The 72089-nt window shown below is 41.0% G+C and overlaps 2 protein-coding genes across 2 annotated transcripts; both read right to left on the reverse strand.

The window, feature by feature from the left end:
* Positions 1-20305: 20305 nt before the first annotated feature.
* LOC306838358 (beta-1,4 N-acetylgalactosaminyltransferase 1-like) lies at positions 20306-47531 on the reverse strand. The gene is made up of 14 exons (XM_079366485.1): positions 47426-47531; positions 43915-43948; positions 37058-37191; positions 34508-34651; positions 33516-33622; positions 33112-33155; positions 32227-32293; positions 29789-29902; positions 27938-28024; positions 27601-27782; positions 26611-26754; positions 20793-20889; positions 20661-20714; positions 20306-20546 (listed from the first exon to the last, which is right to left on the reverse strand). The coding sequence occupies exons 3-14, from the start codon at positions 37189-37191 to the stop codon at positions 20353-20355; spliced, it is 1368 nt and encodes a 455-aa protein (XP_079222611.1). The 5' UTR covers positions 43915-43948; positions 47426-47531; the 3' UTR covers positions 20306-20352.
* A 7524-nt stretch (positions 47532-55055) lies between these two features.
* On the reverse strand, positions 55056-67657 carry nags (N-acetylglutamate synthase). The gene is made up of 8 exons (XM_079365917.1): positions 66976-67657; positions 65882-66162; positions 64713-64926; positions 61704-61884; positions 60459-60498; positions 58734-58865; positions 58419-58601; positions 55056-56544 (listed from the first exon to the last, which is right to left on the reverse strand). Exons 1-8 carry the CDS (start codon positions 67420-67422, stop codon positions 56364-56366), a joined length of 1659 nt encoding a protein of 552 aa, XP_079222043.1. The 5' UTR covers positions 67423-67657; the 3' UTR covers positions 55056-56363.
* Positions 67658-72089: the final 4432 nt, after the last annotated feature.

Consider the following 72089-nt stretch of genomic DNA (forward strand, 5'->3'; position numbering starts at 1 on the left):
CTTTTGTCATTTTAACAAGCTGCTGGGTCGATTGTCCTAACTGTGTTCTCAACTCATAGATATATTTCAGTTCAAATGGGGCAGGATCATCATCATTAGGTCCATGATGAGAAACCAGAAATGAATGATGTAGCTGAAGATCTTTAGATTAGAAACCCTTTCTCTAATGGTTTCCCCAGAGGCAGATATAGAATAGATATATCTGCCACGATATCTAATTGGGGTAGACAAAATAAATCTGTGATCTGTGATCACAGAATGAGTAGCCTCAAAATCAACCATAAATTTAACCAGTTTCCCCAAAATTTCTATCGTAAAAACACAGGTTTGTTTTGAAATGCGGGAGAATCAAAATAACATAAGTACCCAAAATAAGTAAACAAACATATTTCTGGCAGGGGTTGTGTTTGTAACTCTAAGTGTGTTAATGCCTCCTGTGTGTGTAACCTATGTGAATCAGTAGAAGCAGGCGCCGTTTCAACAGAGTGTAGCAGTGTGTGTGTGGTATCTCACACACACACACACTGCTGTGTGTCCCCTGATTTTCAGATTTTATAGTGCTCGAAATCATAAGAGCACTGAGTCCCCTAGAGAAAATCCAGAGCTCTTGCTTTCATAGTGTTTGAAATACTAAGAGCACTTTGAATTTTCCACTGGAAAGTCATGATTCCTTTCAGATTTTATAGTGCTCGAAATCATAAGAACACTGAGTCTCCAAGAAAAAATTGCTGATTTATATACTTTATAGTGCTTGAAATCATAAGAGCATTTGATTTTCCCTCTGGAAAATCTCCTGATTTTCAGATTTTATTGTGCTTGAAATCATAAGAGCACTGATTTTTCCTTGGAAAGTCCTGATTTCCAGATCTTTATAGTGCTTGAAATCATAAAAACACCCGTCTTCCCTTTCCCGGAGAGTCCGTAATTATAATTTGAATAGTATCTCACCCTCGGAACAAGTCCGTTGGATCCAGGCGGCCGTAGACGCAGGAAACGAGATCCCGGCTCCCCTGTTCAAACAGGTGGACTGAGTTTTTTTTCTTTCCTCAGGCTGGCCAAGCACCGTTCACCCGTTTCCCTCGTGTAACAGCTCGCTGGATCCTGCTGACAACGCCAAATTGTTGTGGAATTTTTCTCATAAAGAGAAAAATAAAGAGTGAGATCTATTCAAAAAGGAACCCCAAGATCGATCTGGTCTCAATGAACATTTATTCGAAGGCAAAATAAGCGTTCGAAGACCCCTTTCTCACACGGTGAGGAGAGAAAGAGGCCCCGAGAAAAGGCCAACATGAAAACGTATACATTTCCATCACACTACCCAGAGCACTTCCCCATCACGCCACATACAGCCACTGCCCACCTGGCAGGGCACAATCTATCCCCTAGTGTGAGAAAAGAGACTACGTGACTATTTACCATCTCCCAAGGCCGAGAAGGAGATGGAGTCCAGTGAGAAAGAGCCTGGGTGACTCTTCCCACATGTACAGAGTGTGAGAAACAGAATAGAGAGAACGAAATGATGGGAAACAAAACACCCAATATGCTGTGCATGTAGTATTCTAAGACATTTCAGATACATTTTATATGACAAATTCTATGAGACCTTCGTAGTACAAATGGAGTAAAATTTTCCATAACACCAACGTTATGGCAGTGACTGTTGCTGATGCCAACGTTATGGCCGTGACTGATGCTGATGCCAACGTTATGGCCGTGACTGATGCTGATGCCAACGTTATGGCTGTGACTGATGCTGATGCCAACGTTATGGCTGTGACTGATGCTGATGCCAACGTTATGGCCGTGACTGATGCTGATGCCAACGTTATGGCTGTGACTGATGCTGATGCCAACGTTATGGCTGTGACTGATGCTGATGCCAACGTTATGGCTGTGACTGTTGCTGATGCCAACGTTATGGCCGTGACTGATGCTGATGCCAACGTTATGGCCGTGACTGATGCTGATGCCAACGTTATGGCTGTGACTGATGCTGATGCCAACGTTATGGCTGTGACTGATGCTGATGCCAACGTTATGGCCGTGACTGATGCTGATGCCAACGTTATGGCTGTGACTGATGCTGATGCCAACGTTATGGCTGTGACTGATGCTGATGCCAACGTTATGGCTGTGACTGATGCTGATGCCAACGTTATGGCCGTGACTGATGCTTTGTTAACCATAAGGCTGAGACTGATGCATTGAATTTGCAGAGGACTTGATGCTGCTGCTCGTTTAAGGGACTGCCATGCCCTCCTTGAACGTAGATGAAACCCCAACTTATAGTGATTCACTGCAAAGATAAATAACAGCAAAATTAGACCTTTTATGACAGAAAAGAGAAAACACAACGGTTTGTTAGAAATAGTTAAGCCCCTCAACATTTGAACTGATAAAGATGATTTGCCAATGATATGGCAGGCACTAATGGTTTGCCAATGAAAATATCTAGCATTGAGATTTCCAACAGAATCCACTATGCCCATTTAAAGATGCTTGCCACAGAAGAATTACACATGTGAGCCAAGCATTGCAACAGTTGGTTAGAAATAGTTAAAACACTAAACATCCATCCATCCATTTTCTGCTGCTTATCTGGGGCCGGGTCGCGGGGCAGCAGTCTAAGCAGAGACGCCCAGACTTTCCTCACCCCAGACACCTCCTCCAGCTCTTCCGGTGGGACCACGAGGCATTCCCAAGCCAGCCCAGAGACATAGTCTCTCCAGCGTGTCCTGGGTCGACCCCGAGGCCTCCTCCCGGAGGGACATGACCGGCACACCTCCATAGGGGCATCCGGACCAGATGCCTGAACCACCTCAACTGACTCCTCTCGATGTGAAGGAGTAACGGCTCTACTCCGAGCTCCTCCCTGGTGACCGAGCTCCTCACGCTAGCTCTAAGGGTGCGCCCAGCCACCCTACACGACTAAACATTTGATCTGATAATGATATTTTTGCCAACTGAAAGATATCTAGCGTTGAGATTTCCGACAAAATCCACTATGCCCATTTAAAGATGCTTTGCCACAGAAGAATTACACCTGTGAGCCGAGCATTCAGATTATGCTCGTGAGAGATTTTACACAGAGACCACTTTGCCCATTAAATAAGCGATACCACATAAATATACTTGTGAAAGGTGATTTGCCAACAATATGGCTGATAATGATGATTTGCCAATGATATGGCTGTGACTGATGCTTTGTTAACGCTATTGAATTTGCGGAGGACGAGATGCTGCTGCTCGTTTAAGGGCCTGCCATGCCCTCCTTTATCGTAGATGAAAACCCAACTTATAGTGATTCACTGCAAAGATTAATAACAAGCAAAATGAGACCTTTTATGACAGAAAAAAGAAAAACACAACAGGGTTAGAAATAATTAAACCACTAAACATTTGATACTTAGGATCCTCCTTGTATTTAAGTGAGTAGTACACAATATCCTATATTCAGAATATTTGATTAAAACAAGAAATAACAAAGTTTTCAAAAGCAAATAAATGGTAGAATTCTGAAGCCCACTGCCACCAGGTATTTGGGTTAGACAAGGTTTAAGAGAACTTTGCGCTTCGATGATAGAAGTTGATTCTGGACGCACATGAAAATGCTGAATTGCTTGTTTTCTATTCTGAATGAATAGCTTGAATAGTGCGATGGATTAGAACATCTTTTCCAACAGAGTCCTCTAAGCCCTGTAAATATCAGTTGCCGCAGAAAGAGATATGCCTGTGAAATGCGTTGCCAGCATGAAGATTGCTTGCGTTGAGATGAGTTGCCGAAAAGATTGCTTGCTCTGAGATGGGATTCTTGATTTAGAATTTGCTAAACCAGTTTGCTTGCGTTGCCAGCAGAAACAGCTTGCGTTAATTATTTCCGAATAATTTGATTAATGTAACTGAGTAACTTGATGCTGTTCATTTTTGGTTTGTCCATGCCCTCCTTGAGTGGAGATAGGAACCACAACTTTTGTTGTAATTCACTGTGAACGAAAATAACAAATATTAAACCTTTGGACAGAAGGGAAAACGACTTTTTGGTTAAACTTTTAAGCCAACAAACCACTTGATACTTAAGTGCCACTGTAGTTGTAAAATTTTACACAGAGCCTAAATTTCCACAATATTATTACTAGATTTATTTTATTTTTTTTGCAATTGTGAAATTCAGTAACCTCCGACCACCAGGTATTTGCATTTGCTTGCCATGAGTTGACAAGATCTTTGAGTTTTAATGGTATCATTTATTTCAGGACATACGGAGGTAACTGCAGAAACCTGAATGGCTCAATTGCGGAGACAGGCCTTACATTGCTGCAGAAGTTGCTTCACCTATTTGAAATGAATAGCCTGAATAATGATGAATGAATAATTTTAAGAGAACTGCGTTAAATGATGAATGAACCAAGATTTTTACATGGGATTAAAATTTTTGCTATGCTTTAATTTGAAATTAAATGAACTATTGTGATTGAAGTTCATTTCCGGTTTTATTTTGAAAGGACGATACTCTATTTCCGGTAGTTCGTGATTCCGTTTACATGAAATGGTTGTAAACAAGAAGTAGCCATGCTGGATGACTTTAGCATTTTTTTTTTGTCAAAGAGCAGTGCGTGTTTATTCTGATTTGAGATAACAGAACAACATCATATGATCGACGTTACGATCTGAATTACCGGGAATTAGCCAGTGGATGAGTTATATTATCCGGATTTGGAAACACGAGAGCTGCGTCCCACCTGAAGAATACCTGCAGGTTGAGGACGACTTCCTACCAGTGAGAAGCTGCTGCGTTTTTGTTTTGCCGACTAGCTGCTTGAGTGGGTTGATTGCATAGAAATAGCCACAGAGTATGAGATTGATCGGCGATGAGACTGCAGCTGAAAGTCCCCAGAATTCGACAGGTACGTTACCGACTGATCTTGCATCAAATGGGATGAAATTACTCGTAACGAGCGCACAAAGCCAGCTTGAAAGAACTAGGGAAGAAAAAGGATCATATTTAAAAGGAGAGCTGAACGACAATAGGCCAAAAACGAAGGAGGAACGCTGCGCCATTGGTTAGATGAGGTCCGGTGACAGAACAGCTGATTAACCCACGGACGGCCCAAACTGACAGCTCGAGAATGACAGCAGAAATGAAAAGGGTGACTGAGAAACCCGATTGTGGATCACTTAAAGTCTTCCTTACTGAACTTTCGCTAAGCTTCATTTCTTGCGTGCCCCCTGCGTAGCAGTGTGTTGCAGCCCCAGGCTGACATCCATCCATTTATGCTCTCCACAGGTTCTGTTTACATATGTGTATTTCAGGCCTATGTCAATAAGGTATAGGTAAAAACCCGAATTTCCGATAAAGTATGTCAAATTTTAATTTGGACAAACTTCTCATAAATGCTGTGAGTCAAGTTGCTTCTATTATTCACATGAAATGTCACAATGTACTGTATTCTGTTTGTCCAATCAAATTTACATTATTATAGTTAATCCAGCTCTTAAATGGAAACCTGTTGCAGAAGTGCTCGATTAACATAAATGATGAGTAAGCAATGCTGTTCAAACAGCAATTAGGATAAGACAACTACTCAATTCAATTCAATTCAATTCAAACAACTTTATTTGTACCCAGGGGCTATTCAACGCCACCCAGCTGAGTACACGAAGTGTATTGTATGAGTGTGGGGCAGAGCACATTCAAGTCTGTTGTCACAAGGTGTGCGTGCCAGTGTGTGTTTGTGTGCCTCTGCTTCCCTAATCCTTTCCCCCAGTGAGAATGTGTGCTGATTGTAGATTACCCTCAACTGTTCACTGGGTAGGTGATTGGTGCACAATTGCAGGCGTGGGCACTTTTCTGGGTGCTGTGAGCAGATTACACAGGGATACCAGCGTGGTGTGTGAGAAGACAGAGATGCAGGCATGCATATGTTATCGTGAGGGGGCACCGGAAGAGGAGCTGAGCGCAAGAGAATTAAGAGAATTAAGAAATCAGGCCCTGAGTTTGCTGTTGCGGCTCCAAAACTATGGAATGATCTGGCTAAGCAAATGAAACGGGCCGTTTCTGTTTTTAAATCTCGCCTCAAATCATGCCTTAAGACCCACCTCTTTCCCTTGGCCTTCTATGCTCCTTATATCTGGAACAAACTCCCAGAAAACTGCAGGTCAGCTGAATCTCTCAGCTCTTTTAAATCAAGGTTAAAGACACACCTGTTTACAGCAGCCTTTAACTGAAATATTTTAATAAAGGTTTTAATCTCTTCCTCTGCACTGTATTATAATTATCTTATATGAATTATATTTGAATTATTTTGACTTGGACATATTTTAAGTTTTAATAATTTCAGTGATTTTTGATGCTTTCGATGTCTTGTGTAAAGCACTTTGAATTGCCTTGTTGTTGAAATGTGTTATATAAATAAACTTGCCTTGACTTTGACACAGAGGGAAGAGTCAAAAGTGACAGGTCTATTGTTCCTATTGTTATGTGAGCCAATTGCAGGATTTAGTCCCTCCCCTTTTTCATGATCCAATGAGATTGCAGGATTTGTGTCCCTCCCCTTTTTTTCATGATCCAATGAGATTGCAGGATTTGTGTCCCTCCCCTTTTTTTCATGATCCAATGAGATTGTCAGACTTTTGGTGGTTCTCCACCCCTTTTCTTGATCCAATGAGATTGTCAGGATGTGTGGCTAAGCCTCGCCTTCCCTGTAAGCCAATGAGAGATCAGAAGAGAGTGTCTGCACGGGGTGTGTGAATGACCCAGGAGGAGGATTGAGACATCAGGAATTTGAGTGTATTTTTGATCCAAAAATAAGCTGCGTAAACATGATAAAAAGTAACGAAGATGAACAAGAAGATTGTTTTGCAACACGGTGGAAGCTGTGTTCAACAAAAAGAGATGGCAGAATATTGTCAGAGACGCCTGTAACATGTTTTCAGGAGACATGGGAAAAGCCTAAGAAGCGTGTAATGCATCTATACCGCATCCAGACTCCTCCACCAACGCTTCTCAAAAAAAATTGGACATTGCTAGACGGTGGTTGCTGGGGTTATTCTTTCAACTACAGCACAAACGAGGCCTGTTTTTATCAGCTTCGAGAATCTGAAAACTATAGCCCTTCAGTAGAGTTCAAGACAGCTCTTACATCCACTGGTCTATACTGTGCATGTTTGGATCCTCGACAGCGAGGGCAGAGACCGCTCAAAATAGGGGACATGTGCCAAGAATTGTATCCAGCATGGTGTGGGAGTCCAAAAGTTCAGTCTCCGGTAAATGGTTTTTTAGGGCGAGCCATCACATGGTTGAAAAAGCAGAGAGGGCCTCGAGTACTTTAGCACCGAATGCAGAATATTTCAACAGGTATTACATATTCCAATCGACGAATGGTTGAAAGTTATGGAAGCGGAAGACCGCTATCTGAAGCAGCTATATGGCATCAGTCGGACCTCCAGCGATATAATGATGGAGAAGATGTTTTTGTAAACCAAAGACACGCCCCCCATTTCTACAGCAACCAATCACGAGTTTTGCTCCTCCTCCAACTCACCATCTAGACTGTTTAAAAAGACAAAAATTTGCTTCTGCAAACCACTTTTTTTGCTACTGCCTACTTCGAGACCATGGACTTGACACTGGAAAACTCACCAACCTGTCCTTCTCCGATTTCGCCGACGCCTTCGCCGTCATCGCCACCATCACTATCACCATCATCACCACCACCATCACCAACAATGCCACCACCATCACCGCCTGGCACGGACCCTGAGAGGACACCGTCCCCGAAGCGAAGACCGATCGTCCCTGCGGTTAAGGCTGACCGTAGAACTTCACTGCAAGGAAGGGCTAGTAGTCCTCTTCATCCAAAATGTCGGAAGAACCTGATGAGATTTTTTATGGATCCCGAGGATCAGGAAGAGAGCAACGCTGTACCATCACCCAAACCGGCTTCACCTCCAGCATATTCTGAGGCGCCTCCAACACCCCCTCTATTTCCAAAACAACAAGAGAACAATGATGCTGAGAACAATGGTGGACACAAAGAAAATGAAGAACCAGACGGCCATCTGTCCTCCATTCTCCTGAACACAGTGAAGGCCGTGGTTGTGTACGTGTTGGACCACGTACTGAGGCTGTATCGTCAGGAGATTTACAACGGCTACATGGTGAGTCACCCTAGCCAGCGTCAACATCCGTGTCTGGATGACGAACCTGACTACTTTTACATGTCACATTTTGAAAATGTGAACAAAAGACTGATGAAGGAGACGTTAATACGGGCCGTCTCAAGAGCTCTTGCAAAGTGACATCTTTATGTATCTTCTGGGAGGATCCTTGGAATCATGGAGGCCTTTCTGTATAATTTGAAATACGCTACCGCATCTCCAGGAAGATTGAAACTGTGCTTGACATTCTTGTTGGAGACGACAGAGCCAAACAGTCTATGTTGAAGGATGCTTTCAGGGTATGGGAAAACAAACTGGCAACATTCTACGATGTAGTTTCAGAATTCTAATCCTCTGCAGGTTGTATGCTCATGATTGAACATTTTTATTATTGAAAACAAGTTAAAAAAAACTAGTAAAAAAAAAAAAAAGTAACATGGGGAATCTTCCTCAAAGAATGCTGACCTGTGTTCAAGAACGCATGATTGTTGATCAATTAGTCTGTGTTAATTAAAGTTGTCAAAAACCAAACAAACTGTTCTCTGTTTAGAGATGATAATGTTAAAATTGTGGAAGATGCATGATCTTCTCAGAGACACCTTTGAGACTTCTGTACTGAGGAAAGCTCTGCTTACCATTCAATCTGAATGATAGTTTTTTACTCTTACATTTTATTATAGCTAAACATGAAGAATTGTTGTTTTAGTACTTGAATATGTAGATTTTCACAGATTGTGCTTTTGTTTTACTCTTACATTTTATTGTAGCTAAAATGAAAAATTTGTGATGTGAATAAATAAAAAACATAAAATGCTAAATGTGTTTGTTGTTTTTTTCATAAACTTTGGAGAGACTGTGAGGTAAACATGTCAGACATGTTGTGACATGCAGGGTCTGGTGAAAGACAATGATGGCTACAATTATCTCTTGACGGTTATAGACGTTTTCTCAAAAAAGGCATATGTGAGGACGTTTAAGAGAAAATCGGGACCTGAGGTTGTCAGGGCCTTTGAATCTGTGTTAGTTGAGAGTCAGATTCCAGAAAAGTTACAAACAGATGCTGGTAAAGAGTTTTTAAACAGAAATTTTGTCCGCTTGATGAAGAAAAACAACATTACACATTTTGTAACAGGCAGTGATCTTAAAGCCTCTGTGGTGGAGAGATTTAATCGCACGTTGAAAACAAGAATGTGGCGGTATTTCACCGCCAAAAATACTCACAGGTACATCGACGTGTTGCAGGATCTGGTTAAAAGCTACAACAACAGCTACCACAAGAGTATAAAAATGACTCCTATGCAGGTCACCTCTGAAAACACTCCTCAAGTTTTTCAAAACCTGTACGGTTCTTTTCCACTCCGCTACAAGGAAAAGTTTAAGCTTAATTTTAAACAGGGGGATTTAGTGAGAATATCTAAACTGAGAGGTGTATTTGATAAAAAAATACGAACAGAGCTTTTCAGACGAGTTGTTTAATATAGCCGAATGCATCCCCTGTCTACCCCCTGTGTACAAGCTCAAAGATTTTGACGGTGAGATGGTATTAGGCACTTTTTACGAAGCAGAGTTGCAGAAAGTACAGACGACCCCTGACAAGCTCTACAGAGTGGACGCCATTTTAGACAGGAGAGTAGAGCGAGGTGAAAAGCAGGCGTTGGTCCACTGGAAAAAATTGGCTTGAAAAATTCAACAGCTGGGTCAATGTCAAACATCTGAAAGATGTATAAAACCGTACATCTACCGCGTCGCAATCTTCACTCTGATATTACAACCACTCAGTCATGGACCAACGACACAAGGAGGGTTTTTATGTTACATTACCATCCAATGCCAGCCTCAATGTGTTTAAGAACAACACTGCATCTAATTACCAGGTAGATCTGGCCCAACATATAGATCTCGAAGGCCCTTGGCAAGTCGCATTGACGGAAATATCATATCCTCATACTTGGTTCAATGTTCCTATCAATTCGGGATTCTTTGAATGGAGAGATAAGCCCCCTGAAAGTGGCGTACCTGAACCCGTGGTCAATCGTCAAAAAATTAGAGGCGGGTATTATAGCAACCTGGTAGAATTCACAAACGAGTTAAACCGATCCTTAGTAAAAATCGGAGCGGATATACGTTTAGTCTACAGTGATGTTTATAAGAGATATGAATATCAGGCAGGGGGCCAGGTTCATTTGCGTTTTTTTCCCCCGTGGCGTACATTTTGGGTGTAAAACCCGGGGAGTGGAATATTTTTGACGCGAGGATGGCTCCCTACCCGGCTGATATAAAGGGCGGGTTTTACCAAATGTTCTGTTATAGCGACATTGTGAGGCATCAGGTAGTAGGTGACTCTTATGCTCCTCTCCTGAGATCCATTGACGTGAGAGGTACATACGGTGACGTAATTACCCAGCATTTTAATCCTCCCTGCTACCTTCCTGTATCCAAAAATCATATTGAGAACATCTTGGTGGAAATAAAACTGACCAGAATCAGCCGATGAAGTTTACTTTCGGCAAGACGGTGGTGAAATTACATTTTAAACCGGCTTCTTCTTCTCAATTTTAATTAAGAAAAATAAAAAATAAATAAATAAAAATGATGCATCAAGCTTTGGATCCTAACCGTTTTGTGAGTTATTATGAAAACCAGGTGGGAGGGGCCCTCCCGGGTTTTTATGGGGCCCCTGTCATGTATGGGCGTGGAATAGGATCTGTATTTTCAAGGCTTTTTCGATTTGTAGCGCCTATGATTAAAAAAGGATTTAATATAGCCACACCCCATTTAAAATCAGCTGCTAAAAACATCGCGTCACAGGCCTTCTCCCAGGCTATGACCAGACTTACCAGAGAAGGAGATTCGCAAGAAGGCAGCGGTATAATGATGATGGCCAGAAGGCCCAGAAAGAGGCCCCCCGGCGACCGTCATTTAACTGTTAAAAATAACCGATGCAAAGCAAAGAAGAAATCAGTACGCAGAACCCTCGCTAAAGGAAGGAGCTCCTCCGACATAAACATAGACCCTGGAGACATATTTGTCTAAAAAACTAAAGTTTCAGAGGGAATTTTTTTTTTTAAATGGCTTCGTTACATCACAAATCGGCAGAGTGTAGCATGGCCGAGCTGGATTTATTTTCAGCCCCGATGACACAGTTGTCCATCGATGAGAAACTCTACACAGAGGTCATGCCTCTGTCGGCCTTAACTGATACAAGCCCTATAGCAGGGTTTCTTAACCATAGGGCCGCGGCCCTTCGAAGGGCCGCGAGCGCCACCTGCAGGGCCGCAAGGGGATAATATGTTTGCATCTGTGGGCCGTAAGGGCCGTGATCGTTGGCCTGCAGTATACTCTCCGACCACCAGAGGCAGTATCATCAGTTAGAAGTAGTGGAACTTTACAACGCGACACTCAGCAGTATAACCACTTCCTCCACAACATCCTGTTTAGCGGCTAGTTCTCCCAGGTCTTACCTAAACGCTGCGTATGGTCGCCCTGTGTTTGGGTAAAGGTTGAACTATTTGCCGCAAGTATTCGTTGCTCATTTGGCGGCGACATACACGATGTATCATATCAAGGTTCTGTTTTAAAAGACGATACAACGCCAATAGCTGCTGAAGCACATAGCCGCCGCCATTGTTGTTTGTTGTCGACTACTGCGCATGTCCAAATGTTTCGTCTTGCTGTCACAGCGTCTCCGTGTAAACGGGGCCTGAATCTGAATGGAAACGTAATGGAGAGGTTCTTAAAACGAAAAAATAATGATAGCAACGGGGGCAGTGCTACACAAAACAGAATGCTCATTTTAATTTCAACAAATCTACCTAACTTCATTGAGCACCTAATTTTATTGCTTTTGTTGCTAAGTTTATATTGTGTTACTTATTTGACAAACATGCACTTAAACATGGTTTTATATGAGCAAAATTAATTAAATGATCTTAACTTGTGCAAGGTTTTATGCATAATTAGCCTATGTATAGGTTATATATTGATTAAAAAACATACAAATGAAGAACAGGATTCATTATTACAACATAGTGACACAAATAGCTATTAAATAAAAATGACCGCAAAAGTTAAATCAGAACCATTCACTCGATTGGGCCCCAGACTACCTTGCCCTGAAAATGTTGGGCCCCAAGGTCAAAAAGGTTAAGAAACCCTGCCCTATAGAATTTTTTATACCGGGGGATGGAGAAAAATATTTAGATTTCAATGACACATTGTTACACCTCAGGGTGAAAATTATTAACACGGACGGCACGAACCTAGCGGCTGATGCCCCCGTAGGATTAATTAATTAACTCACAGATATCAACATGAAACTTCTACAGTTGATTACTTATGTTAAGACAAATATTTTTAATATTACAAGTTTTCTGAATTATTATGTTTAAATATGCAAATAAGGCATTATTTAAGCGCTAATTTGCATACATTGGGGGGATATAAATCTGAACATTGGAAATGGCCAGGTTCAAAATTATTTTTTAATTTAGTTAACATATTAGATACAAAGGGATTTACAGAGGGGATTTTAGATCTCTTTTTATCACTTCATAAATCAGAAAATACTACCCAAAAAAATTTTCGCCCTGTTTTTAGGAATAAACTGTTACATAAATCAGGCTATGAATGATATATCAACAAACCCCTCTGTAAATCCCTGCAGAATATACCTAGGAATAAAACTGGAAAGTTTGGTGCATGTAAGTGCTACTGAAGTGGAGATTTATGTGACTGAGTATGAGAAAAAACTCATTTTGAGAAAACAGCGTTTAAAGATTTACATTGTAAAATTTCACACATTTCTAAAGGAAAACATTGCTAACAAGCAAAACAACTAGTCAGTACATTGGTTATAGCAATGTAGACCATGTCTAGCACATGGACAATAACAAATGGCTAAAACAGCACTGCCATGTAAGGATGTAACTGTATACAACCACAGAAAATCCCAAATACAGACACACTAATAAGCACCAGAAGAGCAACTCTCCTCCGCTTTATGTCCATCAGAAGACTAAATGTCCACACAGAGCTCAAAGTTCACCTATGAGCGTTTACAGGCTATAGTTGTACATTCCTACTCCATGTAGGCTGTATGTATCCTCACTTCAATGTCCTGGAAACAGACTCATGATAAGGTTCATGTCCTTGGTTTTTGCCAACAAATAGAAAATCTGTAAAAGTAAAACTGACCAACAATAATTGAGATGGCACTTTATTCTATGTTTATAAATCCATCCTTATTCCATCCATAAAAAAAAAAAAAAAAAAAAATAGGCTACTGTTATTACAGTGCTATAATATGTTACACAGAGTTTCCCATAGAATGACGCGTGAAGGACGCGCTTGGGGTGGAACTCGCAGCTGGACAGTGCATTTATTGCAATCAAAGTCTCTGAGCAAATTTACCCCAGAAGCTGTTGAGACACAATTTAGACACTTGTCTTTTAGCAGGATTCGGTTTGATTTTGTCAGCATCCAGCAGGATGCCCTGGTGTTCTTTGTAATCTCTGATGTACTGCGCTCGGCTCTCATCGTCTACGGCCTCAGGCGGATACCCACTTCTTGTTTTCCTTTTAAAAAAGTCTGCATGTACTTTAAAAAGATTGAATCATCCTTACGATCAAAATGCCATACCTCTGTAATTTCCGACAGGCGATACCCCACTTCTAGAGCCTTGTTGAACTTGGGGGTGACCCAGACTCCGCTCAACGCTCTAGCTTCGTCGTCGTTTTCACAATAAAGAAGTGACTCTTTTGCGAAGTTAAAGACACTGTGACGCACCTGATTGTACCACGTTTTGAAATCAGCTCTGCCTGCAACTGTCATGCACTCTAATCCGTATGTTTTAGCAGGAGGGTAAGGACCCGCGTACTTTAACGCCTTTTTTGAGCTAAATCCGTGAGGAAAAAAGCCTTCAACTTTATTTTCAAACCCCAGAGCCCTCGGGAATAATGCAAGCGGCATGGCTAAGAAACACAGTGAATCTATGTACTTTTGTTGAAAATCTGGTTTGGTTAAACAGATGACTTTGCTCCCTTGCATAATGAGATAAGGTTTTATCCCTAACTCTATCATGCGTTGATGATGAGGTACCCGTCAAATCCTTTTGCATTGTGCGCTATAAAAACAGCTTGGCGATAGCTCGAGTTTTTGAAATGCAGTACAAATTTCGTTCCCCCACGCGCTCCATTTCTCCCCGTTAAACGATTTTGCGCAAACGAGATAGGGTATGTGTACGTATGTATGATCTCTCGTCTGTGTATGTTTCAAAGTCATAAAAAAACAATGTTTTCGTTGTAATCTTTGTCGGGCTCCAACCGTTGAATGTAACACCGGTGGGGTTTTTTCTCGTCACCCTCAGGTATAAGCTCTCCGCATATTTTGCTTTTCACCGATCCCTGTGTACCATAATCTGTAACATTTAACGCACATTTTATTCAGTGTCGTGCTCGCTCGCTCCACTTGTTCTTTATGTTTTATCCGGCAATAATCTGAGCGACACGCGCGATGACAGTTGTAGCCGGTGGCACCGGAAACGCTGCTGTTCCTGCTAGGTATAAAGGGGGGGGGGGGGGGGGGGGGGGGGCAGGAACAGAGAGGGAGGTGTTGGTTTCCAGCTGGGAGGAGAGGGAAGGTGCACACCCTCGACCACGCCGGCTGTGTTTTTTTGTTTGTCCTGAGTTTGGGAGGACCGGTAAGCCGACATGTTTTGTAAGTTTTAATTTACATTGTATATGGGGTTTGGTTGGGAAACTAATGTTTTTATTTCTGTTTTAGGGACGGGCAGATTTCCCTCTGCTGTTTTTACTGTGTGGGTTAGTTTTTGGTGTTGTTTTGGGGTTAGTTTTGTTTCTAGTCTTCTTTTGGGTTTTGTTTGTTTTGTCGTACCTGCCACTTCCTCAGTGCAGCTCCCGTGGACCTAACATTAATTGAACCAACTGTTGTGTCGACACCGGGATTTTATATTATTGTTAATAAACATTTGGCACCTTTCTTTTCTAATTTTGTCTCAGTTTCGTTTTTCTGTTTGGTCATTGATTTGACCCCTGCTGGGGATTTCTGGGTAACCTGATAGCACCTGAGAGGGGGGTGTTACACAGTCTTGACATGTAACGGGGCAAAATGACAGTTTACAGCACCGCGGGTCTAAGCACACGGAACAATGATCCATGCACCGGTGGATACAGATATTATTGTAACCCGTGATAGAATATTAGGCCTCTTTCTACTTATAATCAAAGTATTTACTACATTAATGTATTATTGAATAAAGGTTTGATCACCAAATACAAAGGAATGATTAGATATCCATTGTATGAATGATTGTTGTTCACATTTATATTATATCATGTTTTACTCGAAGTGTTCTAATCTAATGGTTTCAGATCTCAGTTCAGAGGTTAAAGGTATTCTGTGAAGAGGGCTTGCAGAATTGAGTGCACATTCCAACATGTGTTTGATGTGGCCCTTTAAAATAAATCACTCATCACCAAATCAAACATAGGTTTAGTTTAAGGCCCTGAATAGTTAATCACTCATCCACATTGATAGGTTCAGTGGGCCTTGATAGATAATCACTCAAATGGTTTGTTGCTTAAAAGGAAATGATGACTAGACTAGACATCTTCCTGTGATAAGAAACATGCCAGGTAGGATGTGTCTTCCCTTACAGAAGGTGAAAGGATTCGGGAGTTTTGATGCACCAATGAGAAAAGCAGAACCAAACATCAGGAGGCGCATAATCTGGAAAGCCGCCCAATCGGAGGAAGGACACCGCACATTCTCAAATGCATAATTTTGTTAGATAATCTCTATCTAAAGTATAAAAGGGTTCAGGGAAAGATAGTCGGTGCTCAGACTTCGTGAACTGATCCAGCATCTGTCTGTTGTCAGGGACGCGTGGTTTGAACCCAGAGACTCTGTGACTTCTATTCTTGATTCATCAGGTTAATAAAATTGTGTTAACCTGAGACCTGAAACATCCTCCTGTCATCCCTATCTTCTCGACAACGAGCACGTGGAGAAATCGAGGTAACTAAATTAAGGAGTCAGATTTCTTTTATGACATGTTGAGTAGAACAAATAGGTGATATTTTAACACCCGTAAAACAGCTTTGGCATACGTAAGGAGTCCCCAGGAAAGATTTCAGATGTTTTATTCCGTAATAATGATTCTCGTGGAGAAAAAGATAGACCGTTTTGTCTTTTTTCGGTGTCGCTGTGTGGAATTTAGCGAGGTTACGGCTGTCTTTGATTCTGTAAAAAACCACAATCTTACAGTCTAAGGCGTTTTCAAAGAGGGAAACGTCACTAAATGTCACATCTCTCTCGTCTGAGCCCTGCTCTTTTCTGAAACTCAGCCCCTAGTCTTTCAGCTTCTCTGTGATTGATGGCCTGATTAAGCAACAGCGCGAGATTAATTGCAAAACACAGACTATTGTTTTGATTTTCCACGACATAAAGAAAACGTCTCCTTTTCCTCACCACTTAACTGTCGAGCATAGAATCCAACTTTCTTCCACCTGAACCGTGCGGGTTACGAATCAATTGTACCGTTAATTCTAGATTCTGATCTGTCATGAGTGACATGTTTGACTGAACAAGCTTGTCCAACAAATTCTGAAACATAAGGAGACCCATGTCGTCCTCGTTTGTTCTCGTTAAACGGTATACACTTTTACTAAAATGCTGACTCCTCAATTCCATTTGGATAACATCCTGCGTTTGCGCTTGTGAAAAGATTCTGTCACACAGTTCCTGAGCGGTACCCATCACGGTACCGTAAAAATCCCCATAATTAGCAGCGCCTGAAGGAGTGGGAATCCTTAATATCTGCCTTATCTCAACGTTGTTAAATCTATCGCGATTTACTACAAAGGGCTGAGGCTGATCATCTGCAATTACATCTGACGGTGGCTCAGGGTCCTGCCGTGACGGTGTGCTGGGGGGTGAAGGTTGCTGATGTGTCGGTGAGAGAGAGGGAGGAGGAGACGGAGGTGAAGGAGGAGGGGAATCTACACCGGTACCTGTCTGCAACTGTCTGAGAGCATCATCTAATTCACCGAAATGTTCAAATTGTACATGGTTTAAATGTTGGAGATTGGGGGAGCGAGGATCTGAGAGAAATTTCGACAACAGATACATACACGCGGGGTCCGTGATCGTTCCCTGCTCGGATTTGCGTTCCTCTCTCCCCGTCTCTCCTCGCGCATGCTCAGATGGCGTTCTGTATTAAAAAAGAAAATGTATAAAAATACAAATATAGTGTTTAAAATATAACACGCAATATTAGAAGCCCGAGAATAAAATAAAAACTTAGGTTTCCATTTGAACGAATCTCCGCAGACCTCCGAGGACGGGTTTGTCCGCGTGTCCCGGAGGAGGAGGAGGGGGAGGAACCCCTGTTTCTATGAATTTTCCGGACGTCGTCTGAACAGAAGCCGTTATATTCACACTCTCTCTTATAACCTTCCATTTTGAATGGACATTAAAATAAATAGCCTGACACACTTATAATTTATGAGGAAATTTGCCAGTTCATCGTCAGAATTCAGTTCCACTAAAAAAGAAAAAAGCAATATATAATTAATGCGTAACCCTTTACGTGGTAGCAACAAATAAAATATAAATTAATTAGTAAATATAACTTACAGGTATTCATGGTGTCGATAAGAGTTTTTCAAGTCGATGTCAAGTAGGCCTACAAGTTGTATCCGGACATCGTCTGAGCAGAAGCCGTTATATTCACTCTCTCTCTTATAACCTTCCATTTTGAATGGACATTAAAATAAATAGCCTGACACACTTACAATTTATGAGGAAATTTGCCAGTTCATCGTCAGAATTCAGTTCCGCTAAAAAAGAAAAAAGCAATATATCATTAATGCGTAACCCTTTACGTGGTAGCAACAAATACAATTTAAATTAATTAATAAATATAACTTACAGGTATTCATGGTGTCGATAAGAGTTTTTCAAGTCAAGTAGGCCTACAAGTTGTATCCGGACGTCGTCTGAACAGAAGCCGTTATATTCACACTGTCTCTTAAAACCTTCCATTTTGAATGGACTTTTTTTTAAGGCTTATTATAATATAGATTTTCCCCTTATGGTGATTTTGTTTTAAGGCTATTATCTTCAGATTTCTCCCAGGTCTGGTCTATTCAATACACATTTTCCTTGGATGCGGTATAGATGCATTACACATTTCTTAGGCTTTTGTTTTTGGAAATGATAAACAATCTTTAAAAAACACGTCAGAGAAACATCAACTTTCTCTCTCTTTTTGTTGAACACAGCTTCCACCGTGTTGCACAACAATCTTCTTGTTCATCTTCGTTATTTTTTATCATGTTTACACAGCTTATTTTTTGTTCAAAAATACACTCAAATTCCTGATGTCTCAATCCTCCTCCTGGGTCATTCACACACCCCGCAGACACTCTCTTCTGATCTCTCATTGGCTTACAGGGAAGGCGAGGCTTAGCCACACATCCTGACAATCTCATTGGATCAAGAAAAGGGGTGGCGAACCACCAAAAAATCTGACAATCTCATTGGATCATGAAAAAAAGGGGAGGGACACAAATCCTGCTATCTCATTGGATCATAAAAAAAGGGCAGGGACTAAATCCTGCAATCTCATTGGCTCACACATAACAATAGGAACAATAGACCTGTTTTTTTTTTTTTTTTTTTTAAGGTTTATTTTTGGCCTTTTTGCCTTTATTGATAGGACAGTGGATAGAGTCGGAAACAGGGAGAGAGTGGGGAGAGACATGCGGGAAAGTGGCCACAGGTCGGAGGCGAACCCGGGCTGCCCGCGCGAGGAGCAAAGCCTCGCAACATGGTGCGCGCGCTGCCGCTGTGCTATCGGCGCCACCGAGACCTGTCACTTTTGATAAGAAGTGTTTTATATAACTCTCTGAGGGACATATGGGACAATATATTTATCTGATTTCTCTTTTTACATGTCTTATGTCTTTCTATGCTATGTATTTTATCTATATGTTCTGTAAAGCACTTTGGTCAACTCTGAACTGTGTTTAAACTATGACTACAAGCAGTCAAACACAAAGGTCAGAACTGACATATACACCCCTTGGCTACAGATAGGCAATGCTTAAATTCACCACCATTCATTTTTTTCCCCATTTTTTTTTATTGAAGATTTTGTATAATAGTGTCAGAAAGATTGAAACACTTGAAAAACACAAAAAAGGTCTTACAGGTGCATTATTTTTCCAGACATGCCTTCAAATTTCCACCAAGAATGTTCCTTTTCCCACACAGTATACACATGTGCATTAATAAAATAAGACAACATGAACACAATAGAAATGATAATTCCTACAACCATTTCATCATCTATATGTCATTGTTAAACAAAAATAGAGCCCTGAGAAGTAAGTACCTTGGTACCAAACAAAATTAGTCTAGAAACACTTCCAAAAAAATCCCAATTATTTAAAAGGATTGGTAAAGTGTTTACCTACTTAAATACATTGTCCACACTGAAAGTGCAATAGTTTTTAATTTATATATTTTTAATTGTTCAATATGTTGTAAATTCCTTTTTATTTACATAGGCCTTCAAATGTTAGGTCACATTAAATCTTATTCACTCTCTGTAATGTTTATATCGTCATAAATAAAATAAACAAATATAAACATTTTATGGATTTCCTCAAAGGCAGAGACAGGACGTGGATAATGGAAAATACTTAATTGATAAACATGAAGTCGCTTCACAGTACATGACTTTGACTGTACTTAGTCGGAATAGACTGATTGTGTTATAAATAGGTTTAATTTGTTTACATAAATGTTTACTTCTTCTAAAAGTTGGTCAAAGTTACTATTTTGTGCAAATTCAAGTTCTTTTTTTTTTAGGAACCAACTAAATACTAAGCAGTGGCTCACCTCTTTGAATTTCCAAAGTAAAATAAACGGAATAAACAATTACAAACTAGAGGGCATTTTAAACAAATAAACCCAATAAATAAAAAATAATGTACAAAGGAGAATGTTTTGCTACACATTAACCCATTTTTCCTTTTGTAAAGCGTCTCGAGATAACAGTTGTTATGAGTTGGCACTATACAAATAATGATTGATTGATTGATACCAATATTTATTGTCATCTTAAAATGAAAGTGATGACACTAATTGCTCCTGCCCCACAGCAATCCTCTATCCAAAGCGAATGCACTTCAGGTGGTTTTTAAAGAAATGAACCTTCTCTTTGAACCTGGAATCTGCAGTCCCTGGATTTCTGAAGTGTCTGTACTTATCCATTTCCTTGCCGGTCATACGAGGCTGATGGCCAATGGATACATGGTTACAGGTGACAACCATCAGGGAGCCCATTCCATCCATAAAGAACTCTAGAGTGAAAGACAAATATTGGCATTTTTATGAAAAAACATGGCTTGTACCATGGCCAACAGATTGTGGATTAATAACACCTGAGATCCACGCTAATCTTGGTCTCAATTTACCTGAGTGTGCTACTCGCTGGAGCTTAGGGTCAAATCCCACCTTCTGTGCAGCATCTGTACGAGCCAGGAAGAAGTTGACTACCCCACTGGCCAGAGAGCATTGTGGGTAACCAGGAAGTGAATGGAACTTGCCTTTAGACTTTCTGTTCAGGCAACCACCATCAATTTCATCACCTTCCTCATACTCCAGAGTGAAATAAAATTGGTTCCCATTGACTGAGCCACCGAGCTGAAAAGTACAGGGAGATAAAATAACTGGTTATAAACTGGTCTGGTCAGAATTTGCAGAAACATGGTTTTATTGTTTAAGGAAATAGTCATACTCTATGCAGAATTTTCAAAGCTATTCACACAATTTTATTTCTAGAAATGCAGTTTAACGCGAAAACAGCTGCAACTTCCATCCCCAAATTCACTCATGCAAACAGAACACTTAATTCACATCTGTATTACAGTGACTGTGCTGCCACTTAATTTATCACAGGCTTGTATGTTTCACAAGTGTGTTTTTACCATTTTTCATCAAGTTATATTGTTCTATCTGCAGCTCCTGCAGTCAGACTCATAAAGACTCTGCACACTGCAGCATGGTCTACAACTGTAGTTTATCCTGTCATAAAGCCACAGATGGAGACCGTATTGTACATAATAGGGCTTATAAAGCGCCACCCGGCAGAGAACAGGATGAGAGAGCAGGTGCTTGTCAGGAATTAGGGTGAGGTCATGTAGATGTGTGTTAGATCTAATGTCTGGTAGCACAGTGTGAAAATTATCTCTGGGGGGGGGAGTAATCTGTTTCAAATTTTCTTAGTATGTGACATCACAAGTTGGATTCTGGAAAGAAAAAAATCCCCTCCCCTCCCCTGGTATCTCCACCCTTGGACTCCACCCCCCAGCCTAGAGCAAATATTTTGTGCATGTCGGCCATTTTTATTGTCTCTACAGAGAAGCGATGTCTACCGGAATACTCAGGGGGTCTTATTGCTTTAAAGAGACACACGCAAACCAAAATGGAGCATTCTGAGAGAGCTGGTTTCTACCGGGTCACAAACCTCCTCTGGTGCTTGATTCACATTATATTTTGACCAAAGCACAGCACAGATGTTTCATACAGAGCACAGTGTGAGCCCCACAGAGAGGTTCTGCACTTAAATGGCACCAAGCCACCATTCCAACGACCTATCTTTCATCAGGAAAGAAAGACGTCATTTCCAGTCCATCAGCCAGGCATCCTGACTACAACCTGGAACATGCACATCCTCCAGAGAGACTTCGCCACCATTGAAGTGGAGACGACCACTCCACCTGTCATACACCTCATTCTAAATGAAATGAACGTGGTTATAGTCCAGAGCCGAGCAGAAGTCGTACAGAGCGTGGTTATTCTCCAAGGCGCCAAGTTAACCCAGGAGAGCGTTACTCTCCAGAATGTCCTCAACCTCATAGGAGCAGACACGTTTCGCGTCATGTCGATTACCCTACTGATCGAGACTAATCCCCTGGAAGGTATAGGTACTCACCAGAGCGTCAGTACTCCACACATGGAACATGGAGTCCACTTGGGGGGCCAGGAATGGACCAATCGGGGTCCCATGCCTACTATCCCAGACTTCATCCATATTCCAGATATTAATGGATCATCTCAAACTGGAAGAAGCTCTGCTCATCGCTGACTCCTATAGTAATTCTCATTTCCCCTTCACAGACACCATGGCAGCCTTGAATCAGCAATATGGGCTCAATATCAACTGGCTCTTCAGCGCATTGCAGAGCTCATGGATGGCCCTAACATCACTAGTGGCGACATCCAGCACTTCAGGATGTTTGCGTTGCGCGTCAGACCTCTGGTAAGCATGTTGTAAGCTGGGTAGAAAAGGAAGAGTGGAACTGGATTGCGGGTTGCATGTTTCTTGCCCACTAGAGAAGCTACCACATGACCTACAGTCCAGTTTTCGATGCTTCATCCACCCACTAAGGATACAGATCCCCACTCTCCTAGATTTAGCAGACTGGTTAGAATACGAACTCCAGGTGCAGGAAGATGTCACAGTACAGTAGCAGCTCAAAGAAGGATACCAATCCAAAATGCAAAGATGCAAAACGGAAGACCAGGTCTGTGAAAGCTTCAGTTCTTCTGCTGGGAACAGAAACGAAATCCTTTGGAGAACCAGCCAAAGCACCAGTTACGAGGCAAGTCAGCAAGACCTTCTGCCCATTCTGTGATAATACCAAGCAATCACTGAATAACTATGCCAACTTCAAACTGCTCAACAGCACCCAGAAAAGTACATAGGTCCAAACCAAAAACTGCTGTTGGCGTTGTGGTACAAACCATCAAGCAGCAGAGTGTGACCTCAAGATGTGTTGCACTTGTTCCTTTCAGTTCCAAGGTGTTGATCTGAATAAGCTCTTGCTCCCTGGACCAACACTGGGTCCCTCTCTGCTCACCGTCCTCCTGCGCTTCACAGCTTCACGGTTGCAGTGACCAGTGATATACATGGTATGTTCCACCAAGTCAGGCTTCTCCCAGGGGATCAACCTCTCCTCCGCTTTCTCTGGCGAGACGTCAAGCGTGATGAACAGCCCACTGTCTATGAGTGGAGAGTGCTGCCCTTTGGCACCACATGCGGCCCGGCTGCGCAACATATGCTCTCCAAAAGCATGTTTTGGATCACAGTCAGCCTGGTGATGAGAGAGAGTCGGTCCTCAAGTACTTCTACGTCGATAACTGTCTACAAAGTGTATCTTCTGAAGAGAGCGCCACTGCCCTGGTGAAACAGTTACAGTCACTCTTAGCACAAGGCGGCTTTGAGCTGAGGCAGTGGGCCAGCAACCGAACAGACACAATCCGCCACCTCCCAGCAGACGTGCGATCGGAAAGTGCTGAGAAATGGATTTCGCAGGGCCAACCTGACCAGCAGTAATCAGCCCTAGGACTCCAGTGGCATTGTCAGACTGACACCCTGTCCTACAAGTCCCGAACTGTTGGTGCAAATAAGACCACAATGCATTCAATCTATAAGGTGCTAGCCTGTCAGTACGACCCACTCGGGTTTCTTATACCATACAAAACAAGAGCCAAAGTCCTGGTCCAGCACCTGTGGGACACAAAAAGAGATTGGGATTACCCAGACTTACTGGGCCCCTTGCTGCGTGCCTGGAAGGAGTGGGAGGAAGCGCTGTCATATCTACCAAGCATAACCCTGCCGAGATGCTATATCACCCCTGGGCTTGACTCCACTGCCAGTCGGCGTGAGGTACACGTGTTTTGCGATGCCTCTGAACAGGCATATGGCTCTGTGGCATACCTGAGAACTGAAAGTCCAATGGGTGAGATAGAAATAGCATTCCTCACCACACGGTCAAGAGTGGCTCCTAAGAAGAAGCAATCTATTCCACGTTTGGAGCTATGCGCTGCGTTAACAGGAGCTCAGGTAACAAAGCTGCTCAGGACTGAGCTATCACTCCCTATCCAGCAGTTTGTATTGTGGACTGAACTCACCTGGCTGACATCGGACTCATGCCGATTTAAAGTTTTTGTGGGCACCCGAGTGTCAGAGATCCAAGACCTGACCATTGGTGACACCTGGCGTTATGTTGATTCTGCCACTAACCCTGCAGATGACTTCACAAGAGGGAAGCCACTCTCTGATCTAGCAACTGACACCCGTTGGAGCCATGGGCCACCGTTCTTGCTCTACAGCCCAGATCAGATTCTGTGGACTCACCTCTGCCTTACCTGCACCCCTGATGCCACACAGTTCAATACCTTCAGTGACCTCATAACCGCCACAGCACACTCTCTACATGGGGCGGCTAAAGATGCACTCACAGCTGAAGACTATCGCAAGGCTCAAATTGCCCTTCTTCAACAAGTGCAATTAGACTGCTTCCCCACAGACCTTGCCCAGTTAGTCAAACAAGCCCTTGCTGAGGAGCAGCCCCCTCCTCACTCTGGCTCCAGAATTTGATGGACAAGATGAGCTCATCCGAGTAGGCGGCCGTCTATGCCACAGCAGCTAGCTTGATCCACAAACAATCCATCCAGTAGTGCTTGACGCCAAACACCTAGTCACACAGCTGATAATTAAAGACTTTGATGAGCAGCTACACCACCCAGGTCCTGAGAGGGTCTTTGCTGAAATTCGACGCAAAAACTGGATCCTGCATGGTCGAGAGGCTGTTCGTCGTCATCAGCGAAGCTGCACTGAGTGTCAGAGATGACGCAGTAAACCCAACCTCCCCAAGATGACTGATCTACATCCTCCAAGGTTGCGCCTTTATAAGCCAGCCTTCTTCTCCACAGGTGTGGACTGTTTCGGCCCCTACTCCATCAAAATAGGGCGAAGAAGTGAAAAACGTTGGGGGATAACATTCAAATGCATGACCACTAGGGCTATACACCTTGATATCCTCGACACTGATGCCTTTCTAATGGCTTTAAGGCGATTCATAGCCAGGAGGGGCAAGCCATTCGAATTGCTATCAGATCAGGGTACCAACTTTAAAGGAGGTGACCGTTAACTGCGAGAAGCGTTCGCAGCTATCCAACCGGATGTGCAAGATCAGCTCACACCCCAGCAGGTCCAGTGGAGATTCAACCCACTTAATGCTCCTCATTTTGGCGGCTGTTGGGAGCGTGAAACACGGTCACTAAAGCAAGCCTTTGCAAATCACGCTCGGAGTCCAGTTGGTGACAGAGGAGGTGCTGAGGACATTCCTCATTGTAGTTGAAGGTATCCTTAACTCCAAGCCCTTGGGCTACACATCATCCGATATTGCAGATATTGATCCTGTAACCCCAAACTCATTGCTAATTGGACGGCCAGATGCATCCCGCCCACAAGTTGTATATCCTGAATTGGAGCTCCTGGGCAGAAGACGCTGGCGTCATACTCAGGTCCTTGCTGACCATTTCTGGAGGAGTTTCATCAAATACTACCTTGCTAACCTTCAGGCACGACAAAAATGGCACACAAACCAGTGGAAATTCAAGACGTGCGATCACCTGCAGCGGGTTTCACACAATAGGATCCAGTACAGTTAATGCAAGAAAGCTACAACTTTCTCACACACAGGGAACTGTTTGGAAAGGTGATAAACGGGTATAATATGTCCCCTTTGAGGTAATACTTGTTAATACTTTCACAATTAACCAATACCCTTTCCAAACAAAATACCAACGAAAAAGTTAAGCACACTGTCTAACTTGCATTGGACTTACCTCCCAATAAATTTATTTTTGCGAGTTGGACAGTGCACAAAAGTTTGAATGCAATTTTGTCATATTTTGTCATATCTCCATGTTTACATATCTCCATGTTTTCAGTCCCTTAAGAGCCCAGCTGAAAGGTTTATTTTTTTAAATAAATTGTAATGGTTGGAGGATAGTAAGAAGGGCTCAGAAGTTTAGGTTGGTGGTACTTCCAATGCAAACTTGCTAGTTAGTTAGTGGAAACAAGCCACAAATGTTGATAACCCTTTTTTAAGAGTTCTTTTTTAAGTTTCATTGAGTCTGTCCTCACTTTGATGGCTAATGCTGTAGCCATATCCTTGAAAACACAAAACTACTGCTGGGCACGGTCAAAGTGTGCAGTAAAATTGGCCTTCCACTACATGTAACATTCACCATATCAAATATACATATACATATACAGATTTTTTGCATAGACTACAATGCAAAGTGCCTTGTATTACTAGGATCTAATAGCAAATATAGCATCACCAACACAAATGTAAATGCCTGTGGACTGCATGAATTAAAACTTTTTTTTATTAGCAAATGACCCACCAATCCTCTAGCCAAAGTGGTCATATTTGTTTTTAATTGTCTATTCGTTGATATTACTTTGAACCGTGTATTTATGTAGAAACTGCTGTGTTAAGCCTTTGGTGATAATAAAATATCCTGGACCAAGACCTCTTGAAAAAGGAACCATTTTATTCTCACCACGTCCAACTCTGGAAAAGCCTCCATGATCTCCACCATCTTTTCTATCTTTGTCTTCTCTGTGAACAGAAAGTCATCATCCACCCACAGGAAGTATTTGGTTGTAACCTGAGAGATCACAAGATTTCTGCCTGCAAACCAGCCCTAAAAGGAGAAAGAAAAACATGCAAACATTTTGTAGTTTTAACTCAGGTGACAATGCATTGCAGTACTTAAGTTTGCAATAGTCCTGCTATCAAATGTAGTAAAAGATGTGTTTCCAGGAATGAGACAGGATCAGCTGGGCAATCCAGAGGGAACAGTACTGTGTGTGCATGTCTTAGTGTGGGTGTACAAAGACCTCATTATCTGTATCTATTCAACCAAAAGATATCAGTATCTTAACTTATAAACTGGAAGTGGGCATAAGTTAAATCAAAATGTGTATTTTCTATAGCTTTGTTGCAACAATTATTAGGTTGATAACAATGGAGTTAGATCAGTCTCAATTTTTATGAATGCGCACAGAAGGATTCACCAGTGTATTTTGTGCATGTTTTTTGTGTGTTTCTGTCAAAATGGGGTGCTGAGTGTACATTAATGAGAAATAAAACTTTTTGAATTTTAGCAAATGGCTTCAATGAAACAGAGTCAACAATTTAAAGGGGTCTGAATACTTTCTGTACCTACTGTATACAGACTGTAAGTAACCCAGTTAATGTTGACTTAAAACCTATGAGACCATGCTCACGGACCCATTCATATTGAGATGCTGGAGGATATGTTCACTGGTGCCTTTATAACGTTGCTTCATTGCAATTCGAGGTGCAGTCCGTGAAAAAAAAGTGGTTTGGGTGCTTTAGTCTTTGTGTGCAATTAGCCACACGGACATTGGAATTTACTTAACTCAAAGACGCATTTATAACTGATTCCGAAAGGAAAAAATGTTTCTCCATTTCTCCTTATTAGTGCTGAATTTATGTTATATTTGGTGTTTAAGTCTTTGTATACCTGAGCTGGAGGCATGATGTAATGCTCAAGGTTATCACCAGTAATATTCTGTGGCACAAAGCTGTCATCCGCAATGAGGATTTTAATGTTGCTGTAGAACTTCCGAATGCTGCTTATCAACACATTGAGATTTGGGTAGCGAAGGAATGTCTTTGTGGCGATGCTCACTTGAGAATTAATATCTGAAAAGCAGACAAAAGTTATTGCAAGTAAACTGAAATAACAATTAAACAAGACAGACTTTAAGCAAAAGCAGTGTTTTTCATTTTCAAGATCAAAACTGATGCTTGTATGATAACAAGAAATCTTATGACCACCCAGACAAATTAACTCTTACCTGTCCCAATGTCATACAGGACTGGCATTTTGGGTACTTTAATGGTAATGGGAAACACAGCTTCATGGTTCTCAAACTTGAAGAGTGCTTAAAAGAGAAGTCATCAGTAATATGTTAGTTAGAAACAATGTTAATCCACAGATTACAAGGCATCAACATGCACAGCGTTCCATCTCTGCAGTAGTTTTGCTCCGTTGGAAAGCGTGCACCTTAACCCACTGGGTCAGTTTTTGAGGCGCAAGTCCATAGTACTCAAATTGCTGTAAAAAAATAAAGCATCTTAAGAAGCTTAAGAAAACAGTTTTGAAACAGATAACCAAATACTGGCTGAAACTAACCCCACCACAAATAGTTAAATGGAAAGAAACAATTAATTATATAATGTGGATGATGTTAAGTTAATGTTAATGTTGAGAGAATAACACATAGGACAAGGAACTTAAGTGATCTCTGCAAATCACAATTGAAAAAGCTAACAAACAAAGATTAGAACTATTAGAGTAAACCAAAGCCCATTATTTATCTTTATTTTTGATTACTAATTTGCATTCTTTTGTTAAGTCAGCCTGCTCAGGTGCTTACATCACCCTTTTTTATTTTTATTTTATTTTTCAAACCCAACTTAGTTTGTAAGGTTATCAGAAAGAAACGTGAGTGATCTAGGGCTAGTATAGTCCAGGAATGGAATTGGACTTATAGATGCAGAAGTTCCAGTTAACTCCTCAGTTCCTGCCAAAGTGCCCTTAAAGAAGGCAATAAACCCCCAAATGCTTGTTAGTCCCCTAGCCCCCTAATGCTGACATCTTTGTGCTTTTGGGTTTCAGTGTGTATGTAAGAGAGAGAAATATCAAATTTTCCATTGGAGTAACAATGTATTTAGATTAAAAAAAAAAAAAAAAAGTTTGGAGGGTCTCACGTTTCAGTTATTTATCCTTTGTTTTTTCCTCGGACTGAGGTACTTCTGGATAGAGAAAACTTTTGCTATGGCAAAGTCTTCTCAGTGTGTCACAGAAAACCTCAAAAAGTGGTTACTGATGGATTCAGAGGCAAGATGGTCGCCATGACAGGACAGCTAACATTAGCCGACATCAATAGCATCTGACATTGACCATGCTTGAAATTATTTTCACAAGTTTTATAGATTATCTTCATACACAGACATTTATTAAATATCAATAAAAGTCTGTTAAATCTCAAGGTGTATTGATGCAGGGGAGTGGGATGAAATTGCATATCCCGGCAATCTATAAGTTATCCCACAGGGCTAACCACTAAAATCGTAAACGATTGAATAGGAGGGGAGAAAAATAACCAACAATATTTACAATCCAAATAACTAGGCTTCTCTTTCTAATTAGCCTTGAGATAAGGTAAAACTAAACCAATCAATGCTGCCGAGCAGCTGATAAAAAAAAAAATGATTACAGGGAAGAACAAAGAATCTCACTAAGACACAAAGGCCACCAGGCTGTTTTTTATAGAAACCAAAAAGGCTGGGTCAGAATTCCCATCCCAACAAACTCTATTTCTGAAGTTGTTAGGAATATCAAGCCAAGTAGTGCTTAAGGAAAAATTAAAGGCCCCAAAGAAACACAGAGAACCACTCTCTATCTCTGAAGGTGAGACAATGAGTCAGCAATGAGTGCTGCAACTCTAGAGAATATATGAATTTGACACCTGGTCCATATCAGGGCTAATCACTCACTCACTCACACAATTTTAAATAGTTTTAAATCGAAAGGAGATTGGCGACGAGATTTTTGTACAAAAAAAAAAAAAAACTGATCTGTGGTTAGTTATAGCATACTGTGGTCGCCTGCCCTTTCAACAAAGGTAGATTTATATACATACCAAGGTCTCCAGTGTGTGTATGGTAGATGGTGCTCATATATGACACTTTAGACAGCTGGTTGTTAAGAACCACCAAGCTCCCAGCCTCAATAGTCAGCTGCGTCTCACCGTTGCCTGTCATTTAAATTACATTATTACATCATTAATTACTGCAATAATATATATATATATATATATATATATATATACACACACACACATAAGTAATCAAGATTATGAAATCAGAATGGTCATATTTAATACAGTAAGACAGGAAACATCCAACCACTCTCAGCCCATTAATTAGTTCCTTTACACAGCATATTCTTATATTCCCATGACATTTTGCAGCTCCAGGTTGTTTACTCCAATATTGTGACATAAAAGATGAGCTGTTTGCATGTCTAATTTCCACATATTCCACACTTATGTCCACTTATAACTGACTCCCTCCCTGGATCGGAAGGGAGTCAGTTATAATATGTTTTACAATGGAGTTGTGTCTAACAAAGACACCTGACACTTGCCAGGGCAGGAGTTCTGGGGTCTCTACTACAAAGCAGGATTTGAGATTAATGAGTTAAATTCATGGTTAACCCTGGGTTTTCAGTCCTACGAGGGTCGTTCACTTCTCACCTGGGATTTTATATTAAGCTATAGTCCATTAGCTTTATGATAAGTTATGTTAATTTTTCGCTGATACCCTTCAACAGAGACTGAAAAAGCGAAAGAAAGTTTTAGTTGAAGATGTACAATTACGAATATTTTCTTGTCTTTGAATTATATTTTCATATTAATATTTAATATCTCCATGCTGCTCTGTTGTGATTGTCAGAGCTGCAGCTGACCTTCTCAAACTGTTCTCCTCTCCACTTGAAAGAGTCAAGCAACATATTCAGTTCAGAGAAGAAACAGGAGTTATTATAGTCAGTTCAAAGAATTAAAGATGAAACAAATATAATAAGCCGCAGTTTTCACATTTATACTCTACGATTTTCCTTTTCTATTTCCTTTTGTCATTCCTGCATTTGTTGCTGCAGCTGTGTAACTTTAGTCTTTGAGCCTGTTTGTCTTGACATATTTATATTGTTAATATAGTTTGATCAGAATTTGTAGATATGACGATCTGCTGACGACAGACACAGTGATAACTGAGATAGGTTAAATGAAGATAACTGTGCCCTTTTATGTGAATGCACTCTTGGCAACTCTGGGTTGACCAATCAGGTTGATAACCAGCATTGTTGACATCACAGACCTATTAAATCACTGATCCATTGGCTTGTTGTAGCAAGCACAAGCTCCTTTGGACTGACAGCGCACATACTGCGTGCCGTGGTCTGTCTGCGCCACAGTTTTCTTCGGGCAGACGGCGCACGCCCATTGTCACTGGATCCATTTCTGGAACGTCAACGCACGCAGCATACCCATGATCAGCTGAACACACGTCATGGGTACAAGATCCCAAGGGAATAAAGAGAAAAATGTGCAGACGACATTTCTCCTTGTCTTTCTGAGGATGATTTGTCTTTTGTTTGATTTGATATTCTGTCTAGCTTGACGCGTCTGCCTAGCTTGATTTGTGTCTGCAGCGAGCTGCGTCGAAAATAGACCTGCAATGTATTTGAAAAGGAGCACAGCTCTTGAGACGGATCGCAGCGCCCGCTGAACACAAAGGTTGACTAGAGTGGCGTAGTGCGCGGTACTAACAAACTGCGCGAACGGAGTATGTGAATGCACCTTGACTGTAGCATTCCCAATATGGTAAAAGGGGCGGGACATATCCGAGAACAAAGCCAAATGACTGACCAATTACGAGAGAGCAGATCGGCCAACTGAACTGATCAGACACGTGGGGACCCTTTTTTTCTTTTTTTGTCTTTGTAAGGGAGTTTGAGCATTAGAAATACAAGCACATGAAATACATGCAGAGGCTGAATGGAGTGGCAGTACAAGAAAACAAACACATTTTCAAACATGAAGGTTTGTGAATGTACTAAGTAGACATGAACCCCAAAAAGGGCATAATATGGGACTTAAACTGGCATGAGCCATAAAACTCTGCCACAGATACCACCGTTTTCTGCAAATAATATTACCACTCTGACTGCATGAGGCAACTGGTGTTGCTGTTTGTAAAATTGAGTTTTTTTGTACCAAGGATAATTTACAGGCTGCTAAGCCGTGCAGTTTGAAGTGACACTTTGCCAGTGTTTTGACAATTAGACCATTTCTTTGAGTAAGTACAAGGACTCTGTCTCTGGGCAAGTAGTCAATAAAAGTTCGGAGTGGTTGAGTGGTATGTCGTAAAGGTTGTCCATACGTAGACAAATCAGTAAATGACTAAATAAATGCAGTGAACACCAAGCTTTGGTAGACTACTGGTTGCTTATTATCTGAAACATATTGTCATTTGAGACTAATTCTTATACAAGACCTGTTTTGAGTTTTAAACTTACCTTCAATGATAACACCTTCAGCTGGAATTTCAATAGAGAGTACTCCTTTGGACACACTTAAAGACACCTAGAGTAGACATAACCTCATCAAATAAGCACACATACCTGCACAATGCTCTGAATGAACTCTCATCATTGTCTGATTAATTATTTTTGGAAGTTCTATAATTTGACATTTATTTCATAATATTATGGTACTATATAATATATATAGAGTAGGTTAACTTGAACTTGACATGAACCCTCCGCATGGCTGACTACTGAGTATTGTCTTTTATCATGGGGTACTTTGACTTATTTACAGTAAACAGGAGGAGATGAGAACCCTGGGCAGTTAGTGAGATGTGGTGGGGTCTCACCTGTAGCTGAACGTGGGGAAAAACTCAAACCCTTTACAGACTGTGATTCTGCAACAGGCCATTAATAAAGTCCTGCAGGTACCTTGGCTTACAATTGGATGACATTCTGGAGTGGTCTGCATATCTACAAGATGGGCCTGAGCTGGCTTTACTTCCTGAGGATGCTCAGGTGCTTTCATGTCAGCAGCAGAATTATCAACATGTTGTATCAGTCTGTAGTCCAATTTTATTTTCTGTTATGTGCTGGGGTGCAGGCATCACAGTAAAGGATGCAAGCAGACTGAATTAACTGATCAACAGAATCCAGCCCCTCTGTTTCAGAGAAGGAAAGGGAAGTCTTTCTTGCATCAATCAATCAGGCTTTACAACTCATCCATCTGTGCCAAATTTACACGCTCAACTGGACAACTAATCATTCTGTGTCTCTCACCACTGTCAGAATACATGCAAATGAATGTGCCTGTGTACAATTTGTAACATGATTTTAATAATGAGCTTTTACTTTGTGGCACGGGTTCACACCAACCTTGTAGTTGTCGTTCCTTCTTTCCTCCGCATTCAGACTTAAACCTATAATAAAAAATGACATCAGACATAAAAGCTGCCCTTTAAAATATATATATATATATATATATATATATATATATATATATATATATATATATATATATTAGTTAGTTAGTCAGTTAAATATATGTAACAAATTTACTTTTACAGTAGGTGAATGCCAATTCAGTTTTCTATTTGTACTTCTCTATGATGAAGCCTGACTAAATTAGCCCTACTGTTGTTGAGTTTCTTTTAAACATTTCTGTCAGGACAGGTTACGATCCCTCAGTCTGTGATTCAGATTAAATTATAACTGCATTTTTCATGAAAATTTGTTGTGACAGAAATACTCTCTGAACTATACTGTAGTGTGTAGCATACCTGGTATGAGAGTGGGGGTCATAGGCCGTACTGTAAAACCCTGGATAGGATACGTCAGAGGAGAGTTGGCTGCAGCAAACAGCAATTTTGATAATACTGTTGTAGTCCTTTTGGAGAAATGGGGGAGAAAGGAAATGGGGAGTACTTTTGTTATCTGTGTGCTTTATGAATCAGCAGATTGTTCAAAGATGTTTTTACCAACCACCATTGCTCAGACTTGATTGAATAAGGGAGAATTCAGACTGAAATCATCCTTGAGATAATATCATGCAATGGGCTAGCTCGATTAGTGGGAACATGTTGCTTAAACATAGGACCAAGCAACAAAGTTATTAAACTATGTAAGTCAAGCTCTATCAGTCACTTGGCAACAAAGTTATGGAACTCTCTCAGTTAGGGCGCTATATAAGTCTCTTAATGATTAAATGCACACTCACAAATACAATAAGGATTTATATATAAATAGACTCAACCAACAATACTGTTTAATGCTCACAAAAACATTAGTCATTCTATAAAAAGATCTGGTCTCAAAAATGGATAGTTACATAGAACACAGTGCAATAACACACTGAAGTGTGGCAAGGTAGGTCTTGAGTAATCATTTGGATGTCAATTGTTCAGTGCAGTGTTAAATATGTGTGGGGAGCGAGTGCCAGAGGGAGGGGCAAAACAAAAGGCCCTACCCCCCAGGTTGTTGGTATTACTGGTGTTTTTGCAAAGTTAAATTTAGTAATGATAAAACATAGCAAATTAGCCTCAAATCACAGAGTGAAATAACTCTAATTGTCAAGTGCAAAGCGAGTTCATATTACCTCAAAACAATCTTTGTCTCTTGATTATTACTACATTTTATTGAAACAGAATTATTTCTAAAATGTGTCTCATTTAAAATGTCCCCTTTGATTCTTGGACTGTGTTTCCTGACATTTCCTATACTTTTTTTTAACCCGTCTCAATAAATTCTTGAAATGTATTGATCCATCGATTACCTGTCTTTGTACTGTTGAAACTCCTTAGCTCGGCGGTTCGACAGCTCCTCGTACTCATCCTGAAGGATGTGGTCTTTAAAGAGCATAGAGCCTTTAGGACAACTGCATGGAACAGGTAGAGGAGTAGCAATAGTTGGAATGGACCTGCAAGGGTAAGGGTTTCATAGATAAATCAAAATGGGTCACAATTCTGTGCTCCTCTTTTTCAAATTATCACTTAAATAAAACTACTTGCAATAACTTTCATTGCACTAGTCGCGCTTTCAGCAAATTAACAATAGTTCTATTCAGACAGCTGTTTCAAGCCTTTGGCGACATTTTGGCTCCTCTGATGTTTCGCCATCAATCTACATGTTACAGGGGTCAAATGGGGGGATGAAATGATCCCCTGTGTACCTATTTAGAGGTTGTAACAGAGGTGTTACAGAGGTGAGATGGTCCAATGGGCGAGCGCTGTGAGAACTGTCAAATATTAAGGAGGTGAACCCAAGTGCAGAAGTAACAAAAAATGGTTTGTTAAAACAAAACCTCAAAAGACAAAACAAGGCTTACTTTTTTTTTAAATAGTACAACTAAAAATAACCACAGGAAGCAACAAGGAAATTCTAGGAAGATGGGTAACAGCCGCAAAACGACATCCACTAACAAACTACAGTGATCTGACAACACAAGGAAAGGAACACTGGGACTAAATAGACTGGGGAAATCAAACAGAACTGTCAATGGGTGAGACCAAAAAGAAACAGGTCAGGACAATCAGAGCAATCATAAGAGGAGAGAAACACACAGACTGAGTTTACATGGACATATACAGTATAATCAGAATAAAAGCTTGATCTGAATAAAAATGCTGCATGTAAACATGTCACTTAGAACAGACTGATCCGATCAGGCCCATATGGAAAGAAATGTCTTTCCAATCGAGAAGAACGTTGTTCGGATCGGGATACATACACGCTCGATCTGATCGTGTCTGCCTGACTGGGGAAAACAAATCCTGACTGTGCATGTCTGCCCCCGTAATATGACTTGTTTCCATATACCTCTTCATCAGAGCCTAAAGTTTACAGTCTATGATCAAAGCGCAGAAATTGCTGAATAATTGCTGGTTCATTTCAGAAAGTTTTGTCTCCACCTTGATTGTTGAACTCCATGACTTCCCTCTCCCACCATCTTGTTTAGATCATATTTTGTTTTATGTATAAATGTATCTTATTAATCTTTTTCGCAGATATGATTTCATATGACCTGATTTTATAAAAATTTCAGCCCACATCACGGTAAAAAAGAGTTCACTTTGGAGTGATAGTTAGTCTTTCCCAGCGAACTAGTGACATCTCTAAAATCAATGGATTCATTTTAAACTGTTTTCAATCAGACTGAAGAAATTGCACAATCACTAAAGTTTGAAAAAATAATCTGTTTTCATGTACTGCTGCTCTGTGTAGCCTTTCTCATCTAAGTCTGCTTGCAACACTGTGAAGAGCCCACATTCCCAGTACCAAGGTGTGCAAACTCTGATCGGGTTGGTTTGCCAGTCTGCCTTGTCGTAATTTGTCAGTCTTTTGGCACTTTTCTTGGAAATTGCTCGACCCTTTTACCATATTGGGAATGCAGCTACTGTTGCCCTGAGGGGAACAAAAAGCAATGGCCAGTTTTTAACATGACCAATTTTTCCTTACGTTAACATAATACCAGTTATTTTGTCGTGTTTTATTTTAAGTTTCTATGTATTAAATTTCATTCTCTGACTTATCAGTAAATGAAGGTGTCTTTGTGAAGAAAACTTGTAAGAATGTCTCCCCACATTCCAACATACGTTTAGTGTGAGCCTGGGCAGTTAATCTCTTTAATTATCATCTCCTTAAAAGGAATTGTTTACGCAGACTAGATGTCAGGTTCTTGATGATAAACAGGTAGGAAGTGTCTTCCCTTACAGACTGGAGAAAGGATGCAGGAGTATGATGCACCAATGAGAGAAGGCGAACCACACATCTGAAGATGCATAATTTGGAAAGCTGTGCCAATTGGAGGAAAGAAACCACACATCTGAAAATGCATAATTTGGTTAGATATTGTCTTTCTAGTGTAAAAAAGGGTTCAGAGAAAGATAGTCGGGGCTCAGACTTCACGAACTGATCCAGCATCTGTCTGTCGTCAGGGACACCCAGAGACTCTGTAACTTGTATTCTTGATTCATCAGATTAATAAACACTGTTAACCTGAAAGAGACGCCTCCAGTCATTCCTCTCATCCCATCAAAAGAATGCACAGAGAGATTCAAGGTAATTATTTAAAGGAGTCAGATTTCTATTTACAACATTTAGGAAAAGGATAAAACAGCCAACTTTTATCCAACAGTACGCAGATTGAACAGACCGGGTTGCCCCACCTCATTTTAAGATAAACACAACCCTGGACACTGCATCAAATTGCAATGCAATGGTTGAGGTTAAGTTAATTGCTATTTTGTGAGCACTGGGAGTTACATTGGCAATTACATGAGGAGAAGTCAACACACACACACACACACACACACACACATCTTACCTTTGTTTTTGTGCGTGGTAAACATCCTTGGTTGGCGTTTGTTTACAGGTGTGGAATATCATCACATAGAAGATCAGCAGCATGATGACACAAGTAATGGCTGCCCCTTGACGATGCATTTGATGAAAGACCATCTAGAGAAAGATTAAGATTAGGCCAAGACAACCAATTTATTATCAATATGTTCTAGTTCCAAAAGTCTTGAAATACAGCCCTCTTCACACATGGCCTAAATATATTAATTACATTTAAAAATAAGTATGTCAAGATAATTAGAGGGAAAACATTGTATCTTTTTGACTTATTTAAAAGCAAGTGTGTAAGTGTGTAACTATTTATTGGATTTTAATGCATGCAGTGCTGCAGTGGAAGACTTCAAATCTTAGAGCAGGGGTGTCAAGCGTACACCCCGGGCTGGATCAGACCCACGAACAGGTTTAATCCGGCCCACGTGAGGATTTTGTAAAGTATAAAAATGAGTTACAATTTTACAATAAAATAAACTGCTTTTCCAACGAGTCCACTGGGTGGCGTAATAGCAATTGTGTTTCGCAAGCTTTATATGCGGGCTGAGCAAGTAGGCCAAGCAAGTGCAGCTAGTCCGGATCATACGGATGAGCTCCTTTGTGATATGCCCGTGCTATTCATTACCCTTATTGCCACAATGTGTCTGTCAAAAAAAGAGAAAAATTGATGCCGAGTGTTTCAAGAAAAATGGTCATCCTCCTATGTATTTACGAAAGTGAAAGGGAAAGCTGTATGTTTGGTGTGTTCACAGCATGTTTCGGTGCTGAAAGAATATAACCTTTGTCGCCACTATATGATTCTTCATGCCGACAAATTAGACAACTTTGAAGGACAGCGGAAAAGAGAGAAGGTGAATGAACTGTTGGCGGGTCTGAAGAAACAGTGCGGTTACTCATAGCCGAGACATCAGTGACACTGCAGTGAAAGCAACTTATTGCTAATGAAATTGCTGTGGCTTCAAAACTATTTACCATTGAGGGTGAATTTTTGAAAACCTGCATGATGAAGACAGCGGAGATTATAATAATAACTTTATTTAAATAGCACCTTTAAAAACTACCGTTTACAAAGTGCTTTACATATAAAAACAAATACAAATCAACATTTAGAGGGTGATGGACAGATACAACAAATACAACAGCAGTTAGAGGGAACAGAGGTAAACGGATGGACCAAACAAAAAATAAATGGCTCAAATAAAATAACTAATAATTAGACTGAAAGGGGGTGGGACGACATCACTGATAAGACTGCAGACAGCAGGAGAGTTGAAAAAAAGCAGTAAGGATTATAAAAAACTAAGTGAAGTAAAATAAGTGCAAGAAGGGAGGAATTGAAAGACTAAGACAAAAAATAGATAGTTAAAAACAATTAAATGAATGAGGAAAGGAGAGATTAGTTGAATCTTAAAAGAAAAGATCACATAAAAGCAAGTCTATAAAATCAGTTTTAAGAAGTGATTTAAAAGATGCCACTGACTCTGTGTTACACCACTCAGGCGGCAACGGCATGTATGGTGTGGAAAAACATTTTATTACTATGTTTATTACATTTTATTAAGCAAAATGGCAAGACAAGCTGTCGGTACATCCGAACCGTGCACACACTTTTATGGACGCACCCGAGTACACGCTCAGACTCAGTTCACCAGCCACTTCTTTAAGTTTCACATTCCTGTGCAACAAAGAGCTTACACTGCCACCTGCTGGCGAATGTAGAAATACAGAACTGAACAGAAACCTGTAATATCACATTGTGTAATTACCAACATGTCGAATTAAAGTGGCTGTAAACTCTTTTACAGGTGCTACATCTGCCCGCCGTATCTCCTCAGGCAGGTTGTTCCAAAGTCGAGGGGCCCTGATCTCAAAGGCTCAGTCTCCTTTAGACTTGAGCCTCGACTTTGGAACGACCAGAAGGGAGCTGCCTGAGGATCTAAGATCTCGGGGTGGTTGATAGGGGGTTAAAATGTCACAGATTTAATTTAAGGCAAGGCCAAGACAGGCTTTAAAAGTAATCAGTAAGATCTTAGAATCAATTCTAAAAGTGACAGGTAGCCAGTGGAGAGAAGCAAGAACAGGGGTGATGTGATGTCGTCTGTTAAAACCAGTGAGAAGCCTAGCTGCTGCTTTCTGGACCAGTTGGAGGTGGGAAATGTGATTTGTGGGTTAAACCGGAGAGAAGGGAGTTGCAATAATCGAGGCGAGAAAAGATTAATGAGTGGATTAGTTTTTCCAGGTCGGCAGGTGGGAGAATTGATTTAATTTTTGAGATGGATCTGATTTGGATGAAGCAGGACTGAACAACTTTCTTGATATGCTGGTTGAAGGTGAGGTCTTACTTTAAAAATGACTCCTAAATTTAAAGCAGCTGAATTTCAATAAATCAATAAAGTAATATCCTATCCTATCCTATGACCAAGGCTTAGGATGTTCAATGTTTCGGCGGATTTGGACAGCCAGTTAAAGCGCAAAGTGAAGTCCTTTATTGCATTTTCAGCTGCAACTGATGAAAGCACGGAAATTACAGATGTTGCACAACTGGTCATATATTCATCCGCGGAGTTGACAACACATTTATTGGAGTTTATGGAGTTGGTGCCAATGACCGATACAAAGACAGCAGCTGATATTTTCACCGCACTCGTCGACGCATGGATGGGGTCGGAGTGGACTGGACAGGACAGGACAGATAGTGCGCTTTCAATAATCAGGAGAAAAGCAGGTGTAGTGACAAAGTTCAGAGAAAAAGTTCATTCTGCAAATGGTGGAGGTGATTTTTGGACTTTTCACTGCATTTTGCACAAGGAGGCTTTGTGTTGCAAGTCATGAAAGATGGATCACGTCATGAAGGTGATCATCCAAACTTAATTTAATCTGATACAGAAGCCTGAATCACCGTCCATTAGACAGCCTTCTCAGAGAGAAAGAGAGAAACAACTATGGCCTGCCATACAACACAGAGGTAAGATGGTTCCGGCGTTTCTTTGATTTAAGGGAGGAAATTGAACAGTTCGTGGCCGAAGAGAGCAAACCAGTGTTAGAATTTCAGTCCGCAGAATGGATGCAGGATCTTGCATTTATGGTGGATGTTACTGAGCACCTGAATAACTTGAACAGCTGCAAGGGCGCAACAAAGTTGTCACGCAGTATTATGACAGCATGAATTTGTTCAAACTCAAGCTGTCCTTGTGGGAGACACAACTCGCCGCTGATGATGCAGCTCACTTCCCTTGTCTGAAAGATGTATACGTGATCCATCATGTCGCAGACATGAAGCGGTTAAAATAACGGGACTGTTACGGGATTTTGATCGGTTTCAGATTTTTTGGTGAACTGTAGAACGACTTCAAAGTGTTTTGCTCGCCATTCACCGTGAATGCCTCTGATCTGCTCGTTACCATGCAACTTGAAATTATATACTTGCAGTGTGAGTCGGATTTGATGGGAAAATTTGCCGCAGCTGACTTCGACACATTCTATCAAAATCTCTTGCCAGGTTACTGCAACTTGACAGCACTGGTTTTAAAAGTGTTGTGCATGTTTGGAACAACGTATCAAAGTATTGTTGTTGTGAGTTATATATATTGGGGGGGGGGGGGGGGTTTGTTTGTTTTTTTGTTTATGTTTCGGGGCTTTTATTTTTGTTTACCAGCCAACAGGATATAAAGAGATATGCCTACAGGTGGGCACAAACGCTATGCAGAGGGAAGTCGTCCATTCAATTTTACATAACGGACAGCTGGAAAGGTGCACAAGGTGCTCTGTCCAATTCTTTATCCAGCGTGTTTAAATTGTTTGTGATGTTGTGTGTGTGTGTGTGTGCGAGCTCCTGTGAAGCTTAGTCGTCAGGATGAAGCAGTTCGGGTTGGGCAATCAGCGGTTTTTCCATCATCAGCTGTTTATTGGCCTCTAACGCATACTTTTGATTTAAGGTTGAATTAGGTTGTAACTTTGGGTTAAGTAATATGAATTTCAAATTTCACTGTTGCACACACAAGCACTTGAATCACATCCAGAAATTGGCTGCCACTCAGGATGTGACGCCTTATATTGATGCGCTGGTGAAAGCTAGATGCCAGAGGCCTGTACTACGAAACAGGATTTGAGCTTAGCAAGGTAACTTCAGGGTTAACTCTGGGTTTTCAGTCCTACAAGGGCCGATTACTTTTTACCTGAGTATATCACCACGGTAACTTATGCTGAACACATAACCTCTCCGGAGCAGGTTTGTTGGAGATAAGAGATCAAATTGTGAAAATCTCCGCCCACTGACGAATCAGATCTCTTGATCGTGGAGCTCCTGGAGCTGATCGAGAGGGGGGAGGACACTTTGTGTCCCGCATGATTTTACATTAGACTACAGTCCGTTTAGTTAACGATTATGTTTCACTGATATCCTTCAACAGAGACTGAAAAAAGTGCTGTAACATTTTAGTTGAAGATGTAAAATAACAAATATTTGGCGTTGAATTGTATTTCCATTCATGTTTAATGTCACAAAGTTGCTCTGTTTGTGATGGTCAGAGCTGCAGTTTAAATATAACTTCTCAAAACTGTTCTACTCTCTACTTTAAAGAGTCAGAGCAACACATTCAGTTAAATAACAGGAGTTATTATAGTCAGTTCTAAGGTGAACTAACGATGGGACAAATATAAGCTGCAGTTTTTACTCACAGATTTCCCTTTTTTTTGTCCTTCCTGCATTTGTTACTGCAGCTGTGTCTCGTGGGAGCCTGTTTGTTTTAACGTATTTATATTGTTAATATAAATTGTAGTTTCTGTAAATGTAGTGTTTGTAAATGTGACGATCTGCTGACGGCAGACTCAGTGATGATTGTTAAAGCTTAAATGACGCTAACTCCGCCCCTTTTGCATAAACGCACTCTCAGTTACCCCAGATTGACGGATCAGGTTGATAATCAGCTTCGTAGGACTGATAATCTTGATCTCTTATGTCAGGGTTTGTTAAGCCAGATAACCCATAGAGACCCTGGATATGTTGAACTCGCTTCGTAGTACAGGCCCCAGGTTTCAGGAGTAAATAAACAATGGATAACCCCACCTATAATGCTGCATAAGATACCCTGATAGTTCTTCCAAATTCAAAAAACTTTATTTGTTCCCAGGGGGCAATTCAAGGGCACACAGAGCAGCAGATAACGGCAGTGCAACGATACAAAAACATTTAACCAATCAACAGAGAATAAAGTGTCAATACAGTCATAATACATATATGTAGTATAGTAATGAACAGACAACATAGATGTATAGTGCAGTAATAGAGTAATATATAACTCTAAAGCTATTCTGTGAAGATGATTGTCTTGTGTGGAAATTTAAAGAAAGTCAACACAACTGTGATTTACGGTGATACTGTCACTTCAGCTCATACGTTTGGTTTGTTGAAAGTGTTCATCTATTGCAGAGCTTTTATTTTTCTATCATTAAATACAAGGCAGGGAGTAACTCGCCCCCCTTGAATAGTTTCAACCTCAGTGTGTATGGTTTGTTGAGTTATCACAGGATTAATATGTGGAAATGACAAATTAGGTTTTTGAACAGTTATTTTATTATTACTATTTATTTTTTATTTTGATAGGCTGTGACTTAACGTTTAATGGCTTTTTAGACACACTGAGATGAAGTCTAGTTCCAATCCCTGAGGGATTGTGTTCTTTAAATACCATGTCTGTTATTATACCGGTCTGGCCCTCTAGGGAATAGATTTTCCTCCATGTGGCCCCTGAGCCAAAATGAGTTTGACACCCCTGTTTTAGAGGATAGTTAGGATAAAATAGCTCCTACCTTTTTGCTCTGTGGTTCCTCTCTAGTCCTTTTCATAAGTGGCCATATTCATTTGCGGAGTTCTTTGAATTTCACTGTTTTTTTAACAGATGTATCTGACAACATTTTTACTTTGAAAGCAACTTCATGAATTCGTTGTTATATCTTTCTCTGTTTACATGTGGTTTTATTGTAAATAGGTGTGCTATTTGTACATTTGGTAAGAGGTTTATGTTTAATGGTTGTTTTCCTATTTTGTTTTTTCTTTACACAGCTCTTACGGTGTGTTTGTGATGATTGCATTGATCTATGAAATAAAAGTTATCATAAACCATCAGTCAACCATTGTTCCAGCCGGGTCTGCTACATATCTTTGTGAACAAGTTTTCTCTGTAATGAGCGTCAATAAAACAAATCTGCTCTCAAAGCTCACGCACAAGCACTTGACTCACATCCTGAAATTGGCCGCTAATCAGGATGTTGACACCTTATATTGACACACTGGTGAAAGCCAAATACAAGGTTTTAGGAGTAAAATAAACCATGGATAACCCCACCTTTAATACTGCTTAAGACACCCTTCAGTCTTCTGTGAAAATTTAAAGAAAGTCAACACAACAGTGTGTAATTTGCAGTTAAACTTGTAGTCATAAGTCTTGTTCATTGCAGAGCTTTTATGTTTCTATTATTAAATACAAGGCAGGGAGTAACTCAACCCTCTTGAATAGTTTCTACGGTTTGTTATCACAGGATTAATATGTAGAAATGACAAATTAGGTATTTCATACTTAGAACAGTGATTTTATTATTACTATTCATTTTTTTATTTTGATAGGCTGTGACTTAACGTTTAATGGCTTTTTAGACTCACTGAGATGAAGTCCAGTTCCAATCACTGAGGCATTGTGTTCTTTAAATATCATGTCTTTTATTATACCGGTCTGGCCCTCTTGGGAATAGATTTTCTTCCATGTGGCCCCTGACCTAGACAGGGGAGTTTGACACCCCTGTCTTAGAGGATAGTTAGGATAAAATAGCTCCTACCTTTTTGCTCTGTGGTTCCTCTCGAGTCCTTTTCCTGCAAACATGAAGAACAACCTAAAGGTCTTTGACAAGAATGCAGAAAGACAGACACACTGTGGGGCCGGTTCCTAATACTTTGATGGACTGGTTTTCAAGTGACACTGTATGGAAAACTGAAAGTGTGAGTGCTGTATGGCATTTACTTGAGACGAACATCCCTAGGCGTTAAATAAAAAAAACGAGAGGGCATGATTTGGCAATTTGGAATTAATTTCACTCGCATTGAGAATCAGATTACAAGAATTATCAGATTAAAAGTAATTAAAAGGTTTAAAAGTAAAAGAATAAAATATAACAACTTTTTGACAAGATGGATTGATGTATAGATGGATGTACTTTATGGATCATGTGGATTTTTCTCCAAAAGAGTGAAAATAAAGAGTGAGAAGATCTATTCAAAAAAGAACCCCAAGATCGATCGGGTCTCAATGAACATTTATTTGAAGCCAGAATCAGCGTTCGAAGACCCCTCCCTCACACGGAGAGGAGAGAAAGAGGCCCCGAAGAAAGGCAAACATGAACACTTACACATTTCCATCACATTACACAGGGCACTCCCCATCACCACATAGAGCCACTGCCCACCTGGCAGGGCACGATCTATCTCCTTGTGTGAGAAAAAGACCCTACGTGACGATTTACCATCTCCCAAAGCTGAGAAGGAGATGGAATCTAGTGAGAAAGAGACTGGGTGACTCTTCCCACATGTACAAACGGTGAGAAACAGAATAAAGGGTGATGATGGAAAACAAAACACCCGATAGGCTGTGCATGTAGTATTCTAAGACATTTCAGATACATTTTATATGACAGATTCTATGAGACCTTTGTACAATGCATATAGTACACATGGAGTACAATTTTCTATAACAATCCCAAGCTGCATGCCAGAACAAAGTAACACAGAGGTGAAAAAAAACACTGCGATGTATTGAGAGGATGACAAGCTGTTCTTTGTGTACTCTTTTGCCACAGTTCTTGACAAATTTAAGAACTACACCATTGAATGGTGTGATGTTTGTTTAGGGTTATTTCCTTTAGATAAGGAACAAAGAAATGTTTCAAAAGAAAAGTTGCATCCTGTCTGGAGTGATGCCAATCACTCAATCGAAGGCAGAGACAATAAACGGGACTCCCCACCTCTTTCAGCAGTTTCTTGAGTTCATGTTTGAGCAGCCGGCCTAGAACCAAAGACACCATTGTACTGGAGAATATCTGTGATCACCATCTCTCTTATCCTGTCAGTGTTACCACACAGCTCTTTGTAGCACCATGCTTGTAACAAACAGTGTTTGTGAAGCAAACACTGTCATCTTTGGGTATTTTAGTGCAGGGTTTCTTAACCTTTTTGACCTTGGGGCCCAACATTTTCAGGGCAAGGTAGTCTGGGGCCCAATCGAGTGAATGGTTCTGATTTAACTTTTGTGGTCATTTTTATTTAATAGCTATTTGTGTCACTATGTTGTAATAATGAATACTGTTCTTCATTTGTATGTTTTTTAATCAATATATCAACCTATACATTGGCTAATTATGCATAAAACCTTGCGCAAGTTAAGATCATTTAATTAATTTTGCTCATATAAAATCATGTTTTAGTGCATGTTTGTCAAATAAGTAACACAATATAAACTTAGCAACAAAAGCAATAAAATTAGGTGCTCAATGAAGTTAGGTAGATTTGGTGAAATTAAAAAGAGCATTCTGTTTTGTGTAGCGCTGCCACCGTTGCCGTCATTATTTTTTCGTTTTAAGAACCTCTCCATTACGTTTCCATTCAGATTCAGGCCCTGTTTACACGGAGACGCTGTGACAGTAAGACGAAACATTTGGACATACGCAGTAGTCGAGAACAAACAACAATGGTGGCGGCTATGTGCTTCAGCAGCTATTGGCGTTGTATCGTCTTTTAAAACAGAACCTTGATATGATACATTGTGTATGTCGCCACCGAAAGAGCAACGAATACTTGCGGCAAATAGTTCAACCTTTACCCAAACACAGGGCGACCATACGCAGCATTTAGGTAAGACTTGGGAGAACTAGCCGTTGAGGAGGATGTTGTGGAGGAAGTGGTTATACTGCTGAGTGTTGCGCTGTAAAGTTCCACTGCCCACTACTGGCCGGGCGTGACAACTACATCGTTTTCACTCAGGCAAGACCTGCCGTGTAGACGGTCTGAACTTCGAATCCGGAGTGCGGTCGTTTCGATGCATTTCTGTCATAGCGTCTCCGTGTAAAGGGGGCCTCAGGGTAGTCACCTAGCAGAGTTGAGACTTCTCCATAGACGTTAAGCTAAATATTCTTCTCCTTCTCGTGATGTAGGCCTACTTCTAACTGATGATACTGCCTCTGGTGGTCGGAGAGTATATTGCAGGCCAACGATCACGGCCCTTACGGCCCACAGATGCAAACATATTATCCCCTCGCGGCCCTGCAGGTGGCGCTCGCGGCCCTTCGAAGGGCCATGGTTAAGAAACCCTGTTTTAGTGCAAATGTTTTCAAACTAAGAGACATGAACTTCAGACTGCATTGCTGCACACTGATCAGCTCCAAGTAGAGTTCCACTTTATCAAGTGAGTAAACTCAGACAACAGTCCGATCTTCTACATGTCCATACTATCGTGATGCAACTTTGTCCCTTACTTTTTATTCACCATGAATCTGTGCGTTGGTGTGTAATTCAAGGAAGTACATTAGCGATGCTAGACTTCTACATTAGTGGACCTCAGTATGTGGACACCAGTATGCATAGTATGTGTGTTGATGTTTTCTGATCAGAAGGAAATGTTCAGTATTATTTACATAATTTCTATTTACAGTCTGATGAAAGCAGGTGAAACTTTTGTTTTAACATAAGCTAAAGCAGCAGAAACCAGTTAGAAGTGTGGAAAGAACTGAAGACAGTCAGGATAAGCACCCAGTGCAGATGTGTGCCTATTAAGACCAGTAGCTCTGATAACATAGCAAATAAAACTAAAGAAATACCAATCCTTCAATATCTCTGTTGTAATCCTCCATTCTGTGTCACCTCTCTATTTTTGTTTGGCCTGTTTTCTGATTAGCAGTTTGTGCGCTCGGCCACTCAGCTTTTTTTTTACTGATCGTACACCCCGTTGAGAAAATATTTCAAACTGCCTTGTTTAATACATTTTCGTATCATATTACCCTTTTACATTGTCTCATTGATGTCCTCTGTAAGGTCTCTAAATACCAGTGTGAACATGTGTCTAATGAACACTTGGAATGTTAATAAAAATATTGGATCATAGCTATTTTTCAGAAAAGGCACACATACAGGAAATGTAGGTTAGGTGTCCAAAACCCCCCCTAACCTGTTGGTGAACACTATTAAACTGTGCTACTCACCACTGCACTATTATTGTCACGTCTGCCAGGCGGAAAACAGGAAGGAGGACCCATGTGCAGAAAACCAAATATTTATTAGACAAAAGACAGAACAAAAACTTACCTAAATAATAAAGCCAAAATGTCCAAAAGAGCCTCAAAGAGAAACAACAAGATAATCCACAGGAGCAGGGAGACACACCACACCAACAGATTACAAAAGACAATGAACCGACAAGAGACTTAGGCAAACACAGAGATTAAATAGACATAGGGTAATCAGATGCAGGTGAGACTAACCGGATAGGTGAGGACAATCAGGGTAATGATCTGTTCCTGATCCTCGTATATGCAAATGTACTTGGCAGTAAAAAACGATTCTGATTCTGAACATCAAATAATGTAGAGTTACATCTTTAAGCTACTGGCATTTCAACTGTTCCTTTCTGAGGCATGTTTTTTTTTGCACTGTGTGATTTTCTTCTGCTATCCTGCTTTGCTGCTGTAACACTGTAAATTTCTCCGCTCGCGAGACTGGGGACAAGTACAAAGTAAAACCTGACAGTGAAAAGACTAAAACTAAAACAAGATATTACAGAATAAAACAGGAAACACTTTAAACAAGACTAAGAAACATTAAACACCAAACTAAGAATCTGAAATCACAAGTAACAGGAAACAAGCCCACAGACAACACAGAAGGACACAAGGAATCAGGGAAACACACCAAAGCAATCCACACCAGGAATCACACACACAGAACACAACGGAAAGAACGAAAACCAAAACAAGACGAAACGCAGAAATAAAACCAAACCATTACATTACAATTACCTTATTTAGTTTTGTACATATCACTGTAATCATTTGAAATATTTTAGTTGATTGTTCTTATTTAATGTTTACATTGTACAGAGAGAGCACAGTCTACCAAAGTGAAATTCCTTGTGTGTTAAACATACCTGGCCAATAACACTGATTCTGATTCTAAAGGTGGTGAGAGTCTGCGCAGCATCCACTTTGTGTCTGGTATGTTTCTGTTTACCAAAATGTGGTTACCATAATTAAACAATGCAATTGTGGTTTTGTTCAGTAGTTTATAGCCTGACTAACTATGCAACTAATTTGTCAGGCTTCTACTTAGCGTTAGTTAAGTGTACCGTTAACTAACTAATCGCTATCTATTAAACCTTTAGCTTTTGCTGTTAAAGGCTATTAAGGCTGCGTTCTTTCTCCTCTGCTCTTCTCCGTGTACATCAACAGCTGCATCTCCAGTCACCTGTCAGTCAAGCTCCCCAAACTCACAGACGACACCACCCCTATTGGACTCAGCTCTGGTGGGGATGAGTGCGCCTAAAGGTGGGAGGCTGACCCTCTAGTGACCTTGGTGCAGCGACAACTCCCAGTTAACGCTCTGAAGGCAGTGGAGATGGTTGTGGACTTGTGGGAGCTGAACCATCAAGAAAGAAGAGCAGAGGATGTACTTCCTGCGGCAGCTGATGAAAGTCAACCTGCCAAAGACCATGATGGTGCATTTCTTCACTGCCATCATCGAGTCCATCCTCTCCTCCTCCATCACAGTCTGGTACGCTGCAGCCACAGCAAAGGAGAAGTGCAGGCTGCAGCGTCATCCGCTCTGCAGAGAAGGTGATCGGCTGCAATCTACCATCACTCCACGACCTGTACACCTCCAGGACCTGGAGGCATGCAGGTAAGATTGTAGCCGACCCTTCTCACCCTGCACATAGACTGTTTCAGACTCTCCCCTCTGGTAAGAGGCTGCGGTCCATCAAGACCAAAACCTCTTGCCACAAGAACAGTTTCTTCCCTTCAGATGTCAGCCTCATGATCAATGTCCCTGCTCCTCCCCTCCCTGCACATAAAACAGTGTCCCGCCAACCCCACAGACAGAAAACATCACAGAAATGTGAAGGCTAGAACTGTTTCTTTTTGTGTTGCATTAACGCTGGACTTTAAATGTACTTTCTTGCGTGGTCACTTTGTACATTTTTGTTTATTATTATTTTTATACTGGAATTTTCAATTCAATGTTATATATTGTCAATTGCTTCTCATATTTTATTTTATTAACTACTTGTTATTTTAGCCTTGTTTTTTCTTTCGCACCAAAACACCAAGACAAATTCCTTATATGTAAATGTACTTTACCTTTCTTTTCTTTTTTCTTCTCTCACTTCTCATCTGCACTGCTGACCTAAGAGTCAGCCCATTAAAGTTGGACACTTTAATGCATATTGGACACTCACCTTACTTAGCACTGGTCACTTTAATGATAGTCACCCTAATTAGGTCTGGTTTCACTCTATTGTCTTTGACACTTAATGTTAGTCTGCTCCTTTAATAGTTGGGCAGTATTACGACAATCACCTTAATCATTCCTGGTTTCACCTTATTGTTTTGGACACTTCATGCTGGTTTCACCTTATTGTTTTGGATACTTAATGCTAATCACTCCTCCTTTATCTTGCTGATCACTTAAATGACTCAACATGCATCCCTAACTGTCTGCATTGACTGTTTATTGTCTGTTCCCACCCCTCTGGCACTACCTAGACCATAGAATATAGGACCTCCGTAAGAGAAGTAAGTGAAATGTGTCGCAACTGGTCTGACAAGACTTTCAACTAAAACTTCAGCCGCCCCGTCCTCAGCCTCTGATGAAGGTGCAGGAGAAGGGGACACGGGAAATGATCTATTTTGTGATGATGCAGGTTAGAGGAATAAGAGGTACATGCGTGATCCATGAAACTTTGGACATTCCTCAAACTCACCAGCAGTTCTTTACATTTTCAGTCTGATCTGTAGGTAAAGGAGGTCAAGCTCACATCTCTGTGGCTCATGTGTTTCATCCTGCACCCCCCCCCCCCACTTTACCTCAATTATTTCACCCCCAGAAAAATAAAAAAATATATATGAGAAATTTTTTTTGCATCCAAACATCAGAAAATAGCTTAGGTTGATACAACAAAACCATAAGCATTCTGTCAATCATAAATTAAGTTTGATATTAAAAAAAACCTCAAACTCTTCTTTATGACCTGACATTGCGTCCTGTTAAATCTTCACTGTTGTGCAATTTTATTTTCCCTGCGGCAGGTTATGATGACATTTATTGTGTTTCTAATAATCCAACTAAGGTTCCCTTCTGTTGGAAAAAAAAGAGGACTTTTTGAGGGAACTTTTAAGACTGATCTAGGAGACAGTCCGGAAGAAACAATGCGTGATTAGAGATGTTTTAAGCATGCTGAAGTGACACTAGCTGAAAGATGAGGGTCGTTTTCATTTTCAATCAAAGCTGTTAATTTCTCTGAATGATGTTTTGTTCCCCTGAAAACAGGAGAATGATTTTGGAGCCACTAGCATGGCTTGTAAATCATGTCCCCCTGATCTACAGTGAAAAATGTGAAGATAAAATGTATGAAGTGCATTTAAAACCTGACACCTCTCAGCAACAAGCCTTCAGTAGGACGTTTCCCCTGATGATAGCGTGATGTTGTAAAAACACAAAGAAGTTCAAGGCATACATAAGGAATGACAAAGCAGAAACAAGGTTATAGGGAGTGCATGTTTTGACACGCTTTAATGACAGTGTATAATGTATGGATTATGGTATTTATGAAGTGCATGAGTAACCAGGGCAAAGGGAGCTTTGTTTTCTGAGCAGCATTTTTGACCTGCTCTGCCCATATTCACATTTCTCTCTTCCAAAATAAAACAATGTTATTAATGTTTGAATTATTTGACGGGATCATTTCAGTTTCAATGTGTGCTTCAGCTACTCAAGACTGTTAAAGAACTGCAAGGCCAGAATTGATGAGCAGAATCCCTACTAATCTGACATGAATTGCTTAATGCTACATTTCTCACATTGCAACCTGTAAGTGTCTTGCTTTGGAGAGTTGACCTGAACACCCTCAGCTAGAAGACTAGGGGGACGGATTCACTAAAAGGACTGTGCAGCTTTTGCGCCAACTAAACCTGTGCACATAACACAACAAGGTTTAAATGCTCTCCAAACTGCACTGAGTGTTTTATTCTTTCAGTTGTCTCCTCTTGATCCTTGAGGGAAGAAGCTTTGTTTTACATGGTGAAACTCGTATCACATTTTTGAAGTCCTGCCTCCCAGTTCACTTGAAATTATTTCCCCCTTCGCTCCTAGCTCCTCACTTTTATATTGACCCAACTGTGCTCCATCAGCATGAGAGTGCAGGTCCACTATGATTCTCTATACATTCAGAACCAAAGCAAGAGCAATCTACACAGAGAAGGACAACTTTATTGGCATTTTTGTGCCTGAATATCTTTAACGCTATATGCTTTGTGAATTAGATCTTGAGGCGGCACAGATATTGGGGAACCAAACCATTTTTGGAGCCGTTAGCTATCCAAAACCATTCATAGTGAATCAGGCCCTGAGAGTTATTCCCATCCATTCACAGGGTGGTATACAGCTTGGGAAAATGTTGCATTTATTAATTGCTTCTCATATTTTATTTTATAAACTACTTGTTATTTTAGCCTAAACACCTAGACAGATTCCTTGTGTATGTAAATGTACTTGAAATAAAGCCGATTCTGATTCTAAAAGGACAAGTGACATTATTACTGGGCAAGCGCGCATGACCATAAGCATGGGAACAACACTATAGGAAGTAAGTGAAATGTGTAGCAACTGGTCTGACAAGACTTTCAACTAAAACTTCAGCCGCCCCGTCCTCAGCCTCTGATGAAGGTGCAGGAGAAGGGGACACGGGAAATGATCTATTTTGTGATGATGCAGGTTAGAGGAATAAGAGGTACATGCGTGATCCATGAAACTTTGGACATTCCTCAAACTCACCAGCAGTTCTTTACATTTTCAGTCTGATCTGTAGGTAAAGGAGGTCAAGCTCACATCTCTGTGGCTCATGTGTTTCATCCTGCACCCCCCCCCCCCCCCACCCCCACTTTACCTCAATTATTTCACCCCCAGAAAAATAAAAAAAACATGAGAAAAAAAAATAGCATCCAAACATCAGAAAATAGCTTAGGTTGATACAACAAAACCATAAGCATTCTGTCAATCATAAATTAAGTTTGGCATTAAAAAAACTCAAACTCTTTATGACCTGACATTGCGTCCTGTTAAATCTTCACTGTTGTGCAATTTTATTTTCCCTGCAGCAGGTTATGATGACATTTATTGTGTTTCTAATAATCCAACTAAGGTTCCCTTCTGTTGGAAAAAAAAGGTCTTTTTGAAGGAACTTTTAAGACTGATCTAGATGTCATTGTTCAAATCAAATCAGAAGGAGACAGTCCGGAAGAAACAATGCGTGATTAGAGATGTTTTAAGCATGCTGAAGTGACACTAGCTGAAAGATGAGGGTTGTTTTCATTTTCAATCAAAGCTGTTAATTTCTCTGAATGATGTTTTGTTCCCCTGAAAACAGGAGAATGATTTTGGAGCCACTAGCATGGCTTGTAAATCATGTCCCCCTGATCTACAGTGAAAAATGTGAAGAAGAAATGTATGAAGTGCATTTAAAACCTGACACCTCTCAGCAACAAGCCTTCATCAGGACGTTTCCCCTGATGATAGCGTGATGTTGTAAAAACACAAAGAAGTTCAAGGCATACATAAGGAATGACAAAGCAGAAACAAGGTTATAGGGAGTGCATGTTTTGACACGCTTTAATGACAGTGTATAATGTATGGATTATGGTATTTATGAAGTGCATGAGTAACCAGGGCAAAGGGAGCTTTGTTTTCTGAGCAGCATTTTTGACCTGCTCTGCCCATATTCACATTTCTCTCTTCCAAAATAAAACAATGTTATTAATGTTTGAATTATTTGACGGGATCATTTCAGTTTCAATGTGTGCTTCAGCTACTCAAGACTGTTAAAGAACTGCAAGGCCAGAATTGATGAGCAGAATCCCTACTAATCTGACATGAATTGCTTAATGCTACATTTCTCACATTGTAACCTGTAAGTGTCTTGCTTTGGAGAGTTGACCTGAACACCCTCAGCTAGAAGACTAGGGGGACGGATTCACTAAAAGGACTGTGCAGCTTTTGCGCCAACTAAACCTGTGCACATAACACAACAAGGTTTAAATGCTCTCCAAACTGCACTGAGTGTTTTATTCTTTCAGTTGTCTCCTCTTGATCCTTGAGGGAAGAAGCTTTGTTTTACATGGTGAAACTCGTATCACATTTTTGAAGTCCTGCCTCCCAGTTCACTTGAAATTATTTCCCCCTCCGCTCCTAGCTCCTCACTTTTATATTGACCCAACTGTGCTCCATCAGCATGAGAGTGCAGGTCCACTATGATTCTCTATACATTCAGAACCAAAGCAAGAGCAATCTACACAGAGAAGGACAACTTTATTGGCATTTTTGTGCCTGAATATCTTTAACGCTATATGCTTTGTGAATTAGATCTTGAGGCGGCACAGATATTGGGGAACCAAACCATTTTTGGAGCCGTTAGCTATCCAAAACCATTCATAGTGAATCAGGCCCTGAGAGTTATTCCCATCCATTCACAGGGTGGTATACAGCTTGGGAAAATGTTGCATTTATTAATTGCTTCTCATATTTTATTTTATAAACTACTTGTTATTTTAGCCTAAACACCTAGACAGATTCCTTGTGTATGTAAATGTACTTGAAATAAAGCCGATTCTGATTCTAAAAGGACAAGTGACATTATTACTGGGCAAGCGCGCATGACCATAAGCATGGGAACAACACTATAGGAAGTAAGTGAAATGTGTAGCAACTGGTCTGACAAGACTTTCAACTAAAACTTCAGCCGCCCCGTCCTCAGCCTCTGATGAAGGTGCAGGAGAAGGGGACACGGGAAATTATCTATTTTGTGATGATGCAGGTTAGAGGAATAAGAGGTACATGCGTGATCCATGAAACTTTGGACATTCCTCAAACTCACCAGCAGTTCTTTACATTTTCAGTCTGATCTGTAGGTAAAGGAGGTCAAGCTCACATCTCTGTGGCTCATGTGTTTCATCCTGCACCCCCCCCCCCCACCCCGACTTTACCTCAATTATTTCACCCCCAGAAAAATAAAAAAAACATGAGAAAAAAAAATAGCATCCAAACATCAGAAAATAGCTTAGGTTGATACAACAAAACCATAAGCATTCTGTCAATCATAAATTAAGTTTGGCATTAAAAAAACTCAAACTCTTTATGACCTGACATTGCGTCCTGTTAAATCTTCACTGTTGTGCAATTTTATTTTCCCTGCAGCAGGTTATGATGACATTTATTGTGTTTCTAATAATCCAACTAAGGTTCCCTTCTGTTGGAAAAAAAAGGTCTTTTTGAAGGAACTTTTAAGACTGATCTAGATGTCATTGTTCAAATCAAATCAGAAGGAGACAGTCCGGAAGAAACAATGCGTGATTAGAGATGTTTTAAGCATGCTGAAGTGACACTAGCTGAAAGATGAGGGTTGTTTTCATTTTCAATCAAAGCTGTTAATTTCTCTGAATGATGTTTTGTTCCCCTGAAAACAGGAGAATGATTTTGGAGCCACTAGCATGGCTTGTAAATCATGTCCCCCTGATCTACAGTGAAAAATGTGAAGAAGAAATGTATGAAGTGCATTTAAAACCTGACACCTCTCAGCAACAAGCCTTCATCAGGACGTTTCCCCTGATGATAGCGTGATGTTGTAAAAACACAAAGAAGTTCAAGGCATACATAAGGAATGACAAAGCAGAAACAAGGTTATAGGGAGTGCATGTTTTGACACGCTTTAATGACAGTGTATAATGTATGAATTGACGAGCAGAATCCCTACTAATCTGACATGAATGCCTTCATGCTACATTTCTCACATTGCAACCTGTAAGTGTCTTGCTTTGCTGCTCCCTGGCTGGCTGGTAGAAGCTCACAGCTTAATAACTCCATACCCAGTTTGTAACACAGGCTTTCTGTTTGAATTAAAAAAAAAACCAGTCATACACAACCCTCATGATATGGTTGACATTACAAGGGTTAATTCATTTTCATTCAAAATGTTAGCCTAATGTGCTACGTTAATGCTTCTTGTGAATTAGAGATTGAAAAAAAAAAAAAAAAAAGAGTTTCCTACGTAGTCAGACTCCACATTTCAAGAAGAATGGGCAACTAGTGTAAAACTGTTGGAGTACCATCTGTTTAATTATTTTGGTCTTCAGAATAAGGGATCTCTTCAAAACCTGGACCAAATCATGTAACGCTACAGCTTTGAGATTTCTCCCTCTCGAGAGCCTTCTGGGTGTAAATGGCAACAATTATGTGACAGTAACAGTCAGTATGTTTCAGGTGTTTTGCATTCCTTTGGAGAGTTGACCTGAACACCCTCAGCTAGAAGACTAGGGGGACGGATTCACTAAAAGGACTGTGCAGCTTTTGCGCCAACTAAACCTGTGCACATAACACAACAAGGTTTAAATGCTCTCCAAACTGCACTGAGTGTTTTATTCTTTCAGTTGTCTCCTCTTGATCCTTGAGGGAAGAAGCTTTGTTTTACATGGTGAAACTCGTATCACATTTTTGAAGTCCTGCCTCCCAGTTCACTTGAAATTATTTCCCCCTTCGCTCCTAGCTCCTCACTTTTATATTGACCCAACTGTGCTCCATCAGCATGAGAGTGCAGGTCCACTATGATTCTCTATACATTCAGAACCAAAGCAAGAGCAATCTACACAGAGAAGGACAACTTTATTGGCATTTTTGTGCCTGAATATCTTTAACGCTATATGTTTTGTGAATTAGATCTTGAGGCAGCACAGATATTGGGGAACCAAACCATTTTTGGAGCCGTTAGCTATCCAAAACCATTCATAGTGAATCAGGCCCTGAGAGTTATTCCCATCCATTCACAGGGTGGTATACAGCTTGGGAAAATGTTGCATTTATTAATTGCTCTCTGCAGATTTCCAGTTTCAAGGTGTGAAAAACCCAAGAAAAAAAAAAATCTAGAACAAGAAGATATTTTCCATCCATGGCCAAAATTGAGAGTCCACGACAACCAGCAGCTGTAATGTTAGGATGCTGATGCAGGAACAGGGGGCTGCTGGGAGGATGTCAGTGAAGAGGGATAGAAAGAGTCAGGGAGAGCCTTGGCGTACTCCACCAGCTCATAGGACTCTCTGATGTCTGTCAGACCAAACCAGAAGACAGTCCACACCCCATTAACGAAGCTGCCGTCACAGTGTTTGAAATACCTTCACACAAAAAGACAGAACAGAAACATGCATCAGTCACTCACATCGTTAATGTGTGTGGTGGAACAGAAGGAGGAGTTACGCATCCCTACCTTATTTTTGTTCATACTTTAAATGTCAAAATGTTTTAACAAGCCCAAGTTAATGTCAAAGAACAAACCTGTTCTTTTAAGCAGGTGAGAAACAGGTGGGAGTGAGAAACCATGGAGACTGTCTGTTGATAAACAAGACCCCGCTCCCAGTGTGTCTCCTTTGAGTCAAACTTCTGTATTGTGTCATTCTGTATTGTTTGAAGTCTACATGTTCTCAAATTCATCACTGTTTACAAATGAACCTGATAGAGACTGAAGTAGATTTAAAGACAACACAAAATCATCATTTTAAGTGGAGCAGAAAGCTTTCAAATTGTGCTTAAAAAAAAAAAAGATCAGAATGAAGGTGCGAGTGTTCCCAACCCAACACGTGCTGCAGGCAGAGCCGAGGGGATTATTTTCTACTACGGAGTCAGGGCGGCCTCTGCTGGACAAAGTATGCGATGACAGCACTTTTTTTTTTTTTTTTTAAATGAATAAGGCCCTGATTCCACGTAACGTTTTTTTCAGGGCAGAAAAGCGCTAGCTGTACGCTCGGGAGTGTGTGCACAACAAGTTGAGCTGAGAAGAAAAGCGTTTCACGTCTCCATGGCAACAAGTTGTTGACAACAGCCGCTGTACGAACGACAAAGCTCCGTTACTTTTTACTGCATGTTTTACGTGCGCAAGGAGCGGCAGCACAAAAACGGCAGAGTGCTTGTTAAAAAGTTTCTGGGCGCTGCACTTTTCATCCAGACAGCCGCTCTCTGCTGCAAACGCTCTTTACCAATTAAAAACTGAAAAAAAATGCAGGTGCTGAGAAAAAAAAACAGTGTTCTACTGTGTTCAGTTTACAGTATATGCTCTATTGACCCTCCATAACTGCAAACAACAACATCGATCAATAAACAGGAATCAGAATGTAAACTGAAAACAGACTGTAGGGTAAGGATGGGTTAGGCAGACATTCAAATTCACACCAACCGACATATCTGAAGAGAAGGCAACTGTTAAAATGATTTGCAGATGGGCTAATGTTTGTAAGCAGAGCTGATAAAAGTGCATGTTATAGCCCCGTTTCCACCGAGCGGTCCGGTTTGGTTCGTCTCAGTACGGCGCGCATTTTGCGGCGTTTTCATCGACTAATCCCAGGAAAGATTCCCAACTAACCGATACGTACCGTCCTACTTTTTGGGACCCTTCCATTGAGGTGCCAAGAATATCGAGCCGACCCGAAAAGGTGGAGCTGAACACTGCAGTCCGTTGGTTGGTCAAAAGAATTGTCAATTCCTGCGCGACAACGATAAACAAAACCCCGCCGTGTGTGTTTAAATACACAGCCGATTGTTTACGTCTGTATTTCTCCTCACGGCACACAGCCTTCTCTCTGAAACAAAGCTGGATTGAGTTTAGTAATACAGAGTCACATGTCAATGACAGAGTAGATGAACTGCTGGATATCTTCTTCGTTGGTTTTGCTTGAGTCACAATTTTCTTTGAGAAAAAGAATGTGTTGAATTTATTAGTTAGCGATTAGCTGTTAGCTGCTATCATGTGACACTATTACGTGGCTGACGCGGCTATCGGCATCCGGAAGTTTGACAGGATTACACGCCGCCAACCAAATAGGACACGGGTGGCTGTGGAAACACAGATCAGGCTTTACCGAACCAAACTGTACCGATCCGTACCAGACTGCTGTGTGGAAACGGGGCTTATGTGAACTCCAACAAAAAAGTCTTACGTAAGAATGTGTGTATGTGTGTGTGTGTGTGTGTGTGTGTGTGTGCGTGTGCGTCACACCAGGGATTGATCTTGTTGGTGGCTCTGGACCTCCAGAACAGTTTGCCCAGGTCCTGTCTGATGCATTCCCACAGGATCTGGCTGGTGCCCTGACCCTGTTTACTACTGCTCACAACAAATTTATCCAGATAGGGAGTGCCTCTGTTCACTGGCTCCATGGTGATGATGGCTGCCGCGCTGTACCTTCAAGGACGGAGAGATACATACTTGTTGTTTATACTGTTGTTTATAGTGTGCAGACATTAACTACAGCTCCTCTGGATCTCTAAGTGTGCTTGTGCACATATTTCTGTTTTATTTTTTTTTCCAACACACCCTTCAGAGAGATAGATGGAGTAGAGTCTTCCTTTCAGGGAGTCAATGTAGTCTTCCCTTAGAGTTTTATCAAACGACACGTTGATGAGAGTCAAAAGACGGTCTACATCGATCCCATCCAGAGAGGTGTACCTGCATTCAAAAACACACACACACACACACACACACACAATGATGTACTTTTTGACCTAGAGCCTAGAGAAATCAACAAGGCCCCTTAAAAATGTAGGCACCTATCTAGACACGTTGATATCCTTTTTCACAGTTTAAAGCCAAATGGTTCAAGATTTTAGACATGTGAAGGCAAGGCTCGAGACTAATGGTGTCCCGTCGTCCCGGGGACGATAAAAAACAATTGTTTGGGACAAACCGAAATTCCCCCCGGGACCTCTACGGGACAAAAGGCATTTGTCGTTCCTTAACTACTGTAACTAAGTAAATAAGATACCAAACCAGCAGCTGACTACAGCTCAGCGCATCTCCTTGCACTATATAATAAGTATCTATTTTACTTACAGTGCGAGAGACCTAATAAATGTGAACATTCTAAAATATTCCCTCCGCAGTACCGTTCCATCTATCACCTCATTCACAAATGGTTTCAGCGCGACGTCACTTCTAAGCACAATAGCCTGCCGTGCTCTATCACGTATCACCAGCATTCATCAGACTGTAGCCAAATATGTAATTATTACTGACCATTTCAGTCTATTCCGAAAACAATGTCCCGCACAGGCGCACGGTTAGCTGGTTTAGCCGCGGAGCAGCGCTAAAATGCGTCCTTGAATTACTCACGGAGAAAGCACAGATTCATGGCGCATATAAAAGTCAGTGACAGAGTTAGATCGTGATAATAAGGGCACGTAGAAGAACAGGTAGAAGAACAGACTGTCATACTGAAAGTCGTTAAACTGAGTTTACTCAAGTTAAAAAATGTGAACTTCCTGATCAGACTGCAGTGATCAACGCTGAGGGAGAAGTTCACGTCTGTTCGTCTGGAAACATTTGATCATGTTTTCATGCCTGGCACTAAAATATCTGAAGACGATCAGAGACACTCAGTGTGTTTGTGACAACATGTGAGGTTTAATCAGTGGTGAACCTGAACGAGTGTAAACTGTGGGGTCTCTCTCTCTCTCTCTCTCTGACCTGCTGACCTCAGGGCAGGTAAATAACCCATGTCATGGTTTCTGTAACTTGAACAGCAATAAGAACAAAGTGAGTACCAGTAATCTCAAAAACATTTCAATACAAAATATAATTATTGAGGTTTTCTTCTGTAATGTGGTACATTTCATGATTTCCATGTGCCAACATGCAGTTTGTACCGACAGATTTTGTTTTCAATGTGTAACCTGCCGTCTTATCATTTTCTCTTTAGTGAATGTTAAAAATTCCCACCTGTCTATAAGCCACAGTACAAAATAAGCTTTTCAGCTCCAAAATATATTTAATTTAAATAACCAATACACCCAACATGCATGTCAATAATCAACTTACCTGATATAAATGTGTTTTTCATATAATAATTACAGACGATAAGCAACATTTTGATTTTGAGACAGTTCAAATTTACTTCGGGACGGTTGAAATAGTTTTTCGGGACGGTTCTGGGACGGTGTCACGAAAAGTTAGTCTGGAGTCCTGTGTGAAGGGTAAAGTAACGCTGCTCTTAAATGTCTCTTGCCATGCATTTGTGGTTGTAAATAAAAGGGAAGTACTTACCGATGGATGGGATCTCCGTTTTTAAAGAGAGTCCCAGACCCTGAGAAAGCAGTCGACACAGAGAAGAAGCAGTTGAAGAATCCATATAGACATGACAAGCTGTGGGCGATATGACGTTCTTAGATCGTGAAGGATTTGAACGTGCCGACGATCTGCCGAAGCAGAGACATCGCAGAACCGGGCCTTCATGTGTTTATTCTACCATGCTGCAGTTGAGGCTCCCACACAGAAACGTCTCCCCCTCCTCTTTAACAACTTCACCCCGATTACATACAACAGTTAGTTTCCAAACCGACAGAGGGTAAGAATCAGTTATCTCAAGAGTTTACAAAGGAATGGTTTGTAGCCCGCTTAGGGTAGCGACACACAGACCTCTAAACGAGCCGGAGAGCCGTTCACAGTCTGAGATATGACCTCGGCGTTTGTACAAATTACTACCAAGCCTCTCCACCTGAAGCTCACCAGTTGTGATAACTGAAACGACAAAAATCATCATGAAACGGACAGCGGTAACGACCCCGCGAGGTCCGGATCTTTATGGATAAACTTAATTAATCATGTATTTCTATACATTGATTTTCATACATACTGCTTGAAGTGATGGTACTCGGCAGCTCTTTCTCCTCTTGTGTAGCATGCAGGTGAAATTAAGTAACCATGGTGACAATCAATTAACTCGCACCCTTTATGAATAAAACCTACTTTGACCGTGTGTCCGAGAATCAACACTTTCTGTATTCCACATGTTTTTAAATGATTGATAACTGTGAAAATGTACTCTAACTCAAAGTGGAGCAGAAAAGCCTCAAATCTGGGCATAAAAGACGATCAGAATGTAGGACAGACAATTCTTGTTTAAAATGTTCTGGGGGAGACCTCCAGACGCCTTTCAAAGACATGTTTCAAACAGACTAATCTTATCAGCACAGTTTCTGTGCCTATTAAAACATTATAAGGGGTAGAAAATGAATTAGCTTGTCAGTAACTTGCAAAGCATTTTTTTAAGATCACTACGGGGAAAAAAAATCGTGATAAAATCATGATTGTGATGCTGCCAAAAAAAGAAAAAATTGTGACATGATATTTTTCCTGTATTGCCCACCTCTAGACATGACCTCATTTGTATTATTGTTGAGAGGTCAAAACCTCTCCAAACAAATATGTCCAACCACCTTCTTGGGTTGCATCTCAAAATAGACAGCAGACAGCTCTCCATAAAATAAGCGAGTGTGTCAGCAGCCTCACCTCTGTGACTGAACAGCTCGCTCAGCAGTGTGTCTGCAGAGCAGATCACAGCAGAGGACTCGGTCGACAGTTGATTCAGGAGTCTTGCTATGGTGGACACTTTGCGCCATTCCGCAGGATTCAGCCACTCCGCCGTGGACAGACTGGGTAGGTCACTGGGGAATGATACTGTTCCAAGCACCTGTAACACGAAAGAATGAATGAGGGAAAAAAAAAAAAAAAAAAAAAAGATTAATAACGATATCCTTTCCCCTGGTGGACGAGGTCACTGAAGCATTGAATCATTGGTCTAAATTGCCTGCATCTATCATAGGATGAATAAATTATATTATGTTACTATAAAAATGAGCATTCTCCCTACATTTTTATATCCTTTCCAGACACTCCCATTGTCACTGCCGGATAAATATTACGATAAACTCAATAGGCTATTTGGTCAATTCATTTGGAATGATAAAAAAGCTAGACTCTCACTTAAACTACTATACTTGCCTTATGAGAGAGAGGGGCTTCAACTTCCAAATCTTAGATGGTACTACATGGCTGCCCAGCTAACTTCAGCAGCACATTATTTCTGCCCCACAATCCCTCCAGCCTGGGTTGACATCGAGCACAATTCAATTACCTTTGTATGTTTATTTATATTCTTCAGATGTTAAAACACTGAAAAAATGTACAAAAAATCCCTTCCTATGAAATACAATTACACAAACATGTGGGTGATTTGCCCCCATTGTCTCGATGTTCTCCTATTTGGGGTAATGAGAAGTTTATACCGGGTCGAAAGGACGGTGGATTTAAGTTATGGAATGTAAAAGGTATTCAGAAAGTGGGGGATCTCTATGTGGGTGGAGTTTTGTTTTCTTTTGATCAATTATGTGAGAGGTATCATATACCTAAAATATTTACAGTTAAAAAACTATTTAATCAATGTCTGAGCAGACTACGTGTATTCCACCCTTAACAAAACTGGAAAAAGATAACCCTGGATAGTACAGTGTTTTAATGTCAAATTCTAAATGGTCAGCATTAGATAAACTAAAACGCATGGAGAAGTGACATAGGAGAAGATATCGAGGAAGCAGACGCTTGTTTGAAGGCACAAAAACGGACAATAAATACAAGATTCAAATTACTTCAATATAAATGGTTGACAAGAATGTATATAACTTCTGTCAAACTTCATCATAGGTCGGCTAATATTCCAGATGTTTGTACTAAATGTGTTAATGAGAAGGGAACTCGTATCCACCGTCTATGGAAGTGTCCAAAGATTCAGGACTTTTGGAAGGATGTTGTTAAGTGTCTGTCTGAGACTTTTAAAACTAAAATTCCTTTGAGTGTCAGTCTCTGTGTGCCTGGAATTTTTTCGGAATGAGGACTTCACACAAACGCACAAACAGACTAGACTTCTGGACTTTAGACTTTTGCAAGCGAGGAGAGCTATTGCACTATGTTGGAAAAGTATGGAGGCTCCAACATTGAGAATGTGGATGAGACAACTTGCGTACATTACAAAAGGCAAACGAGGAGACTTTGTCCAACTCTGGGAAACATATGAACAAGAAATGTAGGCTTCACCTGAACAGACATTGTAAAACTTTTTTTTTTTCTTTATTCAAAATGTGTGTGTGAATGTGTATTTTTTGTCATTGTATTATGTTATTTAAATTATGTGTTTATGGTCTAAAAGCTGTTTAACGGTTGGTGTACGTTTGTTTTGGGGGGGGTTCTACTTTGTATGTATAGATGTCATTAAAAAAAACAAAAAAAACCAGTGACATCCTCGAGCGTAGAGTAACAAAAGATGCATTAATCACTGCCTGATCATTTAACTCCAAAGAGGAGCTGGTCACGTTCAGTACCGAGGTCTGCATTAAGAAGTAAGTTCAACCTACCCAGGGCACCTCTACTTACTCAAAGAGATTATCTAAATAATAAGTAAACCCAAAGTTTGTATGAGTGGGTTCACAGAGGGATCACGTTAGTAAGCAAAGTAAAAAGAACTGAAACATGTAATTCCGAATAAATAACAGCAGCAACAAATACAGCGAGAGAGAGAGAGAGAGAGAGAGAGATAAGCCTAGTTTATACTTCTGCATTTTCGCTATGTCAACGGCCCGATTTTCTTCGGCGTATACAGCCTTTTAATATTTCCGTTGTGACCGGAAAAGCAACAGGCGGAAATTACATTCTGAGCGGACCAATCACAGTCCTTGATTCATGGATCCCTGGATTCACAGACAGCTTGTCCAAACAGCAAGCAGCGCGAGTGAGCGTCAGTCTCATACTGTTTGTTTTTTTTCCTTTTGGAGTAGCCTAACTGCCCGCAAATGACACAGCGCACCGTTTTTTACTCCGAATCCCTGTTTCTATTTTCCTCTCAGACAGGGAACGATGAAGGAGGCTCTACACGGTACTAGCAAATCGCTTTTCTCACTCAACAGAGCTTGGTAGCTGATCTTACAAAGAGGAGATAGAGGTGCATGATAATGTCCACATCTGTGATTGATGCCACGTTGACTTTCATTTTCGGCCTCTTCCATCACTTCATCCACAATGGCCAGCATGAATCTTTTCACCGCTCGGACTCAGTGACACACAGAGGCTAGCTGCTGTGGCTCGCTGCTGGGCTCTACAGGACTGCACCAGGGCTACTTCTCCGTTCACCAGCTGCAGAGAAACTCGGAAGTTTGGGTCGCGCTCCTGTGATCCCTCGGGGGAATTAGTCCGGATAAGTCAGGGGTTTTAAAAAAAAATGAGGCATCCAAACGTTATATATCCTTAGAGTTGGGTTACACTCATTGCAAACACGGCCGTCGGTTTTGTATTGAGTTGGCAGTAAAAACAAAATACAGGCCAAACAGGTTCAACCTCAAATAAATTGGAATCCTGTTCGCTGACTGGGTTGGGGCCCCTCTGAGGTTGCCTACAGGCTGCATTTGCCTGTTTCCCTGCCTGAAGAAACAACAAGGTTTTAGATTTAGCAGACACAGATGAGACTCATACCTTTTGGTCTTGGCTGCAGAGGCCTCCTGAGTTGTTCAGGAACATGACTTTGTGGGGCTGCAAGGCTCGAGAGATAGCTGCCGTCACCTCAGTTGGGTCCAACATGATCGAGCAACCTCTCCCGTCCCTTCCGACCGGACAAACCAAAGGGATCGTACCGCAGTCAAGACTCCACTGTAGGAGGCTGGTGTCCACAGCAACAGAGGGCGCAGCACTGCAGAGAGAAGGGGGGAAAAGGGGTCGGAAAAAAAAGTAGCAGATGAATGCAAGTGTCAGTGAGCTAACTGCCACCCAAACTGAGCGAAGAAGGACAGACAATGCTGTGTTAATCCATGTCACTGTTGCCCTAGTTACAGGGACTTGGTCGTTCTGTGGTGAGGTCCAGGAAACGTGTGCTGTAAACCCTGAGATAGGATTTGACCATATGCAGCAGAGACCTACCTCTCTCCTAAATCTCAATGTTTTCTCGGAGACCTTTGAACACGTTTACTTTCAGCTGTTCACTTGTGATTGGATGACGGGTAACACAAGTTAATACCAGGTGGAAACACAAACTCACACCAAAGATCTAACAGACCATCTCCTGCAGACATTTGCCAGGGGAAAAACAAAAATGTATGACTTTTAGTGTTTTAGACACAGCAGCCTGTAAGATAATGTCCTTTAATGTCTTTGCAGTTCTTGGGCAACAGTGTAATGTAAAAAGAAAAGTTCACATTATACCATCTGGGTTATTACTTCTTGAGCTCGGAATTTCAACGTTTGCAGAAAACGTGCACTAAAAAAGATAGGTTAGGTTTTTAAGAGGAGTGGGCGTCTTTAAAGAAGGCACGATGGGATTTAACTTGTTTAACTCGACTGCTAAGAACACATCTCATGTGTTACGTCAACACACTGTGGAATTTCATATTTCCTGTTCACACTTGCAAGTCAATACTTCAGGCTATTTGAAGTAATAATTATGCAGGACCCCCATTCTGTTTCGGTACATTGACAGCAGGAGTACTGCTGCTTTTAAAGCATTTTCCCCTAATTTGCAGAGTCAAATTCTTTGTATGTGCCGATAAACCTGATTCTGGTTCTGAGAAGGAGTTGGAATTGTTTTTTAGGGAAATGTGCAGCAACACCAACCCCAAAAAAAAAGGGTCCTGGAAGGTCTGGAGCCTCACCTGCTTCCGTGTGGGGCATCACGCAGTAGCAGGAAGGACTCAGCGGAGAAGAGTGGCAGGACAGATGCTGAGTGTTGCTGCAGGGCCTCTGTAAGCTGCTGGCTCTGTTTCACCAGATCTTGGGTTAACCTAGACCCAGCCACCGGTTCCAAGTGTCCAACCTCCTCGTAATTAGACCAACCCATCACGACAACAGGCTTCATATCCATTCGCTGAAGGAAGGACAGTCCGAAGGCCAGGCGATGAACCATTTCCCTGCTGTCGAACACGGAGCTGTCAACCTGGGAGAGACCAAAACAGAGAAACACACAGATGGACAGACAAAGATGCAAGTTAGCTATTTGTCCAAACTAGTGTCTGAAAAACAAAAAAAAAAGATCAATTTATCTATAATCGTTATCTACAGTATAGATAAACAGTTTTATTTTGGGGCTTTTTGTTTTGAACCTGCTTTACCTTTTCAGAGTTTTATAAAGACTTAGAAACTTGTACGAAGTGTTTGCTTTAAGTCATGAAGCTTGGGTTTGAAGTCATAGTTTTGCTATCTTCTTTCGGATTAAGTATTTTGTTGTTAGAAGAGCGTAACTGCTCAAGTAAAACACTATGCAAATTTCTATTTAAATGTATGTCCCTAAAGCTACACTCAAGCTTTATGTCTCAGTCTTTGTAATGTATTAAACATGTCAATATTCACAAGATGGTTCTCGACGTAGATAAAGATACGATGGCGCTTCACAAGCGAGAACATAGACATAAGGTGGACATGATTTCAATGTTTAAGGATTAGGGTTCCTCCTGAAACAGTGGTACAGTGGACAAACCTTAAGGTGGGGGAAAAAAACACTAAACTGCCCTCTTGGGTGGCAAAAAAAGCACACTTAAGTATCGAGGACGCTCTGTATGCCTTTTTTCCCAGGGTCCTACAAAAAGTCTGTGCACGCCACTGCTTAACGTTTCTACTTTTGGAAATGTCGTGAGTGGGCGAGTGTCACAGTTATCCCAAAAGACCTTAACACGAAATACATTTTGTAAGAGACGAATGTTTAATTTTACTTTAACGTTTGACAACAAATTACACGTTCACTTTGTCCTACCTCCATTACAGCAAAGGCAGGAGACAGGGTATTAGTTGCTCTCTGGAACTGGGTCAGCCAGTACCGAGCCTCCCTTGGGTCTCCACCAACTTCATTCAGAAAAGCCTTTACGTCACGGTAAATCAGATTCCGGTTGGTAAGGACTTGTCGGTCTGCGGCGGAGACGCACGCCGGGTGCTCCTGCTGGGCCAAAGCCGCGGTTTTTCCTCCCGTGCTAGCCGCGTCAGAGCTCATAGCGAGCCGTTGCATATCCAACATCTTTCGGTGACGCAGGCTGGAACTCCGGCTCAGTGCCGGGGCTGAAGGGCTCGGCGGGCTCGACAGATATTTACCTGCCATCACCACAGCCCGACAACCGGAGGAACCGCCGTTCACTTTTGCCATGTTTAATGTTGACGGCAGGATTCTGAGTACCTCGGCTAGTCGGTTGGAGCAGCTGCTCCGCATGGAGTCCAGGGAGACTGCTAGCAGCTGTTAGCGAGTACAAAAGCGCGCTTCTGTACTGACACTCCCCAGACCTTTTTTCTTTTTTTCAGACAAGCCCCAGCAATTAATATGAAGATTGTTGCGTTCAGGATTTTCCAGACTGGTTCAACTGTCTTATCGTGTCTTTTTGTTGTCACAGCAACGAGTCATAGTTAAAGCCTTTTTAAATTACCGGTAAATCAAATTGGATTATGTTTATTTATAAACACCTCCTAAAGAAGGAAGGTATTTTTTTTTATTTAGTTAATCTGCTTCCAAATTGATTATACTGAAGTGACTGTTCATTTTCATAGGTTCCTTGGAGAGAGAAAAAAAAAGGCCCATGATGCGAATCGTGACTATTATCTGAACAAGTGGGAACATTGTTTTCAACGTGGAACAATATAAAACCAATAACAATGGAGAAACACAAAGTGCACCTGTGAGTGGATGGATCTATTGCCCCAGTAAATGCTGGAAGCCGCAATGTTTTCACTTTATTGCAGAACGGTATATGGAACCCCTTAGGGGACATGAAAATAAATAAATGAATAAATAAGGATTCCCCCGTGATCTTTTGCGAGATCTCACAAAGTAGTCAAAGGGTTTAATAGAGGTTATTGGGGTTAAGGTCTGATTTTGAGATTGGTGTCTGATAAAAAAGACATGATGGAGGACGATTTGAAACAGTTCCTCCGGTCGAGGGATGTCCCGAAGGAGGACATCATGTGGATGTAAAGAGACAAGGTGGGCAGGAAATGAGTTTAAACTCTTTATAAGGTAACCCGACATTGCAGAGCCTGGGATTTCACTCTGGAAATCTAGCTGTCATTTTTATTGAGCATGTTATATTAAAGGGGACATATTATGAAAAAAATCGACTTTTGCAGTTTTTTTGAACACATGAGGTAACATGAGTGTCCACTGGCACACAAAATGTGAAATAAACCCATCCAGTCATTTATTTATTTTTATTTTTTTGTTCAAATTTTCTCAACTAGGGAAGACACTAATCGAAAAATACCCTCCCATCCATTGGTATCTCCACCCCCAAACTGATAAAAACTTCTGCGAGAGTCCGCCATTGTTTTTGGGAGTGATGGCTACAGGTAAAGTGAAATACAGAAGTTGCTTGGTTGTAGGTTACACAGACCAGCACGTGGCTTTGTTTCAAACTCCAGCTGCCAATGAAACAACAAGAAAGTGGCTGGATTTAATTTTTTAATGGCAATGTCCCCTCCATAGTTGGCAAAATGCTTGTTAGAGTGAGCCAACCACTTCACCCCGACTGTTTCCATAACCTCATCTACAGAACAGGACTGGCCATCAAACTCCAACTGACAGCTCGGTCCCAATCTGCTGTATCCGCTTTGTCTCTTTCAACTGTGCTATCTTGTTAACACTGTTGTGTACATTAACTCTACAAATTAAACCATAGACTGTATGCGGAACTCCATGGAATGTTATTTTTCAAAAGACTGATTCCATTCTAAGTGTCTTTGATGAGTCATCACGTCTTTATATGAGACAACAGCTTTCCAGACAGTCAGTTGAATTTGAACCTTTCAACAAGCGGCAGCATTAAGAGAGATAACTCAACTATCACCTCAGATCAACATATCTGTTCATCAGAGACAATTTACAAACAACAGCAGCCTTTCTTTGTGACTTAAACAACCAGCCAAAGAAAATGCAGCGACCAACCTACCAAAGAAGGAACAACAACACCTTCAGACAGCAGGGTTATGGTCGACACATGGAGGTCGAAAGACTTCATCAGGATGTGAAAAACCTCACTGATCTCCTGGGGAGAGAGAGGCAACACTGCTGTAACGAGAGGAACGAAAAACTCCTGATCAGCCAAGAGTTGGAGGAGACAAAGCAACATCTTTCGAAGCAGAAAGCCCTCAAGGAAATGTATATAAACCGGGGGAAAGACACCAGGAGAGAGCTCGAGAGGCTCGAAAAGTACAGCAATGAAGAGACCCTCTCTGCGTTTAAGATCGCCCAGAAAGTGAACGACACCACCAGGCAGAGGAAGAAGAAAGATCTTCATGTCGACTACGAGGAGCTCAAGGTGGCATACGTAGTTTCCACCGACAAGTTCACAAAAGAGCTCCAGAGTGAGAAGGAGAAAAATAAGGTCCTTCAAGAAGAACTGGACAGCAGCAAAGTTTCATACCATGAGCTCAAGATCAGGTATGAAGCCGACATGCTCGCTGCCAAGCAGTTGGTGGAGACACTTCAGTGCAAGAATGAGCAGCAAGGTCAGTGTCACTCAGAAAGAGTGTCCCGAGACCAGCAGGTGATCTCGACCTTGAAAGCTGAACTGGATGTCCTCGGTCAGAAGGCGAGAGAGGAGATTGCTGTCCTGCAACAGGCTGCTTTTGAGACGGAGAAGATGAACTTTACTGAGCTTGAGGGACTGAAAACTCAGCTCAGTGATCAGAAAGTCATCAAGGAGCAGTTTGAGGAGCTACAAGTGGTTTATAAAACCAGCCAGGACAAGTTTACTGCTGAGCTCCAGAAGGAAAAGGACAACATCAAGCTTCTCCAAGAACAACTGGAGGACTTTAGAGCGTCCAGCAAAGAGCACAGCCCAATATACCAAACTGATGTACTAGCTAAGAGCCATCAGAAAGAGGTCGAAATACAGTCTCTGTATAACACTGTGGCAGGCAATCAGCTTTTAATTGAGAAATTGAACGCTGAAAAGGTCATCCTCGAGCAAAAGATGGAGGAAAAGATCAAGACCCTAGAGCAGATGAACATGGAGAGCATCCAGTGCGAAGAAGTGGAGGAGCTGAAAACCTGGATTCAGCTCCTGAACTCACAAAACAAGGAGCTCTCAAATGAACTTGAGGCTCATCTGGAGGATCGCATGCTTCCAACAAAAAAGAGAGCAAGTTGTGAGGAGAAGCAAGGCGAACCTTCATGCATGGAAGAGACTCTCCCCTAAGCCACTGCAGAAGCTCCAGGAAATTCAGGACCTGTGGGACCTTCAGACACTGTAGGAAATTCAGGAGTGACAGAAACTGCAGAGGCTACCGAAGCTGTGGAAACAATGCAGCCTCAAGAGCCAGAGCAGCAGAAGTCCTGGTTTAAGCGAGCCAGGCACTTCCTGGGACTGAGAAAACCTGAGAGTTGGAAGAAAAAGAAAGAACCTTCTTCCCTCACCCCCCGACAATAACCCCCCCCCCCCCCCCCCCCCAAAATAAACCTTTTTCATTGCTAACATTTTGATTTACCATAATAATTCAAAATGTCAGCTTTGATAAGGTTTATGAAAAAAACGTGACATAAAACATCTTCTAGTCATGTCAGAGGGCAGCACTGTGGCCTCACAGGAAGAACCTACCGACCAGGGGGAACTCTCTGTGTGGTGTTTGTTTGTTCTCTCCAACCCTTTGTAGGTTTTTTCCTCCGGGACGCTCCGGTTTCCTACCACATATCCAAAAACATTCATCATAGGTTGAGTTGGCTACTCTTCAGTCTTCATTAAAAAAATAAATAATAATTTCCCTTTAAATTAAGTTGTGTGTTGTGATGTTTAAGTTGTTGGACAGAAAAGTTACAGAACCCTTTTGTTATGTGTGTCTGTGTTTACTATCTTTACTTTCTGCGTTGTCTTTCAGCTTGTTTTTATATTTATCAGTATGTTTCTGTTTATAAGTCAGACAAAAAAAAAAGAAAAAACACAGGAAGCTTTCCAGATAAATGCAGTGAGTTTCTATTGGCTGAAATATGTGATATTAATGTTTGAATCTATTTGATTCTGGGTGCCACCCTGTGTTTATATGCAAAGTAAAGCTTCCTCTGTATATGTGTTATGATTTGTAGCATGTTTAAGCCACTGCAGTAACAAATAATAGAAGTGGATTAGTGCAGCCCCCACTGATCAATAACCCTGTCACCCCATTCAATATTCTCCACACTTCTTCTCCAATGGAAACATGATGCAATGTCAGAAAACAACCAGACTCCATCATATCATTCTATGTTCTGTTGCAAACAGCAAGAAAATGCCACAGAGAAAAAAAAAACAAGACAAAAAGACAAAGCTGCTATAAAACTATTCACATTCATTCAGTCAGTAATGTGAAACTTCCCCACATATTAATACCCCCTCTTTTTTCTAAGGTGACTTTAGAAGGATTGCAAAAATATGTTTAAAACTTTTATAGCCCACAGAGAGTGAACTATTTACTGTGTACTTATTAACTAGTATTTATAAGGCCACATTTGGAATCTGATCAAAGCCTTTCAGCAAAATCTAATCTGAAAATATTTGCTTTACTGTGAGTTTGTGTTGATTACATTAAACGCAGTGTTATTATTAAGAATGAATGTAAACAACACAAATGAAAAAAGAGTAGAAGAAGAAATTAAGCTGCGGAACTCATAGAATTACAACCAGTAACCCAAAAGAATCATATTTTAGCAGAATACATGGGTTTTGTGGAAAGAGCGGCAGATTTCTATACCTGCCTAATAACTGTAAATGTTAAACTGCCGGAGAAGGACAACTTAATGTTTCTGTACGAGACAAAAAAAAAGGCCACAGGTAGAAGAGTTTCACAGCTGTTTCAAAAACAATAAAGATGGTGCTGTCTCAGAGAGAACATTCAACCTTTCACCATCTCCAGGGT

Source organism: Symphodus melops (genome assembly GCF_947650265.1).
Source record: "Symphodus melops genome assembly, chromosome: 17".
In the NCBI taxonomy this organism is placed as follows: domain Eukaryota; kingdom Metazoa; phylum Chordata; class Actinopteri; order Labriformes; family Labridae; genus Symphodus; species Symphodus melops.

Bases quoted from the DNA above. Each gene is read 5' to 3' on its own strand.
- LOC306838358 (XM_079366485.1), bottom strand. From the start codon at position 37,191: ATGGTCTTTCATCAAATGCATCGTCAAGGGGCAGCCATTACTTGTGTC. The intron at 28,025-29,788 runs GTATGTATATAA...TTCTCTTTTAAG, and splicing joins TACACACACTGGAGACCTTG to CACTCTTCAAGTTTGAGAAC. The intron at 27,783-27,937 runs GTAAGAGTTAAT...TCTGCTTTTCAG, and splicing joins CCTGTATGACATTGGGACAG to ATATTAATTCTCAAGTGAGC.
- nags (XM_079365917.1), bottom strand. From the start codon at position 67,422: ATGCGGAGCAGCTGCTCCAACCGACTAGCCGAGGTACTCAGAATCCTG. The intron at 61,885-64,712 runs GTATGAGTCTCA...TTCGTGTTACAG, and splicing joins TCTGCAGCCAAGACCAAAAG to GTGCTTGGAACAGTATCATT. The intron at 58,866-60,458 runs GTAAGTACTTCC...TTTTGAATGCAG, and splicing joins AACGGAGATCCCATCCATCG to GTACACCTCTCTGGATGGGA.